The 72,089-nt window shown below is 36.4% G+C and overlaps 1 protein-coding gene across 5 annotated transcripts; it reads right to left on the reverse strand.

Annotated features, from left to right (window-relative positions):
* Window positions 1-5,070: 5,070 nt before the first annotated feature.
* On the reverse strand, window positions 5,071-40,977 carry LOC149789506 (electroneutral sodium bicarbonate exchanger 1-like). 5 transcript variants are annotated; one of them, XM_089971543.1, is made up of 21 exons: window positions 40,846-40,977; window positions 37,792-37,889; window positions 35,750-35,947; window positions 35,095-35,255; window positions 33,698-33,904; window positions 33,082-33,173; window positions 29,574-29,819; window positions 29,134-29,280; window positions 28,378-28,481; window positions 27,620-27,794; window positions 26,901-27,034; window positions 25,776-26,331; window positions 24,794-24,907; window positions 20,077-20,241; window positions 18,468-18,646; window positions 17,010-17,082; window positions 12,800-12,868; window positions 10,483-10,659; window positions 9,267-9,392; window positions 8,763-8,828; window positions 5,071-7,762 (listed from the first exon to the last, which is right to left on the reverse strand). In XM_089971543.1, exons 2-20 carry the CDS (start codon window positions 37,842-37,844, stop codon window positions 8,766-8,768), a joined length of 3,039 nt encoding a protein of 1,012 aa, XP_089827669.1. In that variant the 5' UTR covers window positions 37,845-37,889; window positions 40,846-40,977; the 3' UTR covers window positions 5,071-7,762; window positions 8,763-8,765. The 5 variants fall into 5 exon arrangements, with proteins under 5 accessions (XP_089827669.1, XP_089827668.1, XP_089827670.1 ...); XM_089971542.1 differs by lacking the exon at window positions 40,846-40,977 and adding an exon at window positions 38,955-39,164; XM_089971544.1 differs by lacking the exon at window positions 37,792-37,889 and having other exon boundaries at window positions 40,846-40,969.
* Between the last annotated feature and the right edge of the window lie 31,112 nt (window positions 40,978-72,089).

Consider the following 72,089-nt stretch of genomic DNA (forward strand, 5'->3'; position numbering starts at 1 on the left):
TTTGGTGTATGGGCAAGTTTAAACAATCAACTTTAACTGCCTTAAGCTTTGCCACGGCCAAGGCCTACTTCTGGACTGCGTAATGTTGATGATGATGATGATTTGGTTGAAATCACTAAGGGTGGTACGGTAGGCTTAGTCACAGGGTTGGAGTGTTTAGCTCGGGAAGGTCGTATTCTCTTCGGTCGTAATAAAGACGTCTGATACATTGGTTTCAGACTTCTTAACTCTGCTAAAATGTCTAACAGTACCGTGACCGTTTGACTTTCACACCCTTGTTTTTTTGCTGCTTCTTCTTGTTGTTGTTTTTTTCTTATCTCTTCTTGCTCTTGTTGTTGCTGTAGGAGAAAAGCTTGTTCCGCTTCCTTTTGCTGATGTATAAATTTCTCCAATTCTTCTTTTTGTCTCTGTCTAAAATTTTCCACGTGCGGTAATGAAGGAGAAGGTGGCGAAGGTTCCGGAACAAATTCTTGCGAGGTAAGAAAATCCACAAAATCCCAATTCACCTCTTCTGAAAGTAAGTCCGGGTTACCTTGGGTAGTCAACACGGCTGGTGCACCCCAATTTATCGTTTTCTGAGTTTCCGTCATGTTGAAAAACTGCCGCATGGATTGACTGCGCACAGGCGCTAGCGAATCTATATAGGGAATGTGACGTCACAGACTGCTCTCTTCGGATTGAACGTCGGCTGACTGAATTTTGTAACGAGTGTTTGGATTGGTTAACCAACTCAATCCGTTTCAATCCTTCCTCTCCCTATAAATAAGCGCAGTTCACTGCATTCCTTCACCTGTTCTCGGCACCCCAACATGTGGACCACAGTTGAATCGTCTACTTTAATCTCATCGATGATGTTCCGGACGGACATACCGATGTATGTCCGATCCAAGTGGACTATTGTCCATAGGACAGAAACAAGCCTATGGATACGAAGGATTTACGTGGAGAGGCAAGGATGCCTAAAGAGGGTGTTAGTGTATGGCCCTGAAGTCAGACGTAGTTTGAGGAAAAGAAGAAGACCAATGCGGTGCCCTCTATGTTAACAGTAGGGTATGTTAACATAAAACCAAAAGCCCTTTTCAGGGCCCCTTCATATGCCTCGAAAAGACCTTGACTTTCATTGCCTACCCCTTTTTTCAAAAATAAAATACAGACCCCTCCCTGTTTAAATTTCCCATGTTCAATTTCCATAGACCCATAAGGTCGGGACGTATTAAAATAGGGTCCCGACTCTGTTCCATTTCCCCTTGTCACTATAATGCCTATGATGTTTGTCCTGTTTGTCCAGTTATAGGGACAATGGGAAAAACTAATGTTCTTTTCCCATGTTAAATTCCCCTTGATAATGCCTATGCCTTATAGGAAAAAAGTTTCAGGGACTATGGAAAACTAATGTTATTTGCCTAATGTTAATTTACGTAGTCCCTATATTCAATATTCACTTTTTTCATAGTACTTGCCCTAGTCCCTAAACCACCCCTATTCACTTCTCACTTGTATCGGAAAAGGGAAAGATAGAATGGAGTAACGAATCATATGTATATTCGATAGTAATGTTAATTAAATCATAATAATGACTTAGATCAACTGTAATACATTTAAATGTTTGAAATAACTCGCGCTGAATCCTCATTTGGCTTACTTGCTATTTCCCACTCGTTTCAGCATGCAGCGCGTTCACTGGTCGAGTACTTATCTATATAGTGCTTGTAGTACTCTACGTTCTTCATTTAAACCATCTTTTACGTTTAAATCATAAGTATTGTACATTATGTAACCAATATAAATGAAAATATGAGTTGAGCAAATAAAAAAACAATTCATCTTTTGCAAAAGAGATTGCGATTACTCGACACAACGGAAACGGTTACGCAGAGGCAAAGTTCATTCATTCCATTGGTTCTGTCAATACACAATTGCTGGCACTCAATCTTAGCTTCGTTCGAAATGCAAGTATGTGTATTTGCATGTGGTATAAATAAAATATATGTTTTGTATGTACGCTTTATCTTAGTTATATCATTCGTTGTATAAAATTTTAATTAAAAGGAAACTCGGCAAAAATCGTTTCCTGTTAAGAGAAGCTTTACACATCTGGTGGTATAACAATGAAAGAATTATTTTGCTGGTCTGGTTTTCGAAACACTCGTTTGCAAAATTAAATTCAGGAAGACCTTGAGATACATGAGACGGCTCATATAAGTGTAACATATTGAATAATATAATTAAACAGGAATACGTACATAGGCAGCAATAGCGTAGAAAGCCTCGATTTGGCAAATGGCTTTATCTATCAAAACGATGATCATTTGGATAATAGCGAATGAGTATATGATCATACAAAAGACAAGAAACTAGTTACAATACATCCATGCTTAGGATGGCATATTTCATTTATTTGAACGAGTTATACAGGTATATTGATAACATTTTGCCTTAATTTCTTTTTGGTCACCTAATTGCATAATAAAGTCTTAAATCTGGAGGTTTACGTTTATACTTTAAATGAAACAACATTGTTTAAAAAAAATATCTGCATTAAATACATATTCCAGTTTCTTATATATTTTACTTTGATTTCATTATACATTGTCCAAAGACAAAAACCCAGTAGTAATTTCAGGGCCTGCCGTTTTCAGCGGAGGTAAAATCTCTTCCTGTCTAATGTGATTATTAATTAGATAGTTAAAGATATTTAACCTGACTACAGATGAATCCCACTGCTTTCATCAATTCACTTTATGTACAAACAATCATTGCCTTACGAACTGCAAAAACATCTCACCGTTCTATTACATATTAAAATTAGTAACAAACAGAGAACGCCATACCTTCCAGGTCAATGTTATTATGCCAAGTGAGGCTACTCATATTTAGGTAAATGATTGGGCCTCATAACAATTTTCAACCTTTAAAAGTATTCATTTGAAAGTAGTACCTGAAACTTTGGTAGCAAATTCTAGAAGCAAATGTGCAGATTAGTGAGGTGACCTTGTGTGTGATTGGCTGATATTGTCACCACTTAAGAAACAATGTCTGGTCAATTTTGGAAAAAAGTTGGTCAACGGACTTAAATCATTAAGACCCTGGATGGGCACAATTATGAGCATGATTTTTATCAGACTTTATATATATATATATATATATATATATATATATATATATATATATATATATATATATATATATATATATATATATATATATATATATATAATACTGTCATACAGGCTAGATAATTTTTAATTCGTACTCTTCAGAGATTCGAACCCTGGCCACCTTTTTCTTTAGGAATTTCATCATATATGGACAAATGTTTACAAAGCTAATACCATTAGTCCCATATTACCCATTCCTTCCATACAAGCCAACACTATTCAACAAAATTTTGGTCCCATCGCAGGAATCCAGAACATCATGGGGTCATTTTCGCATGTTCCCGGAAGCCTACATGCTACATACCAGATTTCTGGTGATCATGAACTATCTCGTGTGGATCCTCCGCATCTCTGAGAACAAAATTAAATCCCACTCAAGCACTCTGTTGCATATAAAATCCTGAATATTCGGGTCTCACTGTATGAATAATTTAGTGTGGATAATTTAACTGCCTGCAAGTTAACACGTGTTTCCACAAACTCGCTTATATTACAAAGATCAGAGGTCTCAATCTCAAACCACTGAGGGCCACATGAGGGCATTTTCAGTGGTCCAAGGGCCTCACCACCTTTGTTATCTGTGATAACACCTTGTGACGCCAATACATTTGTGGGCCACATGATACGGTTTGGCGGGCCGGTTGCAACCTCGGGCCGCGTGTTTGAGACCCCTGACATAGATGCTATAGTAGAGGAAAACTACCATACCTAATGTATTTCTTTGGGTTATCTCCCTTAAACCATGCTCGATATTTAAAGAAATGAACGCTCCCAAATCACTTATTTGCTTATGCATATAATGAGAATATATAGTATAAAATATTAGCATTTAGTTCTGATGCAAAGTTAATTACAAATGATGTAACATATTATTATTACAACGTATAAAAGATTGATATAGGTTGATATAGATTGTTTGTCACCTAACATAAATTATGTTTAATCTCATAGAAAGGACAAATATGAGTTAAATTGATCTAAATAATTTAAATTAGCCTTTTATTTCAGATGGGAATGTACAATGTTTCAACTGCAGGTTCGGGTCATGTAAAGTACGTATCAATTTGCTCTTCTTTGCAGATGTCTCTTTTGGTTCCATAATTTACAAGAAGCACATCCCTTTTAGTAACACACTATTTTACCTGTTTTAACTCCATTAGACTTGCTTTATCTGTTTTTTTCTAGGGCATTTTTCTGTATTTTATTCTTAAAACTTTCATCGAAAATCTAAACAAACTGCTTAAAAGCTTTCATGTACCATATTTAGTGACTGACGTGTTTGTTCACTATCCCAGGGATAAACTTTTCCCATTCGTGTTACATATAAGCTGGGATAGGTTGCCATGTGTGAAAGAACTGGAGGTAATGACATCCTCTGTCTGCGATCAGTGAAAAGGGTAGAAAGCTTACACTTTAGACTGGGTCATGTTCATATGTCCCTGGTGTGAAGTCCTGTGCATAATAAACAGATTGAAATTCCTTATTTTTGATGAAATCTCATTCTTTGCATGTACATTTGATCTGGATTTAAATCAGATCTCCACTGTTATTCATGAAGATCTGACAGCGACCGCTTAGGGGTCGTGGTCTGGTAACCTATGTTATTGCCATAATCACTAATATTTAAGCCAATCAGATGAATTCTTACATCTTCGCGTTTGGAGTCAGAGCAGTGTGGATGAATTTGTACTAAACCATTTAATTCACTGTCAGATTAATGAAAGATACATTTTCATGGGCTAATTCACAGGTCAACAGAACATGACCCAAAGCGGTCGTCGTCAGATCTTCACGTAGGACAGCGGCGATCTGATTTTATTCAGATTAAGTTCTTATATAATATGACATCATTTATCCCTTATCACCCAAGTGAAGTTCAATAAGTGCTGATATGAATAAAACACAAATAATATTTAAAACAATTAATTTTATTCAAACAAATATTTAGCTAATAAAGCACAATTATGACAACATCACCTATAACCGATCAATGACATTTCTAAATACAGATATAGGACATAGCTTTGTACGTCATAACATTGTGTTTGATTGTGTTTCTAATGACGGTAACACAGATTATTCACATGAGTAAATATGTATCTCTTGTGATGGAATGATTCAACCTGCCCGTCTAGTTCTGGAAGAGTTATCTTTCTCAAGTGTTGTGAAGTACATACTGCTGTCCTCGTCAAATTGTCAATTTAAGACTACTTCCTATGACTGTGAAAAGCATGCTGAAGTAGAATAGAAGGCATCTTTATGTCATGAAATATCAATGTTTACGGAAAAGCCATTGGCACCATGATACCACGTGTAAAAGGTTTAAAGTCATGTCAGCACGATTCTGATTATAGAGTACCGAGTAAACATTCTGTTTAAAAGTTAAAAGCCAAAAAAGACAAATCGGAAAAAACGTTATAAGGATAAATACTTTGAAAATTGCGTAATGATAAAGTTAAACTGTAGTGATGTTACGATTCTCTACAAATGTATCAAATAAAAGATGTTCGAACAACTAATGAATATTTGGGTCGCTTTTATGTGCTAACCATACAAGTTGAAAAAGTCAAATGAACTGATCAGACGGTGACACATTACAACTCTGGTAGTAGCAAAAGAAAAAAGCCATTTATACACCACCTTTAATACAATCTGATTTAAATGCTTAACACTGATTTAAAATTTACTAGCTAGCAACTATGGGTGGTCTTTGCACTGAATTCCTTTCTTCTTTTTGTAATTGTTTATTTTGTCAGGACTGCACCGGTATGATATTTTCTTAGGACAGCACAGATATGATATTTTCTTAGGATAGCACACGTGTGGTATTTTGTTACGACAGCACAGGTATGTTATTTTGCTACGCCAGTACAGGTAAGATACTTTGTTACGACAGCACATGTATGGTTAAACAAATAAAAGTTTGGACTTTCATTCTAAGTATCCATTTATTTCACCTTTGGGCACAAAATAAGTTTTGTCACAGGAAACAACTTAGGGTGAAATCACTCCCTTCATGTGGCATGAAGAACGAAATACACACGCACACACATACACACACAACAACCAAAACCAGTATTCAAATTAGAATGTGCATTTATCTTGATAAATATTAGTACAAGATATTTATTAATAATGATAGCAGTTACTCAGGAGTAAAGTCCTTCATTTGTTGCATTTTCAGAATTTGGTAATTCACGATACAACAATACTTATTCTTTGAAAATTGCATTGCATACACTTTATAAGTTTAAATTAGTTCAGGAGCTGAACTGAAAAATAAATGTATTAATATATTTTGTAACTGTAAAGTAACACACGTGCACATTAAAGAGTTCTTAATGATAAACAGTTTTGGATTTTGTAAACCAAACTTGAAACATACAAATGAAAGTACAGAGGAATAACAAACACTGAAATAGGTGTCGACAACTATTTTACAAAATGAATTCTCTCTGTCCCCCCCCCCAAATGTGGGATCCTGCTCAGATAGCGCATAAGGTATTTTATTGAATGAATACATGACATAATAAATTTTGAATTCTGCTTGTTGCCTTCACTAAAAAAGACTAAACAATCTATGATTTGCAGTACAGACCAAATGCTGTGGAAATTTCCTGTTTTCATTTTCGTTTTTCTACTATCTCTTCAGTAGTAATATATAATATTGTACATGGATGCTCGACTAATATTCTACGAACAAAGTTGATGTAAACTATTGAACCTTTGCGAGATTTGATAAACAAAATTATGAAGAGAATTTATCAGAACGTGTAAAAGCCTTTTAATCACACAAGAAAATGCATCTGTTGGTTTCAATTCATTTAAAACTCTAAGTGGAACGATGCGAATGTCATTCAGATGACAGGCGCATGATGCTTTGCTGTTGCTTTGTGACGTCATGTATTACTAATACTACTACTAATTACAAAACAAACGCATTCTGACAATAATTAAAGAAGTAAACATTTTCTAGTCTTCAAATATGTTCTTGTAGTTAAAATAGGTGAACTTTAAGAGCACTCTTGAATGAAGATGCAGTGTTCTTGTGTCTAAGATCTATGGGCAATTCGTTCCATGTAGCTGGGCCTAGATAAACAAAAGAACGTCGTTCGTATGTTATACACATACGTATTATTAGAGTATACATATCAAAGGTGCGTATGATAGATAATCAAAATATTGTAACGTGGTTTACAAGTCATTTCTACATTGGGAAGTGTACCTTCAGATTTCAGTAACATGAACAAAAATTAGTACAACATCTGCTATACATCTCTTGTTAATGGCCTTTCCCATAATTTAATTTTATTGCATATGTCTTTCAACATATTTATCTCATTCTGTTCGTTCTCTATATTAAATGTTGAGGGAACTGGCGCTGACATCTTTCTGTTAATTCTAGGATCCCTTGAAGTCTTTCCATGATGACAGATAAGCTTACTACCGTTTAATATGGCGTCCAATTCGTCCCGGCAGATGAATGGACAACTATATCGATGTCCGAGGGCTAGATTTCGTCTGACTGTATTGTGTTCCAAAGGTGCCAATATTAATGAAAGCGAAGTAGGTAGATGAATTCCCGTCCCACTGTCTCCATCACTCTTAGAAAAGAACAAAGTTTAACATTAAAATATTATGATTCTGTTTTTGTGTGGGGTACTATATTCTGCGGAAGCAATGCTTAAAAACAATATATAATGATTCTACTAATGTTCACACTTCATATTTTCCCAATGAAAGAAAGATGCCATGATCAATAAGCAAGAGTTTAGATTGTCCATACCTCACGTTTTTGTATTTTTATATCTGTCGACTTGGACAACCGTGATCATTTTTTCAGATACACGAATAAAACGAAATGCATATATCTTCTCAAGAGAAAATATTTCTTCCATATTTTAAAAGTAAATATCATTTTATATAAATTCTGAAAGTCTTGAATTTGTTTTGCGTGAATCACATTGTAATTGAAACGTGAAAACGTGGCAGAGAAATAAATAAATACGGGGCCATAGTTTCATATATATATATACATATATATATATATATATATATATATATATATATATATATATATATATATATATATATATATATATATATATATAAGCTAGCTGTGGAAAATCTTGCTATTAAAAACAATTATAAACTCCTTCTAAGGACCAGTGAAATTCTAGCAATCATTTAATTTAGGACTCCAATATAATGACTTTTAACATAAGAAAAGATGTTTAGGGACCCGCCAGTAGTTTGTTCTGTAACTAGTAATTATTCTTCTTAAATAAATAAATTCTATGTTTTATAATATACCTAATAATAGTTAGAGGGTCGTAATACATAAAGAGTTTTTATCAGAGAAGATTTGTCAGCTAAACAAAGGGACTGGAAAGTCTAAAGTTGAAATAAAAAACAAGAATATAAATGGAAATGCATAGGGTATCGCGAGACATGGCATCCAATGCTTCATTAGAAAGACAAGGAACAGGAAAAGAAACGGGTAACAGTAGATGAAAGCCAAGCATACAATTCATGTTATGAATGGGTCCCAGGGGACCTTAACAAAATAATTCATCTTCATTTGAGTTACAATTTTCGACCTACTGTTTAAAATTTATTGCATTCTGCCGGATACATCTCGCCACCAACTTCCAAATACAGCCGTGGAATCTAATTAAGACAAAAACAGGATAAGTCATTTGATTGGAGAAAAAATAATGGTAACTTTTATTTATCCACATTAAACTTTTATATGTATATAATGGCGCCCAATCTGATACAGCAATACATTTTACGTCAGATATCTAATCTATTTGACATCGCTTTATTGGAAGTGACTTGTTTATAAAAGGATGATTCTTTTCATGAAAACATGTAAAAGGCATCCATGTGTAGAAAATAGTATGCTTTTCAACAAATTATCTAAAATTACTCCTACTGTTAGCATCTAGTTACTAATATAAACAAACCAAAACTATTTATTCATACAGCATGACATTAAATACGGATATGTTTTTTTTTATATCAATAATTGTTTGGACATTATATCTAATGTATGTTTGTTTTTTAAATTGTCATAAATCTTGATCACAAAACATGATTTACTACCTTATCATTGTCCTTTTCTTTCTTTGAAGTTGTGCGGAAGGGCGGCAAAATTCCATCCAACCATTTTAGTTCTCTTTGCGTGAAGACCTTATCAAGAACTTTTCTTACGAATACTGTTGCCAAAACCTGTCAGAGGATGAACAAATAGAAATAATGACGGTAAAATCGGCTATAACAAAGGAATGTTCTGCAACATCAAAACAGCAAGTGAACGAACAATTAAATAAGCAGAAAACACCGACCTGGAATATTCGGGAATACAAACAATCTGTATAAAAAGGTATTAAATAAAGCTAAGTATTTTTTATGTGCATGAGGAAAATACATGTCACATATAATGATAATGCTCTCAGATATGTTGTTTTCATTATTGTGTCGCGTGGAGTTGTGTTTACCAATGAAATGCACTTATTTTAACAGAACGTTAAGGAATGCCAACAGTGGCGAAAAACAATGAATTGATGACCCATTATATGAAATATCTTCATCTTTTACTTGGAGATAAAAAACAGTACACCAGAGTGTGGTGGGAGAAAATATATTTGCAATTGCAGCAAGTAAATCATTTAAATGATTCTTGCTCCTCAGCCCCCACCCCCAAGCCCACTTAGTCTTGATGTTAGTTTAATTGCTGTGTTCAAGCAAAACCCTTGAGGACTCCAGACCAGCATCTCTATAGAGGTGGGGAGTCATTTCAATGAGCTCGTTATAGTGGCCTTAATTAATTGTGGGAGGGATTTAAGGGACAGAGGAAGGGAAAGGCAGATACCAGTGGGGTCGAAGTGTATAAGATGGGATAAATACAGCCATTCTGGTAGCCTGTTAGCGCCTAGGAAACATCTGCGTAAGTTCCACAATCATCATTGTGTCCACGAAAAACAAAATGTTACTAGGATGCAGTAAAAGGAAATTTAAATCTAGCAGTTTTATTCTTGCTGTAATCAATTCTATCATAATGGGAAAAAATCTTCGTTTTGTCTTAAGATTGGCGAATATGAGGCAGAATTAATGCTGCGATGAAGATAACTAGAATACTGACTATATTTTTGTAATATTTATTTACATTTACTTTATATTTATTTATTTATTTATTTATGTTTTTATTATTATTATTATTATTATCATTATTATTATTATTATCATTATTATTATTATTATTATCATTATTATTATCTTGTCAGATAGAAAAATAAATAGATAGATTGACGTAACTTACCAAAATTGGAAATGCTATGGATACGACCTTCACACTTTTCACTACCCAAAGGAAGACGATGCATACTACTTGGATTGCTGTGTAGAGGTGTACACGCCACAACGGAACGTGGCGAAGGTAGACGTGATCCGGTTGATATTTTAGTGGCATAAAGACCAGCAATATTCTTTGAATTAACTGCACATAAAAAGAAGTAGTGAGATCAGCACAGTGTACCTTTGTATTACACTCACTATTCTCTAGAATTAAAATATTAATTTCTGAACTTTCTAAATAAGAGTAACCATGGCTACACACGATCTTCATAACATTTTCCTTGCTTTCTTTGTCATATTAATATCATTAAGGTCATACGTGCGATGAATATGTGTCTGTGTGTTGGTGTGTTTGTGTGTTTATGTATGTGTGTGTAAGAGAGAGAGCGAGACAGAGAGATCAACGAGATGCCAACTTGGTTCAGCTAGATCCAAGACAGGCAGCAATCATTCTTGTTTTTGGTTATGACATTTAGCCCATGGCTTGTGAGATAATTGATTGGTTGAATTGAATTCGCCAGCGAGGGTGGCATGTGCCTATCAATTATCTCTTAACGGATATTCAAAATGACGGCGGCTGACTTAAAAACGGGTCGCCGTTTAGGTGAGAAACATGGTGGAGGAACATCTTCAAAATGCAAACTTTGTGCTTGTTGTGGAACATTTTGCGTAGACTAAAACCCATTTCTCCAGAAAAATCCAACTGAATCCTTGAAAATTAGTCTCATTGTCCAAAATTACCGATTAAGGTTTTTCCGATATCATGAAGTTTTAGTACAAGATGGCCAGCTCACAGTGTAAACCTGAACTGATGGAACTGTTTTTTTTTTTTCTAATCGTTTCATTACATATTTTCTTTTATGTTCTAGGTGTTGTCTAATGTTATAAAGCGCTCAGAGCTCCTAAAGATAAGGCGCTATAAAAAGTCCTCATTATTATTATTATTATTATTATTATTTCAAGTAGAAGGGATTTTAAGCACAATGTTTGCCGTTTCCTAAATTTCAAGTATGTTACAAGCCATCAGTCATCGCATATACTTCAAAACATTCAAAATACGATTTAGGTTATCGAGAAAAAATAGAGAGACAGACAGACAGACAGACACACAGACAGATGGAAGAGTAGTTGAAAATAAATCGCGCCCATCAATCGGATACAAAAATATTGTCTGCAAGCATATATTTCTGTTTAAACGTTGCTTTATTGATTTATGCTGGAGAAATACAAGCAGCAAATACGAAGCAGAACATGGATAAATAGTACATGAGGAGATCGGGTGTTACACTTAAAGGGAACGGGGGGGGGGGATACATAGTTTCAAAGATCTGCATGTTTTCTTCAAGAGTTATTTTCTATAAATTTTGACCCAAAATAGGGATCTGTTGTATTATTTTCTTAATTGTGCTTATATCATTTAGAAAGAACACGTGATCGGACTCCTGCCATTGACTATACATTATTTTCTTAAGTCGTTCCAATAATTGCTATTAATTGTTTCCTGTTTTCATCTCTTAATTTATCGACGATCATGCTGACCTTAGGTGTAGACTTATTGGTTTTAATTTCTTAAATTTCAACAGGATCAATGTCCACTTCATAACTTATGAACAGAAACACATAAACTATCTGCTATTGCAAATGCTTTCACTATAAGCTTTATGCAAGCGAATTCTTTGTTCTCGGGATACTTCGCTTCATTTTACCCGTCAGGGGCAGGCAATAGTTGCGTCAGCTTTTGTGAGGTATTTACTTTTCAAAGCAAATAGTTGTAAACGATACAATATACATTTATAAAAGAAAAGAATACATGTTTTGAGTATGAAAATTTAAAACAGAAACCTCGTATTTGGAGTTTTGGAATGGTAGCGTTTAGAGCGATTTACAAGAGCTTCCATAAAAGAGTGGGTCTCAGGTTGTTCTCGCTGTATATCTTACACGATTTTAAATATACAATAATACTTATTTATCCAATCCTCCAGAAGATTTTCCACAGAGGAAGTTGTCCAGCATCTGTCTTGAAGGATGTTTTTCTAAAGAAAACCACATATTTTTAAAGAAATATTTATGCAATGAGCAAGCGGAGCATTTATCTCTATTTTCAAAAAAGCCAGCTAAATCACGCCTAAACTGATAACATATATTCTACACCTTGGTATTACACATCCCTAAATATCATTCAGCTCAGTAATAATACATTTATGTACCTTGATATTACACATACCTGAGTACTGTTCAGTGCAGTAATGATACAAAACAGTGTACCTTGTTATGACACTTACCTGCATACCACCCAGAGCAGCAACACCCATGTAAAGGAAGACGCCATAAAGTACTGGCATTGGAATATACTGCAATGCATGAGAAATATGAATTAACATATATATTATGCAGTATACTTATCATTAGTAACTTGACTCCTATTGAAATTTGTGTTGAAGTCGGTATGTATTTGAAAGTGTTGCATTTTGACCGAATTCCCAGTTAAATTTGTGTCGAGCCTGGTGTATTTAAACCTTTTGCATTATCATTGTATTCCATACTTAGTGTGCTCAATATAGTAAATCTCTTCCGTGTGTGGGTGGGTGGGGTGGAATTTGGGATTGGAGCTGTGATTAGGTAGCGCCTCAGTCACTTTGAAAAGAAAACTATGACTGATATTTTAAGCTGAGTTGGAATATTCATCCACAAATAACCTCTATCAGTTTTCAAATTTAGCATATTATATTAGTACATCTAGTATAACGTAGAGATTTTAGCATATTTATGTATAAAAGCTGATCAAAAACCAAAAAACTAGAAGTAATTTGGTTTTCTTAAAAGATTAGATACAAATTTCCTTCCTCCCCACACTGACAGTTAACGGTAATTAACAGCTGAAATGAAAAATCTATGCAAGACAATCTTATTTGAACACGATAAATAAAGCCAATGCTTTTCAAGGTTCAATGACAACATGGTGTGTGAAGTAGGGTAATAAGTTGTGTTTAGTAGACAAATACATTATATGTCTAGAAAGGAAATGCATTTTGTGTCTGGAAATGAAATAAATTATGTGACTAGAAGGAAAATACATGCGTTCAGAAGGGCAATGCATTATTTGTCCATGATATGTATAGTGACACTGGACCGATTTGACCTAGTGTCAATTCTCGTAACTATAAGCAGCTTTCCAAGGTTAATAGTTGATATTTTGGGCAAAGGAGTGGGTGTTCAATTTTGAGTAAGATATAATGGAAACCATTTGTGATGTCAAATGAGGATATATTTTGCTGTTGGTTTAAGTGTCAAGGGAAGTGATACTAGTTACAGTGAAACCTGTTGACAGAGAACATATACCTGCATACCTTCATGGAGATGATTAGTCCATCATAAAGACCTTCATGGACATGATTAGTCCATCACAGAAACCTTGATGGACATGATTAGTCCATCATAGAGACCTTGATGGACATGATTAGTCCATCACATAAACCTTCATGGACATGATTAATCCATCATAGAGACCTTGATGGACATGATTAGACCATCATAGAGACCTTCATGGAAATGATTAGTCCATCATAGAGACCTTCATGGAAATGATTAGTCCATCATAGAGACCTTCATGGACATGATTTGTCCATCATGGAGACCTTCATGGACATGATTAGTCCATCACAGGGACCTTCGTGGACATGATTAGTCCATCATAGAGACCTTCATATAAATGATTAGACCATCATAGAGACCTTCATGGACATGAATAGTCCGTCATTGAAACCTTCATGGACATGATTAGTCCATCACAGAAACCTTCATGGACATGATAAGTCCATCATAGAAACCTTCATGGAAATGATTACTCCATCAGAGAGACCTTCATGGACATGATTAGTCCATCATAGAGACCTTCATGGACACGATTAGTCCATCGTAGAGACCTTGATGTACGCGATTAGTCCATCATAGAGACCTTGATGGACACGATTAGTCCATCATAAAGACCTTAATGGAAATGATTAGTCCATGATAGAGACCTTAATGGACATGAATACATCATAGAAACCTTCATGGACATGATAAGTCCATCACAGAAACCTTCATGGACATGATTAGTCCATCATAGAGACCTTGATGGACATGAGTGGTCCATCATAGAGACCTTCATGGACATGATTAGTCCATCATAGAGACCTTCATGGACATGTTAGTCCATCATAGAGGGTTAACAATGTAAAAATCAAACTTCGACATAATGGATAACAACAACAAAACCACCAAGACTATACGCCCTCAGAGATAAAAGGAACGACATAAATATATGTATTTAATATTGACCAGTACTCCTGAATCTAATAACGTCTTGTTCTCATTTAAAAACATTTCAATATCCAGGCATGACCGTGATGATTCCAATGTTCTCATGTTATCATGTTTCCACTATAATAAGTCATTCATCTCTTGACTACAATGGTTAAATTCATACTGCGTTCACTCAGGGTCATACAAATAATCAGGCCTTGTAGTGTCCCTTGCCTTAACCACCCTGTCCCCACTACCGTAACAAGGTATCTACATATCTATGAAGCTAATGTGGATATGTGAAAAGCTTGCCAGTAGCTTCTCGTGGGTCAGTGGTTCTTTCCGGGGTTTTCCCGGGTTCTTCCGCCACCATTAATACTGGCCGCCATGTATAGCCTATCGTGTGCTGAAAAATGGCGTTAAACCCTACAACAACAACAACATGGCTAAAATTTGTATAGGAGTGATGTTAGATATTAGGATTATTAGCAATAGACGTAAACATAGTTATTAGGGTCTGGGTTATGGTCATTGTTATTTCCTTATGTAAATACCTAGCCTACCTGGTGTATAACAAATTCTATAGTATTACTGTAGTAACAGATCTTTCTAGAAACGAAATTCTGTCCTATATCCCTGCTTTTCTTTTGCGTCTTACGTTTTTCTTTTATTGAATCTTGTTTACTGTGAAAAATGTATTCATTCGTGCTTAAGATTCTCAGAATCTGATTTGGGTAGAGTTGCTATTGGGTAGAGTTACCATTCCAATTAGTACTTAGTTGGGTAGAGTTACTGTTCCAATTTTTTTTGGTAGAGTTACTATTCCAATTATTTGGGCAGAGTTACTATTGGGTAGAGTTACCATTGGGTTATTTGGTAGAGTTACCATTGTGTAGAGTTACAATTCCAATTATTTGAGTAGAGTTACTATTGGGTATGGTTAATATTGGGTAGAGTTACTATTCCAATTATTTGGGTTGAGTTACTTTTCCAATTATTTGGTAGAGTTACTATTCCAATTATTTGGGTAGAGTTACTATTATAATTATTTGGGTAGAATCACTATTGGGTTGAATTACTATTGGGTAGAGTAACTATTGGGTATAGTTACTATGATAATTTTTTGGGTAGTGTTACTATTGGGTAGAGTTACTATTCCAATTATTTGGGTATGGTTACTATTCCAATTATTTGGGTAGAGTTACTATTATAATTATTTGGGTAGAGTTGCTATTCCAATTATTTGGGTAGAGTTACTATTCCAATTATTTGGGTAGAGTTACTATTATAATTATTTGGGTAGAGTTGCTATTCCAATTATTTGGGTATGGTTACTATTCCAATTATTTGGGTAGAGTTACAATTATAATTATTTGGGTAGAGTTACTATTCCAATTATTTGGGTAGAGTTACTATTCCAATTATTTGGGTAGAGTTACTCTTCCAATTATTTTGGTAGAGTTGCTATTGGGTACAGTCACTATTCAAATTATTTGGGTAGAGTTATTATTCCAATTATTTAGGTAGAGATACTGTTCCAATTATTTTTCACTGGAAATACAATGCACTCTTAAGAAAGATTCTTGGACAGAAACATTAGTTTGGAATTATATATCTTCGATTATATTATTTTGGTTCATCAAAATACAGTTGTGACATCATCAAGTCACGCGTCATTACAGGCGCATAAACCTCTTCTGCGCTGGATCTAATTTCGATTAGCACTCAAATTTAATTAGAAATGTATTTATTAAGAATGGTGAAAGAACTTACGGACTATTTTGGGATTTAATTTGCATTACTTTAAGTTCTTTTCAAATTTTCCATTCATATTATAGGGAAATAAGTTATTTGTTGATTTTCAGAAAACTTGTTGGTTTTAGCTCCTTTCTATTTCTTAGTTCAAGACCATACAGTCGTTATATATATATATATATATATATATATATATATATATATATATATATATATATATATATATATATATATATATATATATATATATATATATAAGGACACTTTTCTTTTGCGTATTTTAAGTATCTTCCTTCCACAAAATCTTCCGCAAGAAAGCAAATATAAAGTCAATATATCTCTTTCCCTTTGTGTGTGTGTGTGTGTGTGTGTGTGTGTCTGTGTGTGTCTGTGTTGTTACGATGGTCGAGGGACACACAATTTCATAAAACGTTTGCTAGTGTTCAACCTCACCTTTAGTATAGACGTAATTAAAACCGCCAGGCCACTGAATATTCCTACCATCAGAGCAGTAATTCTTTGTTCTCTGGAAATAAAAATGTATTTTCGAATGTAACATTTACTTTCTGGGTAGACACGATTATTTTACTTGCTTTAGGAAAACAAATACTTGTGATGGCTTTTGGTTTTCTGTGTATCTTTTCTGTGTCTGTTTTCCTTTACAGTGATTGCCTAGATGTGGCAGAGCATATTAAAGCTTTAGGATTATCTCTGCCTTAGCGCATTGTCGTTATGAATCCGGTAAATGGAATTCGCAAGGATCATACTAAGTCTTTCTTCAGATCAGTGTATATCCATCAAATACCATAACAAAAGGAGTTATACAAACCAAACATAAAATTGTCTTCGTAGCTTGGAAAATATAAGATAATGCGGGCTGTTGTGAAATCTGCATTATTTGTTGATTGTTTGAACCTGTCTATTGCTTGGCGGAGAAGAGCACCCGGACTACCGTAAAGCAATTATCAAACGTTCCAGAAAGGAACCCTTCCAAATCACCTTTTAGAGATTATTTTGATTGGACCCTTATTCAGGTATATTAATAGTGACCATCTTGAAATTCGAAATAATGGGACACAACCGTGAAAACATAATATTGATTCTTAAATAATCGGACACAACCGACAAAAACACATATAGCATTGATTCTTATATAATCGGACAAAACCGTGGAAACATATCGCATTGATTCTTAAATAATCGGACACAACACAAATAGCATTGATTCATAAATAATCGGACAAAACCGACAAAAAGACATATATCATTGATTCTTAAATAATCGGATAAAACCGTGAAAGCATATAGCATTGATTCTTAAATAATCGGACAAAACCGACAAAAAGACATACAGCACTGGTTCTTAAATAAACGGACAAAACCGACAAGAAGACATATAGAATTGATTAAACTACTTTGGAGATACTAGTATTTTTCAGAACGTCATCTTTCCTATAATGCAATGTCTCGATGAACTAGGAAAAGGAATACAAGATACTTGAATACTCATAACACTCCCGAGAAGGAGAACAAAAACATATAAGAATGTTGTGTATCGCCTAGAAATATAGTCTTTTTATATTCCCTTAATAATTTTGTTGCAGAATAAAATGCTAAAGAACTGCCATCTAGGTGACTTTAGTATTCTGGAGACGCAAGTGCCTAAAGTTAATTGACATTCAGTATTACAACGACTAGAAGCAAAGTAGCCATCAAACTGCATTTAATATAATTGCAGCAATTAAAAACAGTGTAAAAAAACGTTCGGGTCTTTGTCTGTTGCCCACATTGAAATATGTTTCTTCCGATAAAGAGGATGGTGCCTAAATAAATTTGTTTTCACATGACATTTTCCAAAACGATGAGCTCTAAGTGTTGTATTGCTTGTTTGTTTGTAATTCTACTAGTTACCTAACTCCCAGGAAAACCGGTTTCTCGCCAGGTGCAGTGGATTCAGATTCCTTTTTTAAACTCATCACGTGAGCAAGAGCGGTAACTGTTGCTGCAACATACCAAGGAAGTCCAAGCAGTGATGTTACGGCCACCAGAATTGCGATAATCAGCATATCTAGGTGATAGCCAGCTCCTTTCTGGAAATAGAAAGAAACAAAAAATGTTAGAATAGAATATCACCAGGAAGTGTGTTCTGGGAATATTAAAACATTTAAAGACACATACAGGCATGGTTTCAGGTCAAAATCATTCATTTGGGAAATTTTCTCACCCTAACAAAGTTCAATTACTGAACTGTTTCCGAGTTCTTTTCTCTGTAAAGGGGAACACTTACATTAAATATCTTTGCTAGCGATTAAAGTAATTCCGGTTTGTGTGCAAAAATGAATACAAGGATTAAATCTATTTTATATTGATTTTCAACTTCAAGCTACCGACTTCAAGTTGATATTGCTGCTTCTTTAGGTAAAAGGATTACAAACAAACAATGCATGTACCAAGTTTAGTTGAACTCAGTGGACGAGAACTTTAGTGTTGGTTCACAATTAAATGTAACTGCCAAAGAAAACAGAAACATTTACCTGGAAAGCACACCTACAGCGGTCTTTATTGGCAGAAGAGAATACCTTTTCGAACGAAATTAGTATGTGGTGCGTTTTTTACTGTCCAAAAATAAAATGAAACGGATACATCTATTTTTCTCAACAATGATATTGACTTTCGATTTACTGTCCTTGCATATGTTGGATTCTCCCGGGACAAGTAGAGCAAATATGAACCATTGCTTTGAAACCTGCTGATAATAACTCACGTTTTCATCGGAAATAAATTGCAATGGCAAACTCCATTTTTAGTAACAGTGACATTGACCTTGGAGCTATTGACCTGAAAATCAAAATCAATAGGGGTTTCTCCTGGAGCAAGAGAAACACGTGGAACGATATACTTTGGAAAACATTGAAGAAACTTAAATTATCGCACATAACAAATAAATTGAATGCCCTCTTGCCAGGCCGGACGGACGGTAGTAACTTATAATACCATGCAATATACTTTGACGTGTTATATGAAAGGAAGTCACACTTGCGCAATAAAGAAGCAATACATTTTTATTTATTCATTTGTTTTCAGATCAATATTAAGGACTTTTCAATTTTCAAACAAATCTGGTAATTGCTTTGCCTTTTTTCCGATCCAGAATTTATTTGTAAAATAATGCATACATTGTTAGAATAACGTTATTAAGAAGACTCGACCACTCAGATATGAACAGTACTAGACCTGGTTCCATAAAAGGTACTACAATAATAAATATTTGGCATTTCCTGATAAACTTTTTTATAGCTGAACCTCTGTCTGATGCAATATTAATGTTTCCACGATTAATAAAATTGTTTCTTTTGTGAGTCTTATGCGTGATGAGCTTTATTCTATTTTTAAACAGATGTTTATATTCTTTTTATCATTAAAGTTTATCGTTTGCACTGTTCTATTATATTTTATTTTACAAAAATACGTGCATTTAAGTGTGGGGAGGGGCAAAAACATTCATGTTAGAATAACCAGCCTTGAATTTATTCTCCTTCCTGTTGACGATGACAGCGGTGATCTGTTGGTCCATAAATATGAGAATCGTAGCTAGCAGAGCTGGAAGGGCGCTTAATAGGTACAGCCACCACGGATTCTTGTCACTAATAGGATTAATGAACCATCCCCTGCCTGGCCTGGTGGGCTGAAATTAGTAAAAATAATAGAATTGTAGCTCGGAGAACTGGAAGCCCGATGAATTGGATCTCTCATTAGGCATACATCTCACCAACAGGGTTATTTGAGCCAGTTCTGTTATGCCCCGTGGGTTGAAAACAGTAAGAAAAATGTTTAGCTAGTGTTCCTTAAAATGTTGTGTTTTTCATATAGCAGGAACAAGTCCGTCTTTAGAACATTGTCGCAAATCCTAAATCGTACCGTACCGACATATTTTCTTACGGTATCTCGATATATTCCTTCAAAAAGGACACTCCGTGGTCACTACCATGCTACACCTTGACACATGTACGCCACACTATTTTCTATAAATGTTTACTATTAACTGGAACGAAACGAGTACCCAGTGCAATGTTTGACAACTTATATGGAACTCATTTGTCTGCAACCCGTGAATGAATTATCACAAACAAAACAAACAATAATAACATGTCAATTTTACGCTCAGCAGAAATACATAAAAAAATAGCTGAACAAATAATTCATACTGAAATAACATTACTAATTTAAAACAAATTGCGATCCAAATATTATTTGTGATAAATGATCCTAAATTGGTTAGGGAAAGAACTTATGGAGCTCTATTTAGAGAGTACTTAAACTGAATTCGTAACCTATGAACTTCACGATACAATTTGGCAGATTTTGATGTGGAGCGGGGTATATAAAACTGACTTGAACTGAGTGCAGTAATCTATCGTTACCAATATGCTACTGTAATATAAAGATATAAAAAATCCCAATCTCTACCCCCTCACCAAAAAAATAAACAAACAAAGCATATCTGTTTATGGTCCAAAAGTCTACTGGTCCAAAAGTCTTAAGTCGACCTTCCGGACCTGTTTGCACATTTCTTCCGTGACGAAGTACAAACCATTAGAGACAAACTTGACAACACAATTTAAATTGACTCGTCGTCACCATACAGTTGGGATACAGAATTTCAGCTGCAACCATAAGCGGCATTTGAACATGTCGCTATGGAATCAGTACGTACAATCGTGATGAAGAGTGCACCAAAGTCATGCGAACTTGATTAAATTCCAACATCACTGCTGCTTGAGTGATTAGATCTAGTATTGCCTTCACTAACTGATGTTGTTAATACCTCTCTCTCATCCGGGGAATTCCCGTCAGTTTTCAAAACTGCCAATGAAAAGCCGCTGCTGAAGAAACCAACACTAGACCATAACGATTTAAAGAACTGCCGCCCAGTTTGTAATCTCCCATTCGTATAACAAATCTTAGAAAAGGTTTTTCTATCCCAGCTTGTATCTCATCTGAATTCCACATTCTATTTAGCAATGTACAATCTGCATATCGTCCTTGCCACAGTAATGAAACTACTCCTCTAAAAGTAGTTGATGACATTCCCTCTGCTTTGGATTGCGGAAAGATTATAGTCCTTACCCTCTTTGATTTGTCTGCATCATTTGACACAGCAGACCAAGATATATTACTTCACCGTCTCCAGCATGTATTTGGCATTCATGGATCAGCCTTACTGTGGTTCGGGTCCTACTTGGTCAACAGGACACAAATTGTATCTGCAAATGGAATACAATCCAGCCAAGTTAGTCTATATTATGGTGTCCCGCAGGGGTCTGTTCTTGGACCTGTTCTCTTCATTATATACACTCAGCCGCTCTCAAGTTCATAGATCATCATCCAGTGTCTCACCAATTGTAAGCTGACGACACCCAGATATACAGATCTAGGTACCCAACTGAAATTGATGCTACCATCCAAGGTGTAGAGAGGTGCATTTCGGATGTGAAGTCATGGATAACATGTAACAAGCTACAGATAAATGATGATAAAACTGAGGCCATTCGGATCACATCACAAAGGCTTTCTCATTCATATCCTTTACGACAAACAATAAATATCAGCGACACCAACATTAAATTCACACAGTCAGTACGAAACCTAGGTGTTACTCTGGACAGTACTATCACAATGCACCAACATGTCATGAACATATGCAAGGCTGCATATCATGAGCTGAGACGCATCAGCTCCATTCGCAAATATCTTTCAGTTGATGCCACTAAAACACTTGTGTGTTCATTAGTACTTTCCAGATTGGACTATTGTAACTCAGTTCTCTCTGGTTCATCTCAATATCTACTCCACAAACTTCAAAAAGTTCAAAACAAAGCTGCTCGGATCATACTTAGAGTACCACAATCAGAGCACACCTCGCCACTGCTCTGTACCCTACTCTGGCTATCCATTCGATCCAGAATCAAACACAAAATTTGTTCTCTGTGCTACTTTTCACTGACGGACTCCAGTCCAACATACCTATCCGACCTCACCCATGTGTACACACCAGCAAGATATTTACGCTCCTCTTCTGACAATCGTGTACTCATTGCTCCCACTATGAAATCGAAGTCATATGGACAACGTTCTTTTGCATACCAGGGTCCTACAAAGTGGAATGAATTGCCTCTGAACTTAGACACAAAGACACAGTGATTTTCATTCAAGAATACTCTTAAAACTTACTTATATCGACTGCAAGAACAATCTAGTAATGTTTCCTATTCGTATGTCACTTGTTTAGTTTCGAATAAATAGTAACACAAAAAAGAGTGAAAACAACAAGCTTTTAAAAAATAATAACTTATTTCACTGGAAAAATTCTGCAAAAACAAAACAAAAAAAATAAACTTACGGTTTTATAGAAACATATCCAAAAGTAATCCAAAAAATAATCCGACAATAAAATTTTAGTGTTCCTAATAACAACACGTTCCAGTGATTTCACGTTCGAATCCCGACGAAGAATCCAAGATAGAAGACGATGACGTATGCTGCTATCTGTAGTGTTGAAGTCTACAGTTCCTTGTAGAAACAAGAATTATCACTCCGGTTTCTGATAACTGAACAAATTTTTATAAAAAAAAACTGTCCGTGTCCCACAATATTACATGAGCACACATATTTTCCAGGAAAATAACAGAATTAATCCTTTTGAATCCAAGTAATTTGAAATAACTCCAAGCTAATTAACTTGAGATAACTCCTAAAAGCAAAACAAATAACTATGATGTAAACAGTCCAGCTTCTACTGAGATTAATTCTCCAAAACATGGTTATACGGGCTTTCTAAAACGTAAACAAAGGTCAGTATTCATCTTCTGGAAGATTAAAGAAGCATGTACATGTTACAGATCACGTTTACACAGTGTGACCCTGACGAAATCCACTCATTTTTACTCTAAGAAATAAAAATAAATCTTTATATCTTAAGACAAAGTCCCATCATGACCTTGGAAAGAATCAATAATTTTAAAATAAAATAGAACTTGTCTACGAAGGTTGCTACAAATTCTGAAACTATTTCAGGATTTAGATCAACATCTGGTGTTTATAAACTACCAGTGAAGGTCAAACTATTTTCTAAAAAACTTCATCTCTGGTATATAAATTTACATTACAATATCATGTAATGAAAAATATTTATTTTTTAAACTGAGAAACAATTAAATTGAAATAAATATATATTAATTCACTTATAGTTAAATCAAATACACATATCGCTACCTTAAATATTTTCAGCATGCTTTTATGTTTTCTAATTTCATGGTGTTTGTTTTTTGTAATCGTATCATTATATATGTTTTTTATGTCATAGGTGTTGTCTAATGTTGTAAAGTGCTTAGAGCTTCTAAAGATTAGGCGCTATAAAAACTCCTCATTATTATTATTATTATTATTATTATTTATGAGATATATAAGTAAATCTATTGAATTTTCTCTTCATCGTAGTGACTTATTTTCCCTCAGCTTTGAAAATACAGCCGGTACAAGAAGCAAATTATTTGTTGTAGGTTTCTTAATGCACTACTCTAGTATTTTAGCGGACTTGAATCTGTTTTTCAAAGTTTACAAATTCAAGACGATCATAGCGACTAGCTATTGGATATAATAATAATAATAATAAGAATAAGAAAACAAAGAAAAGATGATTACAATGACGATAATAGTAATCATGAATGAAAATAAATTGCAAATATGATTAATTCATGTATGCATCAGTTTTTAAGACGTTTTATGTTGAAATCTACGTTACACTCGGCTATAACGAGATCTTTCACTTCACTACGAGAACAATTTTTATTTCCACCAACGTTCAGAATAGATATTACAGGTATTATAGAATATAAAATGCGGTGAAACTTGTCTATAAAGAACATTCCTGGTAGCATGAACTTGTATCCGTCATGGACATATGTCCATTATACAGAGGTCAACAATATCATAAACACAGGAGACGTAATCGATATCTGTTTACTAATATGAACAGGCATCTTTTATACGAAGACCAAATTGATTATAAACAAAAGATAAGGAATCGAGAATTACTGTTCTTTATATACAGTTTTTCATTATACAGATGTCAAAATGACCATAGCATAGAACTGAAGCATTACGATGTATCTTTGTAAACAAGTGTCCTTTATATTTAGATGTATGATATGGCAGGTGTCACTGTAACTTTAAACTACCTTGAATTCTGTTGGCACACTCAGTTTGGGCGTATGTATCCCAGTTGCAGCATCTAAACAGACCATGACGACAATTGCGATGAGAACTGCAAAATCACTAACAGTTTGGCGAATCTGAAAAGTGCGACATATAGTTTTATGAATGATAAAAATTGTGGTTTTAGTAGGGTCGATTACACTTCATATTTTCCTAAGATGAGTGTCAGACTCAATGTTATACAATGAAATTTATAGCGTACCAATCAATGTAGTGTGTACCTAGAGCATCGTGTCAATGTCATTTCTTTCCCACGCTTTATGTTTCTCATATTAATTCTGCGCAGTTTATCGTAAGTATTCAACATTAGGTAATGTGCTTTGACATATCAAGGTACACAGGCGTTGTTTCATTTTACATTAGGCCTATCAAACCCCTGTTTTGAGAATATAGCCAGAGCTCATCTAACACACTGGGTATGCTAATTTCAACATGTATAATCTTTGTGTAGATATAGTCTAGGGTCTTTTCCTTTTAAGAAAATGAATGGCATTTAGTGCGGATTTAGTGCGGATAGCGATATTAACATGCAAAGGGCAGTAACAATTATCCCTCTACCAAGAAGCACTTGCTCTGAAATCGCAGGAATGTCAGCACAATAACTGATAAGACTTAAGTGGTCAAATCTGGGAACTATACTTATATGTGGAATTAATCAGGTATCTAAAGGAAACACCAAGAAAGTTTATTCTGAAAATTTAGTAATTTTACTTCACTATGTACGAGGATACACCAATGAATAAGTTTCAAATATGTAGGTTTTAAACCTTTTTGACCAGACGCTTTCTTGACTGCAGCGTATGGCGATAACAGATCTAAACATTGAAACATTTATCTAATATGTCATCATGAAAAGTATAAGGCTCTCCAAATTAATGCAGCTGGATACATATTGTTTCTTTATTGTATTAACGTTTCCAAAATAGGCTTAACTAAAAGACTTACAAATGTCGGAAAGAATAGGCTACTCCTGAACTTCTCTAGGGCCATGGCCAGCACAAATGTCCCAAGGAAAAGAAGCCATGAAAAGAAGAAAACATCAGGAACATAATGTTCAGTTGCACACGCATCTCCCATGGACGTTCCACCAAGTGCTTTACAGGATTCCACTCCTATGTTTGATAACAGCGCGCTCGCAGTTAAATTACTGGAGATTTCACTATCAATAGTGTCATTATTGTCAAGGATTATCTTAAATACGGCTGCGGTATGATTAAAGTTCCAGTTTGATGTGTTTCTTAAGAAGGATAAGACGCATGTACACTGTGATACATTTTGGGGTGGAAAAAAGTGCACGGGCGCAAAGTGCTGTATATCGGCGACCTTGGCGAAAGCTTCGTAGATGAAAATGATTGCAATAAGAGAGGCGAAACATTCTTCTGTAAATCTAGTGATGAACTTGACCAGGGCGCTAAGGTCAAAAGCAACCACTAGCATGAGAAATAATGTTGTCCAAAGACCTATCAACAACCGAAATGGCATGAAGTCCCATTCGTTGTCCCTGGAAAGAAAATTTCATTATGATTACATAACCAATTACATAATCTTTACTGTCGAATATGAAAACATGTTGTGGTTTCCTTCTCTTCTACTAGCAAGCAAATGTGATAAAAAGGGGTTGACCCAGAATTTGCTTCTAAAGGAAGTTAGTGCGTGAAAAGTAGTTCATTGTTCATACAACGATTAAATTTATGATGTTTTGTTAAAGAATCAAACATGTATGTTCTATGTTGCATTTTCCTCTCCTATTTCTATACTTTCTTACTTCTTGTCTCAAAATGTCTATGGAAACAAATGGCAAATTTCATTGAAGAATATCAGTTTCGAACATAGCGTTTTATTGGAATCATTCTCTAGTGACATTGCAGTGTGTTTTCTTTCATAGTTTAAAAAACTTTATATGTCCTCTACATTACATAGTACAATATAACTCCTTTCCCTCTGTAAAATGTACGGGAGTAATAGCAATCATGCCCTGAGGAAGTTGGAAACAATTAAAAATTATGTTTGAAGCGTCAAATGTTCTTGGTTCTATTTCTAGAAAGATCATTGGTCAATGATTGAACGCACTTGCAGAATCTGTACAGTATTCCTTCCAGGACAAGCATTGGACCAGTACTGCCTATGATATTAAGCGGCTGGCCGGAAAAGAGGGCATAAATCACTCCAGTAATTGAAGCCGCCATAATACATTCCATGGTGCCCTGAAAGTACATAGTTTGCTTTGTTTTCAGCATTTGTTGTTGCGTTTGTCAACGAAAGGGCCATTATAGGATAGATTTTGTTTTACTAACAACAAGCAAACATTCCATTTGCAAACAAAGATTTTACTTAATAAGAAATTTGGGTTATTAAACTTGGAATCCTTGAAAATTAATTTAATACTGCTAATATTACAAACCATCAATGTCCAATTATAAAATAGAAATTATGAAAATAGTCAAAATGGACACAGTAAATCAACCAACTAAACAGAAGTTAAAATTCGGCCAAAATAATTAAGCTATCAAATTTGGCCGAAGGTATTTAGGGTCAACCCTATTGCCACTGAGAAGAAAAGTAGGACTAAAACAACTTAATAAAAGGCGAATGACCAAATTATGTGTATATCCACAGAGATTATAGTCTCAGAGAGAGAGAGAGAGAGAGAGAGAGAGAGAGAGAGAGATTAGAGTCCTCGTGAAAACAATACGATAAATACTCTAAATATGCTATGATTCAATTTTAGGGTTTACGTAAGTCGCCAAGTACATACTAATATTATTATTGTGTAGTTCTAGTGAACATACCATATATTTGTCAGTGGCATCAGCAAGAAGGCCACCAAAGGTCACGTTTGGGGTCAAGGTTACCAGAAAGAGATATACGAAGGATGCCAGGCACTGTATGTGAAAGGCATCTGTGATATCGGATTTGTACCAGGGAAGTTTTCTTTTGACGTCATCTACTAAGCCACCAAACAAACTGAAATAAGGATAACAGTTTAATTTGCATTGAATTGCTACGTTTTACTTGCAAGGATGTAGCACAAAGACATAACATTTTGGAAAACGGTTTTTACATTGTAAAAAAATACTCAGACAAAAGATGTATCAGATATAATATTCTTAAATAGGTCCAATCAGCAAAACTACAGAAGAAAAATGAATGGGCGCACGTGTGTTACTCAAATAAATTCTACATGCCTGTCATATATATATATATATATATATATATATATATATATATATATATATATATATATATATATATATATATATATATATATATATATATATATATATATAATGTCTATCATTAGTACAAACTCTCTGCCTGACATTCTGAACTAACATGTCAATTCTACAAATAAATTGTATTTATCCTAGTTTCAATTGATGTCTGATAAAATAAGTTTGCATAAGTGTAAATCGCTGTTGTCTCGATGTCAGCAGCCAGTACGTTACTTATACTGCTATTACTACTATGACGGAAAAATTATCCACACATATACACCATTCAATGCCAGCTCCACAGAAGCTGTAAGACAAAAATGATCAATAATTACCGGCCTGTTCTCTGTAACGTTGCATCTTCGTGGGCGACATTCATGTCAACCTTCTTTGCCAAAACCCCGTTATCGGGAACAGATGTCGAGGTTTTCCGATGTTCCTGTTTTGAAATGCAAACCATATGATATTCTGCATGAGTGATAATAATTTCTATTTATTTAACTTCTTTTCTATATTTTCTTTTGATTTTAAATTGATATCTGAAAAATAATGTATATGGTCTGGTAGTGGACAGGTTCTACCTCGCTGTAATACATTAAGATAAAGAGTAAAAAAAATGAATTTGGCAAGTTTTATTTAATTGTCAGGTCAAAATATTTCTGATTCCTAATGGTACCAAGTTTACCGATTGGAAATGGAAATGCAAAATAGTTACCTTTTGTATCGTTGCCAGCTAACTTGTCAGCACGACTTTTATGGACAGTCTGGGCACGTACATTTCGTTTTCATTTATCATTATTTAGTATGCTTCATCTCATAGTAATTACAAATATGTGCCACTAATATCAAATTAAAGCCATCTTATTCAGTATCACAATTGTCAGTCTTATTGTATATTTTACTCCAGGAAAATGGATGCTTCACTCTCAATATGTATACGAGTTGTCTATGTTATTACTTTCACCAATAGGACGATTTAAGCAAAGCACGTAGTTTAATCAAAGTCTTCAAATGATTAAGCGTCTCTTACCAATGACAGGACATTTTGATCACTTGATACATAGGATTATGCAATTGAATTATTAGTTTACCTGTGGTGGCATCTGATCGGGTGGTTCTATACGTGTATGTGGATCCCATGATCCAGGTGGAAGGACTGTCATGTGGTTCGAAAACTCTTCCATACCGGCCAAGATATCTCGTCGACAATTGGCTTTGTAGACCAATGAGCTGAATACCTGCAGCAGAAGATGACCTATATATGATATTACTTGTTGCTTCATTTTATAGGCAAAATATAGCCTATGCGGATTGTTCCCTATGTCGTGATTGCTTTTGTTGACAAACTATGGTAAAGACCCATCCCTTTTTATAAATTCTAAATTGTTTTTAAACCTTGTCATTTAAAATTATTATCTATGTTGTGGTTCTAGTCGTATTTGTCATCATCGTCATCATGAGCATCATCATCATCATTAGTCAGTTCTTACACGCGAATGATAAAGAGTTCTAGAAAAAAGACAGAACTTACCTCATCCGTGAAGAGAACTCCCATACATCGCGCTGCAGCCGCGCAGCTTGCTAGTTGATTCTTTGGTCCCAAAAGAATAAAGAGAAACCGAGTGCACAAGTCAACCTCAGTAATATTTCCCACGTTACGGGCTTCCTTCAACCTTACGAATACTCCGATTCGCTTTGAGAGTTCTTCCACCTCTCCAACCATTAGGTTGGCCACTTCCGTTCCACGTGGAATCTTCCGCATGAAACGGATATTTGCCTATAGGTAATGAAAACAAAAAGTTACCAAATGTAGCAATTTAAAAAAAAAAAAACAACAACACTCTAGCATAAACTAGTACGTTGTATGTTCCCTAAATGGTAACATTTCCCGCTTATCGGATTTCCTCATTCATGTTTCGATTACTTTTGTTATGATAAAACTTTTCCGGCGTTTTGAAAGCATACCTTCTTTCCACCGCCTGAATAAGGCTGACACGGAAGTTTCATTGCTGTTGTGATTAGGAGAGGACGTGTGATGGTAGAACGGAGGAGTTTACGGTAATAATTGTCATTTAGGTCCAAACTGCGATTTCTGGTCAACGGAAATCAAATGTTTAGGATATATCTCACCCAGCCTGTAGCAAGTGCTATTGTTTCTTTTACAAGTTCAATAATTTCTGAGTTCTATGGCAAGTCTTATATTTATGTCATGGCCATGAAAGAAAAGCAGGATTTATTTCACCAAATTATCAAATGCTATGTGATAGATAATGGTGTGTGCATTTGTCGAGGTAAGTAAAACACTCATCTATTAGACCTTTATTTAAGTTTTGATAACGTTAGCTAGTTGTTGTTATTTCAACAGATTGCTAGTCACTGAAGAGATGGCCAGGCAGGAAAGTACACATTTATTAATCGTACAATAATTCTCTAAGTCCTTAAAAACCAGAGACAAAATTATTATCATATTTCCCGCATCCAATCCTGCCTGGACATGATTTATCAAGGGAGACAAAATGAAAAGAAAAGAAAAAAGAAACGAATAATTTACACACTGTTAGAGTGGACGGTTAAAATTATTTCAGTCACATTATTCGCAACAGCTTGCTTCTAATCTAAGTCAACGAACAATTCTCAAAATTTTACATTTTTAAAAAGATGCATGCAAAGACAACGAAATTAATTTCTTTTGAGAGTACAAGAAGCACTTCAATAAAACCAATCATACAAAAAACAATGTTATTTTAAAGACAACAGAGCATTTCAGAATGCCACAAATATACTGCACAGGTGGATACTTATGTCAATCACCTGTTGGAAAGATCTCATTGTGATGATAAAATCCATTTTTGCACGTACAAATGTTGCTTTCATTTATATATTTATTGCATATAAATGTCAGACATTCGCTATACAGCAGACTTCACAAAAAATGTATGTGTACGTATTTTGAAATCAAAATCGTGGGCGAATAGCGGGCAGCAAGTGCATCAGGAAGCATTATCGTGTTCTCTCTGAGTATTATCAAAATATTAAAATAAACTAGAGACAAACAGCCATACATATAATTATATTGTTATAAAGGATATACAATATATCAATTTAAATTATACAATTTTATATAGTGCATTAGCATTAAGTCCATTAGGATACAGAGTATCTAACTTATGAATCCAATAAGTTTATTTTATGAGTCTATTCATGTCACCATGCACAATATCTATTGGCATGAAAGAAAAATCAAGTAGAGAGTGATTATTGGTGTTAAAGTGTGCTGAAACATTAGAGGAAAACTGAGGATCTCTATAATTTTTTATATGAAAGCGATGATTATTCATTCTCTTAGAAACTTGTTGTAGTGTTTGTCCAACATATTGCATGCTACATTTTTTACAGGTTATTAAATAAATCACATCAGTTGATATGCAGTTAGTGTTATCGCGTAGAGAAAATACCTCTTTTTTATTAGCACTACTGAAAGAAGTACTTTCTATTATGTTTGCACATTGAGAACACCGGTGTCTGTTACATTTAGATGACGAAAAGTGTATTTTGTATTTTCTGTCTGTTTAGTTCTGATTAAAAAATCTTGCAAATTCTTGGGTCTTCTATAAGCGAGAACCGGTTTAATTTTGAAAAGTGATATGAAGCTAGTTTTATTAGATAAATTTAGGAGACTATAATATTTATTAATTATACGACCTATATTAGGCAATGAAGGATTATATTGTATTGTGAAAGGAATTACATCTCTATTTTACATTCTGCTGTGTTTAAAGCCTCATGTTGAGTAAGATTAAAGGCTTTGTTCAGTGCAGAATCAATTATGTATGTAGGATAATTTCTATTTTGGAAACAAGTTCGTAATTTATTCAAAGAATTTTGTAATTGACAATCATCTTAAATAATGCGTCGGTATCTTTTGGCCTGGCTATATGGTATACCGTTTTTTCATGACATGGGATGACATGAAGAATATTCTACATATTGGTGGATATTAGTTTCTTTGATATGAATATTTGTAGAGATAGTATTATCAATATTTTTTTAATTACATTTACATCTAAAAATGAAACATGCGTACTTGATGCAGTATAAGCAAATTTAATTGTCGGATGAAAATGATTCAGGCGATCAATACATTTTTTCAGTTCTTCATTTGATTGGTTCCAGATCATAAATATGTCATCTAAAAATCTAAACCAAACAGATGATTAAACTTTTCGTTTTGAAGAAAATCTTTATCTAATTTACCCATGAAAAGGGAAGCGTATGAAGGAGCCATGGGACTACCCATTGCTGTACCCATTACTTGTATGTAATTCATATTATTGAATTGAAAATAATTGTTTTCCAATTAAATGAAAATAAAAGACGTCATCCGTTACTTTCAAAACATTTCGTGCCTGAAGAAGCATACATTAAATTTCTCAAGTTGTGTTACGTACTATAGATATAATGTGAAAAATGCATATTTGTATTTTTCAAAACATTTTTCAAAGATTATATTAATTTTATTTATCTTGAGGTGTCCACTTGGTCATTTTATCAAATAAACATTTATGTTTGATAATTATTCATATAATACGTTTTAGATTATTTTAAATGATTTTCGTATTTTCCTTTTGCACAGGTGCTGAGAAGTCCTTTATTATTGTCTTTCTTCTTTTCATTTAATCATTTTTATCCTTTCTTGTCAAAGGGAGTGTATATCAAGCATTGTACATTTTTTTAATCAGATTATCTGGAAGTCGTGTACCGTTACCAGGACTGACTTAATATAACGTATCTATTTGCTCACTTGTTTCTGCAGTAACACATCCTGCCTGAAATTCGTGCTATTGATGACGAGGAGGAAAATGTCAAGGGCATATAAGTAAATTCCGTTAAAGTGTAAGAATGTATTCTGCAACGGCCATCATCAACACGAGTGCTGATAAAGACGTTGTCTAAGAGAATAGACGACATAATTTAAACTGAGAAACGTATTACGCTGAATAAAGACACTCAGATCGATAAATATGTTCATGCATACACACCTTAGATCCGAGTGACAAAGACTGTGTAGAAGCGCTCGAGTTCAGTTGGGAAGGTACCTCCTGTTGGTTAGACTCACTCTGTTCAAAGCCCTCTAGAAAATGTGTAATAATAAGGTCAGTGATAAACTAATGCCTATTGCAAAGAAACCCATAAGGGAAATCTAGTGGGTATGTTTATTTATTCATTCGTTTTACCTGCATTATTACATAAATACGTGCTTCTTGTATTATACACTCTATGGAACTCGTTCTGGTACCATGATTAGCAATGTCTTATCATTTATCATCCCTTATTTATTTTTAGTGGAATCTGCGGTGCGTAAATTAACTGCAATTCAATGTAACATCTTCTACTATCCCACGTCTCCAGCAATAAATATACATAAGTTACTTTTTCACCACTACTTTGTCTCCATTCCTTTGAATCTTTACCGCCTTAAGTATTATGAACTAGATTACCTGTTTTATCATCATACTTCGGCAAGGAAAACCAGGAAAACATGGACGAAAAATTGGAACGTCATATAAACTATTCATTAATTAGAAATATTTAGAAGAAAACATATTTGTTCCCCAAAAACTAATTAATAATTGGCTATTTAAAACGCGGATTTACCATTGTAAATTCCGTTTGCTGTGAATGAGTTATTTTTTATTATCCCTGTGCTGCTTGCGATGCCGTTCGTTTTCATGCGGGAATCCTTGTAACCTGGATTGGAACGCGCATGGGGATGTTTATGATGTTTCAGTAGCACGGCACGGATGTGGTTCCGAATGAGGCCAATAACATCTCCCTCTCGTATCCAAGATTCCAAAGCACGATCTTGATTGGTAAAATAAATGGAACTGTATATTCCAACAGAAATAATAATAAAAAAGATAAAACGCGCAAGAACAAAAAAGATATAAGCAAACAAACAAAAAGAAAGAAACAAAAAAAAACCACAGCAAATTATGAATGTACAGTGTACCTACACTAGTTTAGATGTCTTCAATAACCAGCCTTCTTTTGGAAACAGAGTCTAGTTATTTAAGAGTTTACATGTCCGTTCATTTCCATTTTTAATTGAGTCTCCATAAAACTATGGATTAGTGACGTCTTCCTTGTGATTCGAATGGATAAAAAGCTACAAAAGTATCGATTTTAGACACCTTCAGCAATATTCCTTGATAAACGAAATCATGTCAATATCACATAGATTCCTGAAAATAATAGAACCAAATCAAGAAAAACAAGAATGAGATCAATTAAGCAGATTTGTGTTATATGGATTACTTAGAATCATGCAGATGCATCCAATTCTTTCAGCTCTGTTATGGTCTAAAACTGATATATAGTCATAGAAAATCCCCAAACCAAAACTACTTATTCCTACATATTCCTTGGATCGCACTTGTTTGGAAACGTATTTTGAATCTAAAATTTCCACTGCTTATTAAATAAGATAAACCATGCATTTTGGGTAAACAAATCATAAAGAGGAATAACTATCAAAATGATAGCTTCTCATTAGTCCTGGATCCGAAAATAGGAATCTAGGAATTTTCTTATCGATTTCTATTCCTCTTTATGATCTACCTACTTTTAATCACGACGTAAACAATTGTCCGTGCCTTTACGAATAAACCTTAAAAATAACTATCTATAAATAATTGTTTGTAAGTTATCCACCTCTGGCAAACATGTAACATAGTTAAGACTTGTGTTAATGACGCGTAATTAATCGTTGTTAGTAAGAGTCATGTTAATGAGGACCCGACCTTATAGTTAGCTTTTATCATGTTCTCACACCTTTGGTACGTGATCAGTAGTGTACTCATAAGTACCCAGCAAATATTAGAAAGAAAAAACAGCTTTTGAAGGAAAATGCATATTTATATTTCATTACACGTTTGCATAAAATCGTATTATCTTTTCTTCTTTCATTACTGTTTGCTTTAAGTTTTTACAAAAGTGATAAAGATGGCATGTTTGGTAGGTCTTTACACGAAATAGTCCTATAGCGTACCAACCTGCCACGTCAGCCATGCTGCTACACTCGACATCCAGCAATACAGGGCATGTTGAGAGAAGCTGTTTCAGTTCCATGAAGGCTGCCATAGACAGAGATGGCACGTGTGGTTTGGACCATCTCTTTCCACCCTCGTCCAGTACCTCTTCAAACTTCACCCATCTAGATAAATCAGATCATCATTTTTAGGTCCATTTCTTTTATTATGTTGTATAACTTTAGTTTTGTGTTTGTTCTTTTTTCATTCAAATGTTTATTTTCAATTTCCCTAGAATTGTTTCCTATACTGGTCGAATTCGTCCAACTGTTTCAAATTCTTCTGAAGGACGTTTCAGGTGGGAAACAAACCTGTTCTATTCGAATGAGACCTGACTATCGTCAAACAAGAATTAAAGCATTAGGTTTCCTTAAAAAGGATTGTACTCTGGATCAAAAAATGTGTAAAGAACATTTTCATACATTATATATTTTATTTTTTGTCATAGAAATCTAATAAAATTGGAGAGACAATGCAAAAGTATCTTAAGATATGATTTCGGTTGACAACAAGAGTTAGTACAAGGAAATTATACAATTTACAAAGATACCAATAAGAAGGATACATCAACCTTTGCATTGTAGTAAGCTCAAAAATGTGTCCATGTTCTTTGCCATACCTAGCCATCTCTTTCCAAACAAGATCTTCCCTATATGTCCGCAAAACGTCCATCTGACAGAACAAGAGTTTTACCGCCTCATCTTTCTCGTCTGTGATGCTGCAAACAGCATGTACTGAGATGTTGTCTGTACTGGAGACGGATGAGGAGGAAACTTGGAGACTCTGGACCCTTTCGTCGGGCACATATAAATCCATTCTGTAAAAGAAGTGTTAATAATATTTGTGGATTTGTTTTGTGAAAACAGTTTAAAATGTAATCACGCTCGCTTTAAAGGTAGGGACTTTGTGCATCTGAATAACATGCCGCGTCATGACGTACAAATATGTTTGATGATTTGTGTGTTTTATGGAACTAAGTATATGAATGATTTGTCATTTTCACCGACCACATTGTCTTATATCAGTTATTGATTTAATCAATAAATATATCGATGGACGAACCCATTAATGTTATTATAGTGTTCGCAGCTAGAGATTGTGTATAGTGTTGATTTTGTTTTAATCGGAGGTCACATCATCTATGATTTATTATGTAAGAAATATATTTTGATCTTAGGTTTAAAAAACCACAGTAAATATTGGTATGCACACACGCAAACACACACACACACAAACACACGTATATGTAAAGTAAATAGAATTTTGCAGAGCTAATGTCGTTTACTAGAAACTCGCATTTCCACTCATACCTCAGATATGTGTGTGTGTGTGTGTATGTCTTCTCTAATTACATGGTGAAAAAAATAGTACTGGTCTAACCTAAAGGTGTATTAAGGATTTGAACAACGACATGAAGCAGCATTCACATGCAGATTTGGGCATTATTTTGCACTCAGACTTAATGATACCTTGCCTTGGAGTTATTCAACATACGGGCAGTACTTTGCACTCAAATGTAGTAGTGACTGGTCTTGCAACCTCAGTGACTAAAATTTCAATCTGATTTAAAAGTGACATATCAAGCTTCGATTTCATCAAAATAAAAGCAGAAAGTTAACTTACATGTATGACAAATGTTTGTTGAATATTACGCCAGTGTCAGTTTTGTTGGTAAAATGCTGGGAAAACTGTCATAAGGTGAAACTGAGGTCAAGTTTGACACAAGAGGTCTTTACGACTATAAGTAGCAAAAGCAGGTACACGAGATTCCAGTGCTTTGTAAAATTTATCGTAAAATGTGTATATTTGTAACACATGAAACAGAAGGAATAAGATGTTTGATTGCAAGATTGAGTTAATCGCACAAGTTTATGTTAAGAATCAATGGTCTTAAACTATGTAACATAAAGAAATAGTTGAATTAAAGGAATTAATGGAACAATTTATTTCACTACCATGCAAAGTGAAACTGCATTAAACACTATCATTATTGTAAAGTAAATTAAAAATAATCATAAATATTCTGTATAAAGTCCAAATGTATAAAATCTTCCGAATGAATTTCAATCGTCTTGATTATTTTGAGGTACCGCAATGATATAATCCATGAAATCTTGGAACGAGTCCTCAATAATCCCAAAGTAGTTGTTTTGCCTAAAACGTCGATGAGCACTTTGTTATTTACATTAATGTAACTTCCATGAACAAATTAAATAAATACATTCTTCTAGAATCATACCTGAACACAACAGCAAACTCTGATCATAGATTTCCAAAGATTAATGTCAAACAGATATAAAGACTTCGTTTATAGAATCTTGTAGACCCCAGCATTGACCTTAGACGCAATAGGATTTCCTAGGGTAAACCAAAAAAAAAAAAAAGGTTTCGATCTCAAATTTTAGTAAACGTCCCAAACAAATGACCAAAATCAGGCAAGCCAATTTCTAGCATCAATTACTGACAACAATGAAGCTCACGATATAAATTAAATATACATAAGTCTTTTTGATACCGTTAGATTTTATGAGACATTAATCTCATTGTTGGATTTTTCGGTAGAACACGTCTTGCTCACATATGATGCCATTATTGTAATATTTTCCAAAGAAACAATCCTTATATAATAAAAGCAATGTATTGCAGTTTAAACAGCCTTACCTCAAATTGCTTGAAACAGTTCTTTTTATCAAAGACTGATCGCTAAAATTCATAGCAATTTGAAATGTTTGAATATGGTGGAACCATCCCAGAGGAATCTGAAAATTCAAATTTTATAAATATAATACATCTATAGAACCATAATAGAAACAGTGGGTAATTTTAGCCTCAATATATGTTTAAATAAGTCATATTTACCTTACAACAAACATTACCGAAGCACTAATTGATTGAACCGCTAATGTGGAATGTAGCAATCCGGGGGTCAAAAACCTTTCATAAGTGTTCTAATAAGTAATTAGGCGTTCAACCTGGAAAACAGCCTATGATATAAATTCTTACATCATAATATTGTGACTGTCTTAAATCCTTTACCTGCACAAAAAGAACTGTCAAACCTGTAAACAAATGACAACACCAGAAGTCACAAACGGCCTGCGCGAAACCAGCTGGATCTGCTATCTCCAATGAAGAACAGATGTTGCTCAGCGAAGAGTGACTGTGTAGAGACAAAATGCGCATAACATGTCCATACTGACAAAATAATATTAAACAAGGTCTATTAAAGAATAGCGTACACTGTTATATTACATTAAATTCACGGCTGTTTCAAAATTAGAAAAAAAGAAATCTGCACAAGAAAGTCAGCAAAACGAAATTTTCAAATTTCGAAAAGCATGTCCGAACTGGCAAGCATTGATGTCTGTCGATTATAGATATCACATGAAATGGAACGAAACTGAGGTCAGCAGGCTAATTAATTGCATAAGTGTGTCTGCGTGTGCGAAAGTAACATGCGTTCTTGGTAATGTTATTCATATCTACATTGTGTGCATAATTTTAGTCTCTAATTTAGTGTTGTGGAATTATATATATATATATATATATATATATATATATATATATATATATATATATATATATATATATATATATATACACATATATATAGAGAGAGAGAGAGAGAGAGAGAGAGAGACATACAAACCGAAAGACAGACAGACAGTGACCGAAACAAAAGGTAGGTAATCACATTTTTCATTCTTGTTTCGTATAAGGCTATTTTGGGACTCTATCTGGACTTGTATCTACTTACGTTAAGCATACGTCCACAATAGTTTCTTTTTTTAAAAAAATGTTTTTGTAACATTACGATTACATACCTTTAAAATGTTTGTTAAGCCATGGCAGTCAAACGTTGCGTGTGATACAGATTAGCAACTGATGTAAGTTCGATCATAAAACGTTAAGATAATGCAATCTTTCTACAGCGTCTCATGCACGTCTTCATCCATTAATAGCAAAAGAAGTACAATAACTAAGTTGCAAAATGTTAACAAAACTTCGATGGTTATAACTTGATGAGAAGTCAGTAGAACGAAAGTTTGTCCCAGTGACGTTATGAAGTAATGCACATCGAAACAGTTGCTGACTATATATATCTTAGACAAGGTAAACTTTGGTTAACCCTCGTAATGATTTATTTCATATATAAGATAAGGGAAAACGCGCGTCAGTTTCGATAGAATGCGCATAAAATAATGACTAACAGTGTGCTCTCATTCATACACTTGACCTACGTGTGGTTCAAAGCCGTTAATCCAGCGTAAGACGAAAGATTAACAATGCTGTGTCATTTATGCCCTTAACAGGGAGCTGACAAGTGGTAAAGAGATGCTGAGCTGTGTCCGTTCCAGACAGCATATATTAAGACGTGGATATGTGTATGTAGACAAATCCTGACATATAAAATGTTCATAAATATACGATTATAATAAGTTGAGCAGTTTACAGTTGTACATTATAATTAGTTACAAAAGCTACGTGCTAAATCCAATGTATGCTACCGAATCACACTACAAACTTGGTATGAGAAATAAATCATTTTGGGATGAAACAATAAGCAACTAAAATAAACAAAATTCTTATAGTTAAGTCTAAATTCATTAAGGAATGTCAGAACGTTATCAGAACGTTACCGTTCTGCATTTACGCCAGCCCAACCAAGTGACGATTCCTTTATTAATAAATATGTCAACGAAAAGTTCATAGGAGAAAAGTACTTAATTTTTAATTTTTTTTATAAAAAAAGACAATTTAAGGCAATATTTGTGGGAGATAAACTTTCGAAAAGCCGCTCTTATAAATTGTTGCAAAAGTTCAGAATTTGTATCGATGGATTAGCACAAAAGAGAGAAAAAAACATGCAAGTCGAAATCTTCTGCAGTGAAATGTTTTTGAATAAACAAATATTATACAGTTTTCGAATAAATGTAATGATGTTATGTCACTTGTGAAATTGAAACATTTCTTATTAGTGCATGACGCGTAGTATTTTCTTACATCTGCGATCGAAACGTACATATCATCTCTTTATTATATAATTCATAATGAAATGGTGAAATGCATCAGTGTTAGAAAAATCAATATCGCCACATCGGGCATAATACAATATCGCCTTTAAGGCGATTTCACCTTTGAATCTGCTTTTTCCCTGCTTATAGAACATATACACCCTTACTTGTATTATTTTTCAATTTTTAAGTCTAATTCATCTTTTTTCTTCTCTCTTTCTCTCCATCTTGATGAACATATCTTGGAATACATTTATTTAAGCAACGAGGATGTGCCATGACAAAATGCCTAAAACAGATTGAAAATAACAACGAGGATGTGCCATGACATAATGCCTAAAACAGACTGAAAATAATCTCAACTGGGTTACATGTATCATCTTTCGTGTTACGATATGATACATGTATTGTGAACATTGAAACTGATTACACTTACATGAACTATTTCTATTAGATATTCAATGTTATCCACTGTTACACTCTACAACATACTTTGAAATAATAAAAGTGTTCAAGCAGCGATTTTGTCTCTCATCACGAGAGACTGACTCTATCGTTTGATCAGTACTATCAGTTGAGAAAGGAGTACAAAGTTATGCCATCTGAAGAATTTTGTTTCAGCGATATTTTCCGTTATCCGACATGGATTCTATTTCTTGATCTCTGACTCTAATTCATGTGAAAGTAAAAATCCACTCACCGTCAATTCAAGTCTAATATTCCTCCACAAAAATCCTTCGATCACACCTGTATCAAACCTTTTGTAGTGGCTATGTAAATGAATATACTGTGCGACTTATATTATGCAATTTCCCAGGTGTGTTTGAATGGCTCCGGGCTAAGAATGTTCCATCTATTTGCATTACTTTTTTCTGCAAATGCAGTGCACAGCCATTGGTTGTAGCGACAAGTCGATCCAAGCGGTGCATGTGGCGATTACGTCATAACGTGATGACAATGATTTACATGAAACTCAACTCAAAGAATTTACTGTGGATTTGTAACTCTTCGAAAAAGTATGTCATTCGAGTATCAACTTTCCCTGTTTTCAATCATTCCACACTACCACGGTATATTCATCAGAAACAATATTCAAATATTGCATGCAAAAATAATTAAGTATTGTGTATTAAGTATTGAGTATTTTTTATGTATTGTGTATTATTTATGTATTAAATATTGAGTATTTATTATGTAGGTATTGAGTATTATTTTTGTATGTATTGATAATTATGCGCTATTGCTATATAACCCTGTGCAACACAGATATTAGGTTGAACATGATCCGTGTAACCGCTCGCGGGTACTTCTAGTAATAAGTATCGACCAGTTGAGACATTGAGTACGTATTCATATTATCTCTCTCTCTCTCTCTCTCTCTCTCTCTCACACACACACACACACACACACACACTTTTCGCTGCATGTCCCATAATGTTACGTTTATCGCTGTTTGGTGATGGGTCTGATACAGTGCAAACAATATGTCATCTACTTTATAGAGCAGGAGATGCTAAAATGTAAGATGATAATACATGTTCTCATTTCAGATAAAAACGGAAAAACAGTGTAAATACAATTTTAATGTAAGAGCTGCCTTCAAGGATTACACCGAAAGAGTGTCTAACTAATGATATGACTCAAAGGTAATTTAGATGATTTATTGCTTGAAATTATGCGTCTTGTTGGGATAAGGCTAGACTATTTTGAAGGGAGCTAGCGCGATTGAGAGAAAAAAATATGTTTTAGACAAATAAAAAATATATTGATTTGCAAACGTTCCACATAAATTTTTGCGGTAAAGGAATATGATGCACATTAAATAGAAGTTAAACTATATAATCTACAGTGACAATACTGATAGCTACGTTGATATTACTAAAATATACACCGATATTTCTGATATCTAATCTGATAGTAGTGATATCTATACAGACATTACTGATATTTACACTGGTATTACTGATATATAATCTGATAGTAGTGATATCTATACAGACATTACTGATATTTACACGCATATTACTGATATATAATCTCATAGTAGTGATATCTATACAGGCATTACTGATATTTACACTGATATTACTGATATATAATCTGATAGTAGTGATATCTATACAGGTATTACTGATATTTACACTGATATTACTGATATATAATCTCATAGTAGTGATATCTATACAGGCATTACTCATATTTACACTGATATTACTGATATTTAATTTGATAGAACTAAGATCTACACTGATGTTATATACACACACACACACACACACACACACACACACACACACACACACATATATATATATATATATCCATTACTGATATCTACACTGATATAACTGATACACTGGACAACAAATTTTTACAAAAGTCATGTTACTGAAATAAAATTAGTCAATTCTTATCAATTTTTATGTGCTGAACACGAATATGACAGTCAAATTGCAAAATTGGCTCTAGTTATTTTGTAATCTGCAAGAAATTAATGTTTACATAACGAAATGCATTCCAATAGTAAAAGGTCAACTGTAATAGCCTACCTATAAAAAATCAAGTCATTGACTACATCTTAGATTTCTTCGCCTGTCTCTTGTACAGCTGTTCGGGAGCATCTCTGAGGAGTGTCCAGCAGTAGTCAGCCAGCATTGTAGTGGACCATTTTCCCTGGTATCTTTTTTCCATTGTTGCGATATCTTGATGAAAACGTTCGCCGTGTTCATCACTAACAATACCACAGTTGCTAGGAAAGAAATCCAAATGGGAATGAAGGAAGTGAATCTTTAGAGACATATTGCAGCCAAGTTTCTTATACTTCATCAACATGTCTTCTACTAGTTCCTTATAGTTTTCTGCACTAACATTTCCGAGGAAGTTTGTAGAAACTAGGCGAAAAGCATTCCATGCTTGTTTCGCGTCACCTTCCAGCAAGTTGTTGAACCGGTCATCTTTGAAAAGCTCTCGAATCTGAGGACCCACAAAAACTCCCTCTTTAATCTTTGCTTCGCTGAGTCGAGGGAATTTTTCATGCAGGTATCGGAATGCTGGCAAAGTCCGGTCAATGGCTTTCACGAAGTTCTTCATCAAACCTAGTTTGATGTGAAGGGGTGGTAGCAAGATTTTCTGAGCCTCAACCAGAGCTGGGTGTTGGATATTCTTCTCTCCAATGGCTACATTCTGCCTGTGAGTCCATTCCTTCCTCATGTAGTGCATTTCCCTTGCTCGGCTATCCCACTCGCATAAGAAACACATGTATTTTGTATATCCTTGCTGCAGTCCCATTAAAAGGGCAACTACCTTCAAATCACCACAGAGGTGCCAGCTGTACTTGTTATACTCAATGGAATTCAGTAGCTGCCTTAAGTTATCGTATGTCTCTTTCATGTGGACAGCATACGCTACTGGAATAGATGGAAGAATGTTTCCATTGTGCAAAAGCACAGCCTTGAGACTCAGTTTCGAAGAGTCCACAAATAGTCTCCATTCTTGTGGGTCATGAGTGATTTTTAAAGCATTCATGAGGCCCTCAATATCGGAACAGAATATCAGATTACTTTCCTTTCTGAAGAAAGGCTCCAATTGCTGGTGGCGCTTTCGATATGCAGTAATTGTGACATCTTCTTCTAGAAGATTCCATTGTTGGAGTCTTGATCTTAGCAATTCTGCCTTGTTCTTTGATAAGTACAAATCACGAATCAGGTCATTTAGTTCTTCCTGTGTTATTCTGTGTGGGGTTGATGATGCACCACAGTGAAAATCTGGATCACTGCATGCTGATGGACCAGGAGAAGAACAGGTCGACTCACCTTTGTCTTCGTCAGATGAATCAAGAGAATATTCTGCTGGAGGTTCTGGAATAGGAAGTCCCTCACCATGTGGAACTGGTCTCAATGCAGACGGAATGTTTGGGTAGACTATTCTCGACTTCTTTCGCTTCATTATTCCGCCGGAAAGAGGAGGAACCAAGCAGAAGTAACAGTCATTTAGGTGGTTGCTTGGCTCTCTCCACACCATTGGGACTGCAAACGGCATTGATGACCTTTTGCAATTCAACCACTGTGAAAGCTGTGTTGTACATGTAGCACAGCATATATGCGGAGCCCAAGGCTTGTCTTGGTCACCAACCTTGCATCCGAAGTAAAGATGATATGCCTTCTTCACTTGAGAATTGATACTTTTCTTCTGGTTGGCAAATGTCACTTCCCCACAAATATAGCAAAAATTGTCCGCGGTATTAACACACTTTCGAGGCATTACTGTTCTTTATTGTACGTAAATGGATAAAATAATAAGTTTTATGTAACAGTAGCTTGAACTGTCTCGCACAATGTCTAAAATATTTTAAATGCTGAACCTATCTGATTGGGCTTTATATAGTACACTGCTTACGTCAGCTTCAGCAGCCGCCTGGCATTAGTATAATAGGCCTACACATGTATAGTACACTGCTGACGTCAACTTACTTCAGCAGCCGCATGGCATTAGTATTGCATTGCATCAGAAAATGATGCAATCAACTGTGGATGATGTGAGCATGATGGTATTATGCAATGTTACATCATTATTCCGGATGTTGCTGCAGTCCTACTGGAGAAATTTACACAGTGAAACATAGAAAATGAGGTATATGAATATCTTCAAAACGAGAGCCAATACAAATTTTTCACGGTTATATTCGTGTTCGGCACACCAAAATACTACAGATTAGGGCCTTTTCAAGTCAGTAATGATTTCACTGTTGACCAGTGATATCTGCACAAACAGTAATGATATTACTGACATATACACAAACATGAATAATATCTACACTGATATTACTGACATCCAGCAGGTATGGTCTTTAGCAGAAAGTAGTTCGATATATACAGATTTGAAACGTGTTATGAATATTTAATTTGCATTTTTCGTTGCTTTACTATTGGTCATATATCATGTATTTCTCTACTTTGTAATTAACCTTTGTCCAAAATCAAGTTGATGTTCTACCTAACTGGTAATATTTCTTTATAACCAACATGACAAATAGCTAATATTTCTTAAATATTCAAGTCATTATTATAGAGAGTAAACATGTTTATTTGAATCTGAGTGTAGGATATTATTTTTTCCGTTGGAAATTCCTGATCTTGTTGACAACTTAGAATATATAAAAACGGAAACTGACATACTTCCTGGCTTTATTATTGTCTTAGCATTTTATATGAATGATTTATACATCAAAATTACTCATTTCGATCTTAACATTTAAAGTGGAATATATTTACTGATGTACTCAGTTTTTAATTTGAATGTATATTTTTTAAAAACTTATTCACTGGAATTACAAAGTGATCATTATTACTTTTTGGACTAAATCATTAATTTATAATTATTGTGAATTCATTCACGGACCTTTTGGATTATATTATTTTGTTACATCAAGATTTTTAACACATCACCACATTCAACCCATTAGTATATTAGCACATTCGAGGCAAAAGGCACATCAGCAGATTGAATACTGGAATTACTTTGTAACACCACAAGGATTCAACTGGAACCCTATACATTTAGATCTGCGATTTAATACACAATACAGTAAGAAAAAAATACATTTTCAAGTTGTATTCTGTTGAGAAAAATATTTATTGAATTTTATCAATGTTGTTGGTTTTTGCTTTTTTTTGTTACTGAGTTTAAGACGTCAGAGTCGTAATAAAATGATCACAGGAAAAGCTATAAAAAAATAACAACAAATAAACAATCAATAACAAAATTCAGAATATAAAATGTTGCTATCCAGGAAGTCGCGTAAGGTGGTAGCAAAGATAGGTGCGAAATACAAGAGGTGAATTGCAGTAAGGAATTTCTGGGTGATTTACTCCTGTTAGACATAATGTTACGGTATTATTAGTATAGGGGGACGATATACGGACATTGGTAATTAGCATTACAAGACCCCTTGGGACGATATACGGACCAGATTTATACGGACAATAGGAATTAGCATTACAAGACCCCCTGGGATGATATACGGACAAGGAATATATTGACAAAAGGTTAGGACTGCATACGGACAAGGGACAGTGGGGTTGTATAGGGACCATAGGAATGGAACAGGTGAGGTGACGTCACGGTACTGAAGATTGGTAACAATGTAGCAAGGGGATGATCCCAGTCGGACCTAACAGCGGGAAAAATACCTACAAAGCTTGGCGGGAACGGGCCTGGCTGGGCATAGACATATATAACACATACAACATACATACATAGATGAATGAAAATTAATCTATCACACAAACAACTATACAACCGAGTAAAAAAAATTATTTTAGGCAAGAAAGCAAATCTTTTCGAGGCATATGAGTGGCCCTGAAAAGGGCGTTTGGTTTTATGTTGACATCAATCGTTAACACATAGCTCTTCTTCTCTTCTTCAAAGTTCTTCTGATTTCTGGACCGTAAATGAGGACTCTCTTTAAACAGTCTTGTCTCTCCACATATATTCTTCTTTCGAATAATTGTTCTTGGTGATTTGAAATACATGGGTAAGTCTGTACCGAAAAGCATCGAAGATACGAGAGTTGATGATTCAACATTAGTCCACATCTTGTGACGAGAAGAGATGAAGGGAATGAAATGAACCGCTGTAGTTTATAGTGGCAGACCGGATCGAAAAGGATTGAGTTTTTTCACCAAACCAAACACGAGTTATAAAATTTAGTTTCGGAGTCTGTCTTCCAATCTGAATAGACCTGGCTGTGACGTTACAATCTCTATATAGATGTGTTAGCGTCTGTGCGCAGTGAATCCATGTGATAGAGTTTTCAAACATGAAAGAAACTAAGAAGACGATGAATTGGGTGCACCGGCCGTGGAGACGAGAAGCGATGGTATAACAGCGGCTACCAAAGTCAACACAGTCTTACTTCCAGAACAGACTGATTTAAATTGGGATTTAGTCGATTGTCTTTCTTCTTCGCAAGAAATTGTTCCGGTACCAGTACCTTCACCACCTTCTCCTTCTTTACCACAGATTTTAAACAGAGACATAAAGAAGAATTGGAGACATTTTTACAAACAGCAGAAAGAAGCAGAACAAGCTCTTCTCCTTCAACAGCAACAGCGAGAAGAAGAAGAGGCAAGAATGAAACGACAAGAAGAAGCAGCATAGAAGAAACAAGGTGTAAGAGAGAAGGACGACAACAGTGAAAGTCAAACGGTAACGGTACAGTTTGATATATTGGCAGACCCAAGGAGTCTGAAACAAATGTATCAAACTTCTTTACTACAATCCTAAAGAAAAAGACATTCCCGACCAAAACAGCCCAACCCTGTTGCTACACCTGAGATACCACCTTAGTGATTTCTACCAATCATTGACAGGAGCAAGTCCAGAAGAAGGCCTTGGTCGTGGCAAAGGCTTAAGGCAGTTAAAGCGGAGTACTTCCAGTTCCTGATTGTTTTATATATAAAAAAAAACAATCACAGAACGGTCCTTTTTCAGGGCCACACACTTGTCTCGAAAAGAGATACCATTCATTTTGCCTAAGTCATTTAAAACTGGAAACCTTTTTTTTTGCTCCATGATGTACTTGTGTGAATGCGTGAATGTAGGTCCATGTTCTAAAAAATCAAAACCAAAAGACACTTACGTTTTCTATCAGGTCTATTCTGGTACAAATTTTACAATCCAATTCAAAACACAACTTTTTAATAAGTTCATTGACTTCTATGCCTTTGTTTACTGTCATTGTTTTTGAATTTCTTCACTTTCACAGGTGTTTCATTTTCTTCTACCTCAATTTCTCCTCGTCTTCTTTTCGTCCTCTTTTTTACATATCTGGATTCTTCCTTTAAGGAGAATAACTCATCTTCCTGTTCTGATCTCAGATATGCCTCTGACTCCTGTTGTTTTTATTAGCATTATCAAGACCAATGTCCTTTCTCTTCACAATGACAACCGGTATCTTGACTTTTGCCTCTTATGGTACCTGTCTTGCTTTTTGGACGGTCTGGACACTCTGTAGCCCAATGCCCTTTCTTCTTACAGATATAGCGTGTTTCTTCTCAAAGGGACCGGACAAGGCACAAAAGTGTTATTAGTGGACGACTTATTCAAGCGTAGCCTCGTTCAAATTAACAAACCTCTAGACCAGATTATTTTAGCCAAGGCCATCGTGGTGGCACGAACGTATGCCGACAAGAACGACACGGTAGAATGGAAAAGAGCTTGGCAATCTATTCAAAAATCGAACAGAGCCAAACAACGAAGAGAAGCAGAACTCCTATTACAGCAAATGGGGTTTTCCAAAGATACACCCTGTGGCATTCCTGAAATTCACAAATTGCAAAACGTCTTGGTTCCACGCTACGCCTTGAATGTGAACCTTCAAGAAGTGCTCGGACCTCTATTGTTTCGAGGCAAAGATTTCACAGTCGGAAAATACATTCACGTCTATAATCAAGACGAACATTTCGATGCCATCATCAGTATCATTGAAGACCTGGGATATGGTTATTACTGTGAGAAATTTGACTATTGCTATAACATTAGAGAACAACATAAGCATTGTGGATCGAAATGCTCAGTATATTTTTCCTCTCTACCCTGTATGGACATAGGACAAGAACAGGTGCATTGCCCTGCTTGTCACTGCACTTTTGTCAGCCGTGCGTATTACCAACAACTTCTGAAGACGCGAGTTAACAACAGGAAAGTGCTTGTCTACTGCTGAGTTTGTGCCCTACTTGTGGACAAGGCATACGTACCAATAGTGCCAAGTTACAGGTATGTCGAGGAAAGAAACGCTGTCATATTTGTCACGAAATAGTGGACTTGAAACACGAATGCTACATTCAAAAATACCAACCACAACAAGAGGAAGATGGCCAGAAGACAGGCAAGTTTATCTTATTCAATTTTGAATGCATGAAGAGACTGGCATTCACATTATTAATTTCCGCGTGGCTCATCGAGCGTGCGAGAAGTGCATCCAATAGCCTATCTTTAGTCATTGCATTAACTGAATCAAGATTCATGGAGGACCGAACACACTAGCCGATTTTGCCCAATGAATCTTAGACCCTATCAACGAGACGTGGAGCCAAGAGGACATCGAAAGTTATGGAGATTGTCATCACCATGCCACGGTAATGGCTCACAATTTATCGGGATACGATGGACAGTTTCTTTTGAGATAGTATACGGAGCAATGTACCGAACATCCTAAAGTGACTTTTGAACGGAGCCAAAATCATTTCCATTCAAGTTGGACAAGAACAGTTTAAAGATTCGATGAGCTACTTGGCCATGCCTTTGAGTCGAATGACTAAAACGTTTGAAATGACAGAAATGAAGAAGGCTAATTCCTGCACTTTTTCAGTACCGAAGCCAATCAACATGCCATTCTACCCCATTTGCCTGAGGCTCACGACTACGACCCTGACAACATGCGTACCGCACAATAAGCTTTCTACGCTTGGTACCAGACTCACGCCTCAGACCCCTTCGACTCTCAAGAAGAAATGTTAAAGTATTGTCGTTCCGATGTGGACATTTTAAGGCGTTGCTGTAGGAAATTTCGAGAACTGTTCATGGAACATGGAGAGGTCGATTCTTTGAAAGAAACATGCACCATTGCCAAAGCATGTTCTTTAGAGTACCTCCAACGGTTCATGCCCGAAAACACGCTGGCTGTCATCAGCCCTCAAATGACTAACTTTTGGCAATCGTCAAAACTTTGTCAAATCCCTACGCTGGCTACATTACTTGTGCGACAAGGAAAACAAATATATACAATATCCCCGCAATGGTGGAGGCGAAAAGACCATCAGAACGTATTCGGTGGATGGTTTGGACTTAGAAAACCCCAATATCGTGTACGAGTTTAAGGGTCGCTGATTTCACCGATGTCCCATCTGCTACCCTAAATGTGACACTAAAAATCAACTTTTACAATGGACCATGGAAGACTTGTATCAGGGCACTTGTCAGCGGCGAATGAAGTTAGAACAGCAATGATACCAAGTGGTGGAAGTGTAGGAATACGAGTACGATAACCGTTTGAAAACAGATCCCGAGTTTAACCGTATCGTGGAAAGCTACAACTTGGTGGACCCACTGGACAGTTTGTACGGAGGACGAACGAATGCCAAATGTACCAAACCCACGAGGACAAAGGAGAAGAAATCAAATATTTGAACGTGTGTTCGCTGTGTACTTAAGTGATGCTGTGCGTTTCAAACCTGACGGATGCGATTGCAATGCCACTCGTTATCGTGGACTCTTTACTGGTTTTCATGGTGGATGTCATACTCCACGTGGCACCATGCAGCTACCACCCTATGGATGTCGTCCAAAAATGAGCAAACCCTTGCGGATTTCACGGTACCTTCATCGAAATGAATCTGTGAAAGACGAATATTCGTTCCTTGTGCGTGTGCCTGAATACTGCATCATTGAAAGTCGATTCCAAACGTTTCAAGGAAGATGGCCTAAATAACTGAAGTCTTTTACTTGGGCGAAGAGGATAATGTCAAGTGATTCATTTGAGATGTGTCACTTCAAGAGAGGGAGCAGAAAGATTCGGCTTACCTGGAACATGCTCGATAGTCTCCAGATTGTCACTACCTACCTTTAGTGGGACCTAGTCATTGACGTGGCATACAATGTCGTTTAAGATACCAGCTTGGCTAGGAGTCAAACGTTGGACAAAACCAAGACAGGTATTTAAACTCCATTTAATAAATAATATTCAACGATTTCCAAATGAACTACAAGGATTTAGGCAGAGACTTGCCAGAGCAAAATCACAATTGGTGACTGTAGAACTTTTGTGTTGAGAAATTCACAAGAGGAAAGTGACAAATGTCGATAAACTCGTCAGATTTCTCTGGATCAAGTCTGCTTTCATCCGATTAGTCCGCTTTAGACCGTTTAGATTAGAAGATTTTATTGAGAGTCTTCACATTTACCCTGAATGGCAGTGGTCAGAAATTAATATCTCCATTACTTTCGCTCTAGGAGAAGATTTTAAATAAAATAGGGTCAATTAAAAGTGAAGTACGATCATCTATATGCAGAAAGTACACTTATTGCCTCCGACATTAAAGAAGTATAAAACGGGCTATCATGCACGACATTTATCAGTGGTGATACAACAGATTCCGTGGAAGGAAACCGACGAGAGTATTCAAAAGTGGAGGATTACCAACCTTTATTACATGAACTGTGTCCATTGAACAGATGTACGTGACTGGAAAAGTTGGGGATTTGAGGTTTGTACCAAAGAAGTGGCCAATTATGCCCATTAGTTGTGATTCTCAATTCAAACGTCCAGCGAAAAAATTAACTTTTTAACCTGTGTTAGTGATAGTGCGAAAAGAAGAACTAGTCACCGAAGACAACCACTCCCTTCAGGACAGGACTGTCATAGAAATTCCCGAACGACCATTCCGGGAAGACACCTGTGTGCCTGTACAAAATGTAGAGACTTTAAGAACATTACACACTGTCCCTATGACACCTTTGTTACCAAATTCATGTTGTACAGTCACATGTTTATATTCCACTTTGATCATTGCAATGTGTATGTTATCGCTGTACTTAACGATTTCGCTTTTATGTATTTGTGTCTTTCGTGTTGTTCCATTTTAAAAACTAAATAAACGTGTCCTGAAAAAAAGTAGAAATCCTCTTGTCTTGTCTGTCTTCGTGTCAAAAGTGACATACATTGCACTATGGCTACCTCTGCTGTCTCTGCTCCTTCTTCTTCAACTTTCAAGGTCATCGACGAACACTTAGATTGTGCTAGATGGGAGGCCTTGTATCTTAGACGTCCCTTTAACATGTTAATTGCCGGTCCCAACGGTTCAAGCAAAACCGAATTTCTCAAACGTTTGATCGAACATAAACATCATTTGATCGATTGTTCACCTCAGTGGATTGCATGGTGTTACAAAGAGTTGCAATCGGCGAGAAAGTCAATGCAATTGGATTGTGTATGTGGAAGACATTCCTGGCGAAGACCCCAGTCAAACCAATTCGGTCATTTTCGACGGCATGTTATGAGAAGAAGACGAAGAAGAAATTAAACTGTGGTTTACGCGCAAAGGGCATCATCGTAAAGCCAGTGTCACTGACATAACTCAAAATTTGTTTCAACAAAGTAATGACCATCGCACCATGAGTCTCAATGCTCATTACGTGGTCTTGTTTAAAAGCCCTGGAGATAAATCGCAAGTGCAAATCTTAGCCAAACAGTTAGGAACGTCTTGGCTGACTCATGCGTACGACGATGCCACTCAAACCCCACACGCCTATTTACTCGTGGATTTAAAACCCACATCCCCGAATATTTGCGATTTCGTATCCATCTGTTTCACCACTGGGGCCAAAACGGAGGGCCTGTCGTGTACAAGTCCCTGTCGTAGACCTCACAAAAATATATCAAAACCTCGGACACTTTGAGTCTGTTTCACACAACGTCAACATGACGTCCCTTCAGTCTCATCTTTCCGTCGAATTGATTCGTGCCTTGTACGACATCAGTTGCGAAACAAATCCTCAGATACGTGCCCCTGTCTTAGAAGCCAGCCTCAAAGAAGTCTTACGATGGTTGACGATGACAGCACGTCAATTACTGCAAGGCATTATTCACAATCTTCATGAAATGAAACGCTTTTTTGAGAAAAACAAGGTAGCCTTGATGCAACTGGCCGATCGCCGCATCGACACTCAAACCAAAGAGCAAATCATTTTGAACCCTGGAGGTAGTGGTTTTCTATGAGGTGTCATCTTTTTCTCCCTCTTACAAGAGGATCCTAATGCCCCCAAAGTTCTCGCCAAGAACAAAACCACTCCCAAAAAATAAAACAAACCCAAAAGAAGAAAAACAGCAGCAGTATCAAGACTAGGTTACAGCCCCAGAAAAAGAAAAGAAAAGTCCCCCAAAGAAGAAACGCTTCCAGAAAACAACTTCTACCGCAAGGGAGACATTTCGGCCAGGACACAACCTTACATTCGTAAACTACGACCGGCAGCGACGGTGACCACGTCTCCAGTAGCCTCAGGTTCTTCCTCTTTTCCGTTGCTGGTGATGCCAGCCAGACCCAATTTGACACCCGTTCTTCCTCATTTGATGACACAATGGAAACTCGCACCTCCAAAAACAATAAGTCTTTCAAACACGGTCAGCAGCTCCAATTCCTAGTAAGTTTGCTTAGTCCAAGTTGATCCGTTCCCCAACTCTCAAACGAGAATAACCTAAAACTTGGGTTAAAAAGATGATGTCCACTCTTCCTAAGCTTGGGTTAAGAAGATAACGTCCACTCCTCCTTCGACAGAAGTCAAAAAGAAAGAAAGGAAACCAGAAGTGAAAAATGAAAAGAAGACTAAAGCCATCCCATTACTACCTCCACCACCGCCACTACCCTTGACTTAAACTCCCGTGGCATATAGGACACGTAAAGACGTTTCCAAACCTCCATCTCGCTCCAGGCAAAGTAGCATCAGCGAAGAGTGTGTTACGTATTGAAAAATGGAGAAGGTGTTAGCCAGCATTTACTACGATCCATTCCATTCTGCAGATTACGGAGGAGTTCAGAAATTGTATCGTGCTGCCAAAACTCGTCTGACAAGTTTCCGTTTACCTCAAGTGCAACTATGGTTACAAGAAGAAGCCACGTACACTTTACACAAACCCATTCGACGTAAATTTTCCACAAGTCGCACCCAATTGGAGGGCATCGATCTTCAATGTCAAGTTGATTTCGCTGATGTCTCTCATTTGGTCACCTTCAATCGTGGATACAAATATTTGTTAAGTGTCATTGATGTCTTTTCTAAATTTGTATCGGTCGTGCTATTGACTTCCAAATCAAGCAGTGAATTAGTGCGAGCCCTCAAACTGTTGCCGTAAAAAAGCGGTCGTCACCATTTTCGATGCAACCGACAAAGGCACCAAATTTCTGAACAAGCTTTCCAAAAATAATTAAAGAAACATAACATTAATTTTCTCACCGCCGAGAACCCCGAAACCAAAGCCAGCATCATGGAATGTTTTCAACGCACTTTGAAAGAATGCATGTGGAAATATTTATCGCATCAACACACTCTCAAATACATTGACATCTTACCGTACTTGGTTCAAGCGTACAACCAATATTACCATCGAAGCATCGGAAGTGCGCCCCCCCCCCCCCCCCCGAAGTGACTCCTGATAACGAGGTGACCATTTTTGATCGCCTGTTGTGTTGGCAGCGGAAGAGTGGGTGCGCATTGGCAAAACCAAATGCACTTTCGACAAAGGTTACTTACCCAACTGGACCACCGAATTGTTTTGTGTCACTTGACGAGTGCCGTCATCCTTCTGTTTATAAAGTGGAAGATATGGACGGGGAAGTGTTAAAAGGAACGTTTTGTCTTAGTTACAACGCGTAACCAAAAAAAAGAAAGACGAAGAACCCGTAAAGTGTCAAAGAAGTCAAAGTGCGTTGGAAAGGATATCTTCGCAATTTTCATTCTTGGCAAGTCATCGACTATAAAAAGAAGTGATCATCATTCCCTTCCACACAGCCTCAGCTGCAACTACCAACGTGACCGTTCCTTCACCGAGTTCTTCCATGCAAGATCTACAAAAGCAACCTTTGTGTGTGTGGTGTGGAGAACGTGTGCCTAAAACACAAATCATCTTTTTCTGCCAAATCTTTTTGGTCTATTATATCATCTAAGCAGCCATTGCCAATTTGCAACAAGGAGCAAATTATTGTGGACCTTCCTCCCAATCTTTCCCTGAAATACTCTTTGAACGGGAACAATAGGAGGCTTGTGTCCAACGTCAGTCACCACTCCAATAACAACAAAAATCACCAAAATAATCCTCTTTTAGACACTCCTCTGACTTCAAGTCACCCATGGACAGCATCTGAACTCTGGAATTATGAACAATAATAACTAAGTTTTCTTGACGTTACTTAGTGACAGTTCCATGGAGGTGTTTCCCAACAATTACCTCAGGCCATCCAATTAGATCAGGAAGCTCTTTGGGAAGTGGCCTTGATGGAAATGATTCACCATACACAAGTCCTAAATGTCCTTGAAATTAAAAGCACATTTGAGGTCCAAGTTCTGGACGAAACAATGCAACAAGCCATAATTACCACTAAACAACATCAAAACTGCAAATCGAGCAGTAGCCGGCAGTAATTCTACATTGTACGTCTATGAGTTTAAAATTAACCCAGACTATTATTTTAGCGGTCAACGTCTGGTGGACACGATTACTGACATATTCAATGCAGCATCTGACAAAGTCCTGCCCAAAGAGAAAACGTCTGTCACAATCGAGTACCATAAAGTGGCCCGTCGCCAACTGATGAAATTTGAAAGTGAGGGAAAGTGATAGACATTAGATTTTGCCCTGAGTTGTATAACATTTTGGGTGGAGAACTCAGTATGGTCACCGATAAGATTACCAAAAAGATCATCATACCAACAACCTCGATTTTGCAAAATGTGTTCGTTTCCCGGTAGAACTGAACCAAGGACTGAATTTGGTTTTTGTGTACTCCGATGTGGTGGAGTACAACGTTATTGGACACACCTACGTACCGTTACTGCGTTTCATTCCTTTCAAAGTAGATTCTACCACAAACGCTGACGCTAAAGGTGGAAACACCTATCACGTTGACTGCGAATTGGTAAATCCTCATTATTTGTCAGTCAGTAAGTCGTATTTTGACACCGTCAACATTGCTATAAAAGGAGATCTGGGACAAAATATTTCATTCACCAAAGGGAAAGTCACGATGAAACTCCATTTTTGAAAAAGATTCTCTAACGACTGGTATGTCATGTATCCAGTGTACAGAAACGTCGCTTGACAGCGAAGATATGGTTTATGAGATATGTTAAAAATCGGCCTTTCTTTTGGTGGCCCTGGTGTTGAAACCGATGCACGGTAAAGAATTTCTCCAAAATGTCATCATCAACAAACAAACCCCATCTTGAGAGCAGGCAAAAATGTCTTGCTGCAAACGGGCAAAGACATTTTGGGCCGACGAGAAACTCCTACAAATGCCCTGGAAACTGCCGAGTCAGGCATTCTTGCTTCCTTTACACCACAAAAAGGACAAGGCAGAAAGAGACGACGAAAACATTTAAACTTAAGAAGCCTCTTGACACATAACGTTAGAAAGACCTAGAAAGGAAGAACCGTCCGAGACAAAGGTTTTTAATTATTAAATTACAGAGACAAAAAAATGATGCACCGAGAGTCATGCGCCTGTTCGAAGTCGGAACTGGATCTGTTTGCCATGCCACCCACCATGATGACGATGATGCAAGAATACCAATGGGTCGAATTTCATCACCTTTCCTCTTTGACGGATTCGGTTCCCGTCGAGTTTGAAATCAAAGGACAGCCCGATTATTAGATCTGAATATCAGTTACTTGTATTTGAAAGTCAGAGTGATTGAAAAGGAAGACACCAGTAATCCAGAGGACACCGATAAAGTAGCCCACGTCAGCAATTTCATGCGTTCCTTGTGCAGTGAAGTGGATTTGTACTTGAATAACACACTGGTCAGCAGCATGGATACTTACCCTTACTGAGCGTACCTGGAAATTCTCTTGATGTACGGAATAGAAGCCAAGAACACCCATCTGGATCCCTGCGTGCTATGGAAACCTGACACGAAGAATTTAGACGATATAATTGATGCAAAAAAGGGATTCCTCGACCGTCGAAGCAAACGCACACCAGAGAACACCAAATTAGAAATGATGGATCGTTTGCATTTGGACATGTGGTTGCAAGAGACATATTTGATGTACTGTGTAGATGTCTGTCTGAGACCGAATCGAATTGAAAACTAATGATGCTACCAAATACAAAACCATCATCGAAGAAGTCCTACTCTACATAGGACGCGTGGAAGTGTTACCTAAATTGGGAAACGACATGAGTCACACTTTGAGCAGAACGACCGCCATGTATCCAATATGACTCGTGAATCATCTGTTCCAAGGACAGTTAACCAAACGTTTAATTCTTCGCATCGTTAGAATGAAGCCTTCAACGGAACCTCCAATAAAAATCCTTTCAACTTCAAGCACTTCAACATGTCTAAGTTCGAAGTCAGTCGCGATGGCAAGACCTTGTGTATCATACTCTTTTAACCTAAGTTTAAAGAGCAGAATTACTTGAGATCATACTTGTCCCTGTACGAAACCACTGGATAGTTAGGATCTAACTGACTGGTGCATGGTATTACGTACGACGATTATGCAAGCGGTTATGCTTTGTGGGGTTTTGATTTCACTCCGGACCAAGGCTGCGACGAGGGACATTTCCACCCTATAAAATTCAGGGAGATTCGTGTGGAACTTCAGTTTGCAGAAGAGATGAAAACGATAGTGAATATCATCCTGTATGATGAATTCGATAATACCATATAAATCAACAGTTTGAGAGAAGTCATTCTAGACTATTAGAAGCTATTGAAGACTAATCCCTCTTGGAATATTGGAGATTCTTTGGAAAAGGAATGTGAAGATACAATGGAAGTAGGACCCCAAGACAAAGACAAAAAGGACATAGTGATGGAATCCAGGTGGCCAGAAGAAGAACAACATTTAGTGTCCTGTTTTGCCAAACACCAGGCAGAAAAAATTGCGGAATTGATAAGAAAGATTGCTATGGATGTCAAAACGATCGTCCCAGTCAAATTCAACACGACACATATCTGATGCTAAGTCAAGAAGAAACATTAGACGAGTATCTGGACGAAGCGTGGAGTCTCATCTCTGAATAAGCCGTGTTGCATCAGTGCTATAAAGATTTGCGTGATAATCCTCTCCTCCACTGATTGCTCTAGAGATCCATCACATCGAAGCTCTCTTGGCTCAGAGTGCGGAGACGAAACGAAGAAACGGTTACTTGTCGGACATTTTCAAACAAAACGTTCGGATTGAACTTATCTTTAACTGTGAATAAAAACCCAAAATAAACAACCAAACATAACAAAATTGGATATCTGGGAACTGTACTACCTGTTGGAACACAGTTCGTACACTGCTTCTTGGAATTTTGTTGTGTGTCAAAACGATGAACTTCATCATCGCAAACCTCAAGACGATCAAACTTATGTCATCAATACTGATGACATTCATATCCCAGGAACCCACTGGGATGCTGTCTACTTTACCCGTGATCGTTGTTGGAGTATTTTGATTCCTATGGATTGCCGCCTTTGAAAGACGTCATCATTGACTTTATGAGAAGAAATGCCCAGACGACACGATTCAATAATGCGAAACTGCAAGGCACATATTCCATGGTGTGTGGAAACTATTGTGTGTATTTTCTTCATCAAATGCCGTCATGGATATTCTTTAGAACATTTAGTGAGTTATTTTGATCGTCACTCTTCTAGAAATGATGACAAAGTAGATCGATGGTTTTGTGACCATTATGACTATATTTTGTCTTTAGCTAGGAAACGTAGTGTACATCAATGGCCCAATGACATTCATTAGTGGAAGTCTAGCTTCACTTTACAACGTTGTCAGCCTTGTCAAAAATAGCTTGTTATTTGAAAACATTGTTAGTTTGTTTCTTTGTTAGAAACATTATGAATTGTTGTTTGAATAAAAGAATTGTTGCTCTGAAAAAATTGTTTGTTTCTTGTTTTCAATTGTATGATACATGCTCTTTGACTTCTCTCTATCCCTCACCCTCAAATCAACAATCCTAGTGTTCCGACTCTAAACATTGTAGGGATGTATTCTATCGCGTCCACGCTTGAACATTATAAAGCGAGGAAGTCTCCAGTCTGACCATCCATTGCTGATTCAAGATTAGCTAAGCTTTGCGAAGCTTGCGTGAATTTACATCGTGTCAGGCAAAGTCTGATACCAAAGCCTCAAGAGATAGATAATGTCAGAATAATAAAAGTGACCGAAGACCTGATAGTTGAGCTCTTCAGAGAGGAAATCAAGAAAGAGAAAGAAAATGGACGGAGAAGTAGACTTGAATAGGAGAGCAGAGAGCAGAGAGAGAGAGAGAGAGAGAGAGAGAGAGAGAGAGCAGCAGCAGCAGCAGCAACAGCAGGACATACAGAGGTTTTGTCGACTGTCATGTAGACACGAAAGAATTCTCCCTCTCTTTCCGAAGAAACAGGCTCTATCCTCTGCGAAAGCCTGCCGCTTGACGGGGACGCAATCTCAGACTATAAAAGATTGCCGTAACTCCCCGTCCACAAAAAACAGCACTTTTCAGGGCTACCTCAACACTCTAGAAAACAGATGATTCAATTGCCGATTGTATGTTAGTAAGTTAAAAAATAGAAGTGTGCCTATAAGCACTTAGTTTGACTTTGTTAGAAGTGTGCATATAAGCACTTCGTTTCCGCAGCATGTCAAATATAGTGTGTATTTGTTTGTGTTTGTAGTTATCGTTTGTAAGTAAAAAGTGAGTGAGATTTTCTTTCAGGTCCGCGCGTTCCATGTTTGTTTTGGGTGATGATATGGGTCTCTTACGTTTTGTTGATTCGTGAGCTAAGAAATATAAGCAGCAGACTAACCAAGCTTCTGGAACTTCAGATGCATCTAGAGTACGCCCTGCTCTTGCTGGATGAACTGGCCATGGAGGCTATTGCAAAGGAAGCTAAGATTGAAGAAGAAGAGAAAGAAAAAAGGAAAAGAACGACACTGCCTTATCTCATACTTAGATCTCTGTGTGAGGTCAAGACTGAGGTGAGAACATTTCCACAGGCAGCACTAGCGCCACTGCCACGTCAAATACAGCCATAACGTCTGCCACTAGTACAAAGAGCTGTCATTAAACAGACGGAAAACTGGGAGGAGGAGCTGGAGGGACTGCGGGGGGGGGGGGGGCACGAAAAGGACAGCATCCCCATTTGTGGCATAGAAGAAGAAGACAGAGGGAACAAATCTTCAGAATCCCAGAAACCGAAGATTGGTGTTCTGAAGCCACTCAAGAAACATTTGCGCTCCCAACCACAATCGTAAATTGGGAAAACGATTGGAGCCGGCATTGTGTCCCTGGTGCCCGGCCTGGGAGGTGTTATCACTGACAAGTGCATCTGAAGTTAAAAAAGAGCCTTTTACAGAGCTAAGCAAATCTCTAGAAAAGAGACTATTCAAATTGCTATTTGCGCGAGTGTGGAGTAGTGTGATTATAAACACTCGCTCCTTTACTGATGTGATTGTGTGTGTGTGTGTGTGTGTGTGTGTTTGTATGAGCTAGCGTACGTTTGTGTGGATAGTAAAGTGTCTGTGTGGATAGTTGATTTTGGGGTTTGTAAGCGTTTGCGTAAGTTTGTGTGGATAGTAAATATTGTAGTTTTTTCATTTCCTCTGTGTGGATAGTAGATATTGGGGATACAGGGTACCTGATACCCAGCTGATTGGCACCTTTTCGGAAAAATAAAAGTCCACCATGTACACAAAATTCCAATCTTTTGTTAAAAATAATAAAGAAAATTATGCAACTAACAAAATTTGGAAAATTGCATAGGTGGCTCACACATTATTGGGAAAGTAAGTGTCCAATAGTAAAACTGGACGAAAATTTGATCGTATGAGTCTCAGGGTTCCAGGGCGTACCGGTATTCAATGGCTCACCCCAAATCAATCACCCCCCCCCCCGAAAAAGTTGAAATGACGTCCCTGATAGGGGTTGGTAATTGTATTGAAACTGTTTGTGCCGCCGTGAGAGTTCCGAATAAGCAAGTATTCGTGAATTCAGTCGTGCCGAGATTATTTTTCTGTCACTACCTGCGGCAGCGGTTGCTAACGATATGCCTCCAACCTGAAATCTGATTTGTCTACATATCACGATATCCGTGATTAGATTTCCAGCTACAACAAAACCATCAGTGGCCGTGGCACTGATTTTGCAAATCGCATATACAACAACACAACATGAGTTTCTACTTTTGTGAGTTGCGCGGTTGTCTTTTTATTTCATCTTGTTGCTTCTAGAGTTCATTACAGTTCTTCTACTAATATTGTCGTCGTGCTGGCATAGCCCAGCTGCTACAAGTACACGCACTACGAATGAAGAACTTTTCTGCAATGGTACAACTAGCATGTAATCATAGAAAATACCTTCCTGGGGAATATTTATGCCTTCCGGTGATTTGGCACCACGTTGAATTAGAAACACACCAATTGCGTCTTTTCACCTCGCGATTAATGATGCTGAAACTGAAATGTAAAAAGGTATGCACCGAAGCCAATTCTAGCTTTGTTGATACGTGATATATAGGCTAGCAAATCAAGATGCCCCTGATCATTTTATTAGCATAGTATTTTGACTCTAATCGCCATTATATACGGTTATGATAAATAAGTATAATCCTGACTCACGCACCTTTAGCATGTCACGTTTAGGTCTACAAAAACTTTTTTCAAGTAAACCGTAAACAACATCGACAATTTGCTAAGTTTAATTCGTCAGTTTCTTTCCTCTGCTTCTTTGTTTAATATTTCCATAATTGCGTTCATGAAGTCACTTGGCGTGGTTTTGATGGCACATTTGCAATTCTTGTATCCACTTATTTTTCATTTCTGTATTAGAAGCGTCGACGTAATCTTTGATTATAACAAGAGACACACAAGCGTCTCTGATCCGGCCAGATTATTTCAGCAGCGAATCGCAGCTTCAGAATAACATCTTTTATGTCCATGTAAGAAGTATTAAAATTACCAGTTTGAATTTGGAAAATCATAATCACGCCTTAGAGTACGTCTATATCAAGCTGGCTGCTAAACCCAGTCAAATCTACATCAGCTCCGCATCGGATTGGTAATAGACATTTTGGATATTACGAAGGGTACTTCTAAGTGATAAGGTAACATCAGTAAGCGTGCTTCCTGTTTGGTGATTACACGCAGTGCTTCAACATCAGAATGCTCACATATTGGCCACTCCAACCTAGTTTGCAACGGCAGAGTTGTGTTAAATAGCGGTGCAAGCCTCTTATGAGTTAAAGTATAATAGATGTCGAAGTGTCATTGTGTATGCAACTCAGTCAGTTCTAGGTCCTGTTGATTAATCCAGATTAGCAATCCATGACCCCGCTTGTGGAGGATCATTGCCTGAGTGCTTTTGTCTCCGAGTTCATTCCACATACATGCAACTGCTTGCTTGACTTTACCATTGTGAGTAACTAAAATGGTATCCTTAACTTCGTGATAGGACATTAATATCTGAAATTATAACAGGTGCATTTACTAAGTTAAGAACTTTCTATAAGCTGATCAATATTCCTCATTCGAGCACGTGTGTCCTCCAACAACAAATATCAGCTATATCAGTAACACGTGCATGAAACTACAAGCCGACCACTGACCTCTCAAACAATTATGTGTGTTCCAAAGAAAAGGAACGAATCGGGTACAACGTGGGGAAATTCGTATATGGAAATCTGAAGATCAGTGTCAATGTTTTGATTCCGGTACATTTACGACCATAGGTTGAGATATATATGGGCGACTTGATTGTGTGTAAAGGTAAACAGAATTTCTTCGGTTCGTTCCTGTTAATCATTTAACCATACAAATGTTCAGACACTAATATTTTTGTCAAATATCATTGTACTACGGATTTGGTAAGCAACTTGAGCTTCATCTTAAACGCCATGATCACGTGTTGTAGTGCGCTAATGCCATGTTGGTTACTTATTTGCCATGCCACTATCCCTGAAGAGTACGGCCTGGCTTCGAGTCCGTGGTAACGGCGAGAAATGACATCGCCGAGTGCATAAACGGGTACAAACGCTCGTCTGTGGTCAGTGAAGGGATTAGCGCAGGCATCCACAATTTAACGTTGACAACACAGCCTGACCAACAATTGCAACGTTGGTTATACATGATGGATTAACATGAATGTGTGTTTAGCTCCACAAAAAAAAACACCAACAAAACTTGCGAATATCTCCACAAAACTGAGGGGAATTGCCCACGAAAACAAGAATTGAACTCCATGAAGTTTATATAGATGCTGTGCAAGGTTAAGGTTTAGTTTTCGGGTTTGTACTTTTTATAGCAGCACTAGGTCTCTCAAACAAATAAGAGGGTTGCAAGTTTGTGTACATTGATGGTGAATATGCGGCATCTGAACTGCATATCCGTTTGTGTCCTCACAAAATATTATCGACTGGTCAGTTGATCTCCCTTAATCGTTGCTGTATTTTCCGTGTTCAAAAATCGGCGTGGCAGCGTCAACATTGTCGAGAATTAATTTAATTTCCTTTCTATCGATGGTATAACGTTTGTATCTAACAAGGCCGTGATGCATTGCTAACAAACGGAAAAGGCGGAATTGGAGCTATTGTCGGTATGCATCAGTTATTCCTCGATTTTCAAGAAGAACAGCTCTTGAAATTCTTTTTTTCATGGCACGAGGTCCCTAGCAGGATGCTGAACATCGTTGGAGCTGCGATCTACCATGCCGCATCGGGTACATCTTTGAATTGGGAAATCGTTTATAATTGGACATTATTGATTTCGTTTAATAGATTTGGTGAGACAACTGCAGTCTGCTTCCCATATCCAAATATGTAATCGTTCGATCAGCTGCACGTTGTTGATCGTCTTCATTGAGGATTTTACAAAACTGAGCTAGCATTGCTGCTGTCGATGAAAGTGTAATTTCGTGTACTGGTACTAAAGTCACTAACCGTCGCATTCAATCCCGAGTCGATTGAACCACTTGAAATCCTATATTTTTCAACCTATCCGCGGCATGATTTGTGATCCTATCAACGAATTGAATTGCAAATTGTTTAGCAATTTGTGCAGCGCGTGAGGACAGAGCTGCAAGCACTTTTGCTGCACTAGTAAACAATCACTTGACATCATCAACAGGACCATTTCCATAATATGTCAAGTAAATATGTGTTTCTGTGTTGACACCACGCACTGGTATCACACGTCCACAAACGACCACCATTGTACTTAAATATCAGGTTGCTCCATATTGAAAAGGTTTCCACGCGGAGATCCACTGTATGCCTGGTACACAAGTGAAAAACCAATATATGTTAACCGGCCATTGTGTCATGGAAAATACATGGGCACTTCGGAAATAATCGACAGCAAATTAACCAATTCCACGTTTGGGGAAGCCCAAGCAATATATAACCCTGAGAACGTACGCTTACAGAAGCTCCGCTTTCGAAATTTACACTGATCGCGTAAAATATTAACTAGATATAAATTTGTTGAGGAGACCATGTTGCAAAGTCATATTTGGAAGTCCTTTAGACTTTCTGATGGTCTTACAGCTCTGTGGACCGACGACACTTAAGTACTTTTGTGGGCGCAGTCACACGTATTCATCGATGGGCCTACTTGATGTTACTAAACAGGAGATGATATTTCAGATACTCCCTGGTGTCAAATTGCTTCACATCAACGCTTCACAAACATGTCAGCGTACACGTCATCGTTTGTGATGTGCATCAAGATGGAGTCTGTATCCGTGTACACCATCTTGATGTTCTCACCGTACCACGGCTTGATCGTATCATTATAAAACTAGTACATGAGCAGTTTATGTAAGTTTAACATAGACGTGTCAACATAAATAGGTGTCATTAGTTTCAATTGTGATTGTTTACCGTGTACGGCAATGAGTCCGCCATCGAATATCTTCCAGGAACTGAATGCATGGCCAGTAATAGGCCTGCGAAGTTTATCTTTTTTTGCTCTCCTAAATCAAAATCAATGCAGGTACGTTAGAGGAGGCTTTCGATTGTGTCTCAAACACATCCTTGTTCACGATATTAAAGAAACCCTTGTGAAAATTCATTTATGTTGCCAGCGTACAGATTTGTATTCATTTGTGTGTAGGGCGCCATCTTTATGAAGCTGGCCCACTATGTGGACTTTGCATATAGGCATACCCCTCCGCAGATGCAGATGAAGATTACACACATGAACTACGTGTTTGGGCTTGAGAGGCAGGTTTCCTGCAGTTTGGTATATTCCGTACACTCACGGCCAGCATCATTTGTAATCTCGATTTATACGGTGACAACCAGACAGCAATTCCTGGGCCAGCGGATAATGCATGACGGTTTATTCGAGGCCTTTCCATTCACTAGTGGGTTATTAGTGCAAGCGTAACGATGAATCGCCATGGAAATACTGCTTCGCATTCCACAGTCGAGAAACAGATGCTAATGTTTGCTTGTCAGCATCTCCAATACGAGTTTAGTTAGAGAGATCAGCTCAAGGAATAAGAAAAAGTGCGCCGGATCGAGACTGGACACATCCATGTCGTATCTCGCAAAATCTCAAAGACATCCACGAGCTAAAGCTCACGTGTTTTCAAATACAGATCGTGATAGTCACTTATGTTGTTGGATTCGAATGCGGATCAGCCTTTGTTTGCGTATTCACAATGTGGCAGTGATCGCGTAGTTTTTGCTTGTGGAGCTAACAACCATTGCAGATGTAGCGTTCAGTTGCTACGGAACACTCACCAATGTTATCGCGGTTCATCATCATGAGCGCTGGCGAGGAGAGCTGTTATCAGATAAATTTCGTGACCTCTAATGAGTTAAGAACACCTCTACTGTGTTCTTGTCGCGGTAACATTGGTTTTCTAGTATGCCAGTAGCATCTAACAATAGTATAACAAAACTCACACTGGATTTGATCGGCATCTTGGATTGAGTTTTGCTACAATGTTATCAGCGTCCATTTATTGTTCCGAAATTCTAAGTCTACGTAGATTGAATATGGGGCTTTCATTTTTCGTTGTTGCGGAATTAAATATTTAAGAAATATTTTTTCCACGCTCTGGCATACTAGTGTGCTGCGGTTTTTCACACCATTCCCCTGCGGTAAAGTCATGGCTTTCGAGCAGACGTTGGTTCCTATATGAAATGTCCTACCCTTGTACTAATGTACCGGTATACCATGCGTGAAAATCTGTCATCCACATATAATTGTACCGCGAAACAGGAACATGTAAATCAATATTTTACCGCGCGCTTCTCAACGTGGATATCTAATTGTTTGCAGGCCTTTATTCCAAAGAAACACATTTACGATGACGTCCTTGTTGAGTCGCATACGTTTACTGATCTAAGTAACTTGCACAGAAAATTCGATGTTACCGGACATAAGTTCGACAGAATGTTGCGTTTTCTAGGTAGGTCTTTATTCTCGTTCGAGAGTGCAGCGCGAATAAGAGCGCCCATTCAAGACAAGATTTTCACCATTTGTCACATTGTTTACATGCTGAAGTTTTAATATATAGTTGAACTTCCACGCATCAGTCCACAGTCGATACGGACCCTGCGTTGGTGTATATTTCCAACGTGTCTAGATTATTTGCAAAGGTTGTGCCTATTTCCTCATTAGTGGTTTCTGTGTCTTTGTGACAAACTAGAAGGATTGGAGGTTGTTTCAAGCCAAATTACGTCTCGAAGAATTAATTTCCTGTAAATATAATTGACAGCAACGTACATCGTCAAGTTAACTTTCATTTTCATATGCAACCAACATAGGTCCTGCGTTTCCTCAGTTATTAAAGATAAATAGTGAGAACGATTCAAGCCTACATTATATCAATTAGGACTAGGACAGAGTAACTGATTAGTTCGCAAAAAAAATCCAAGCAAGTAAGTGAAAATAACTCATGGTTTAAATTAACAGTGTTGGTGAAAAACATGCCTGTGCATCCCAACTATATTAAGCCAATATGAAAATTAAGGCATTTGAATCAAACATTGTATGACTTAATATATATATTACAGATCCATAGATGGCCCCGTATAATGGATACCATACCTAGTCCCGAATTAATAAGTCTAGGTCTCAAATATTGATTAGCAGTTGCACGTACAACATTTTGAGTAGTGATGATTATTAACTTGACAGTCTCTTGTAAAATGAGTTGAAATGATAAATTCTGCTAACAATAATTGGCACGTCAGAATAGTCCATTTCTTGGTAAAGTCAAAGTTTTGCTATTTCTTCCTTGAAAGTTTAAAAGACAGGGAGAAGTTGGCTACTTTCTTCATGTAATACTTCTTTATACAGAAGCCGGTACTGTTCACTGACAAATAACTCAGGGTTGTACTAGTTTGTAGCTATATCAATCGGCTTGCAGTCTGCTAATGTCTAAGAACGTTTATACTGAGGGCATAAGTTGTGTGTGCAGTAGAATTCCAGTAACAGCGTTTGGTTTATTCAGCATACCAGCGTTGGTGCAAATCGTGACCATGATCATGGGCGTAGACAGTTGAGTGTGGACATGGATACACTTTATAATGTAATAGTGCATGTACTTGTAGCCTTACTCGAGTCTTTCCTTGTAAATGAATTTCTAACGTCTACGGAATGTATGTCACAATGTGTAAGTGGCAAAATTATTAGCGCCTTTGCTTGGGGTACAGCCCCCACATGACGTTGTCCTCACATCACACGCAAGTTCACGCTAGACCTAAGATGCCTACACGAGAAGAAAGGAGCAAAATCGCTCCATACACATGTGAAGAAAAAATCCTTAATGGGGGAAAACAATCAAAGGGGTGTAGAATATTTTCATCTTAGATGTGTAGAATTATATAGTTGTCTTCTAAAATGAGGATATTTGCCTCCTTGAGAAAGTGATCTCTCCGTATACCTGTCTTATTTTTAATTTTTTTCTCTTATTCGTTTTTTTCAAAAGTTGGATTGATATCAGAAACGCCTGAAACAAGAGGTTCGTTGGTACAATGACCAAAGCGTGTAGACTATTGGGGTGTAAAGACGAAAGATCAAGAACGTACAAACAGTAAGCGTTTGTTGCAAAATAGTCTGATCTGAGTGCTTAAGATGTAACCTACAACCGGTAATGTATACTTGTCCGTTTGCTGTTAAACGTGTACTATATTGGAAATAGTATCACTCACGCAACTATAACATTAGACTTATATTAGTGTGAGGTATTCTATCATTGTCAAGACAATAGTACGTAAAATTTACCTTTAATTCTGTACAATACTTCAAATAAGATATTTTCTAGCATACCACAGTGTTTGTCGAAGTCTGCGTTTCACAACGCCATTCACAAATGTATTTCGGAAACTTTTTAAGAAGTTCAGATCAAAAATGTACTTTGAAGCCAAGAATGTATCATGTGTACCACGGAGTCTACAATAGTTTTCATTAAGGGCCTAGGTCATCAAAGCTCCGGTTTGGAGCATGCAGCATGAACAATACTGACAGATTGGCACCTAAGCCTTCAAAATTTGTTGAGTCAGCAAATTCAATTTAAGCTTTTTATAAGAGCTTCTTTAATTTTCGGCCTAAGTCTACTTACGTGTAAGCATTCATATTTCTATATCGGAGTTTTATGTGGCTGTGTCCTTTAGGGACGTTCGTTTCACAGTTTACTCTTTAAATAATTATATAATTTTCAACCATAGTTGAATGACAATTGACATTTACAGCTATATATTTCTAAAAAGACCCTTTATTTACAGTTTTGATGAATATTGTCACGAATTATTTACTTTACAAATTTCGTTTAATATTACGTGAATTATATAGATTTGAGATTTAATATTTTTTTTTATTGTACGGGAATTATCAAATGTGTCCCTGGCGTTATGATATACCTGTAAAGCAGCCATATGTACACGTTTAAATTATCAGACTCATTACCAACTACATCACACTTTTTGTGGAAAACGTCATTACCATTTTTGTCGAATAAGTTATGAACTCATGTTCATCAAACGCTCTTCTTCTGCATCTTGCTATATACACTGGCACAGCTTCAATTGCTGTGACAAATGTATCAAAAAGAAGAAGTTAACCGTGAAGATCAGCTTTAAAGGAGTTCAAGAATGGAAATAAAATATGTGTTTGCACATTTAATAACGTTTGCTCTATATATTATCACTATGTACAGTTTATAATGAAATTATAGTTTACCTCCTTGTGGTAAGGTTATACCCGTAAACGGGAACAATCTGTAAAAGTTTCTTCTTATAACTAAAGATGCATTGTGCCAATATTTTGCCGACATTTGGTTTAACAATATATCACAAGGGTACAGGATGTTTATAAAAGCGTCGAAGACCCTGAGCTTGCTGAGCTAAACAAAAGATAGGCGCACACTGTGTATACATTATTTTATGACTATTCTTTCTACTGACACTAAAATAAGGTATTATTGACGTCGACTGCAGCCCATAAAGAAAAGAAGCAAACTCCTTAGCTCAAAGATTTTTTCTTCAAAATTGTCGAAATTGAGCAGCATGTTTGGAATATTTATAAATATCAGGGCAGAGATATCCTAAGGAGAAATTTTCTTCATTTATCAGGACTTTGCGAAATCAATTCTGGTCTAATGTTAGAAATACTATATATCTTGCAAAATCAGTTTTCATTAAATTTGCGAGTTGCAGTTCCATCCAGAAATATCTGTCGAAAACCATATCCGCTGTTTAAATTAGGAATTCTTAAGAAGTCAACGACAGCTGGTCAATATCTAGCGTCACTCAAAGCCCAAAGAAAAATGATGATTGATATAGAGGTTTTCTTGGCAGAGTTAATTATCAGTTTAACAATGGAGTGTATTCGGTGTAGCAATAGATTGCTACTCACATCTTATCATTTATATTTTCCACAGAATCTGGATCTACGGATTTAATTCCTAGCCTTAGGTGAGGGAGGTGGACTTTTATTTGAGTCTGCATAAGAACACCAGCTGATAAAAGTCACTCATATTAAGTTTATTCTAACACTGGCTGACAACAGACACTCACAATGATTGATAAAAGACATATTAATTATATTCTAACACGGATTGATAAAAGACGCTCATATTAACTTTATTATAAGTTAAATTTCATAATCTATCTCTGCTTAAAGGTCCAATGTGTTTGTTCCATCGAGTTTCCTTAATAAACAGGTTTCACTGTTAACAGGGCCTTTTGAAATTGGCAATGAGCTTTGAAGTATATAAAATGAGTTCTTATGAATTTCAGATACATATAAGTTGTGGTCAGTATCGTTTGTGAAGCAGATTACTTATGCGTGGTTTGTTTACCCATGAAAACGTGTTATTCACAATCGTTTGTAGCTTTCTTCATAGCCGTCTTCAATACCTTCATATATTTATCATCCATCGACACTCCGACTAATCGGGACCACCGTACCAACTAATTACAACCTACTTAGTTTGATCTGAAAAGCACCGGAAAGCGTGTGTTTGTTCCATGTCAATTCCCTGTACGTTGATTAATATTTTTTCATTACTTTATCGTGATCAGGACCTCATAAATAAGGACAAAATTCTTCATTACGCTGATCATCAAACGACTTCAGAAAAAAATAAAAGATCATTTTGGCAGATGCTAATAAAGTATATTCTGTGTGATGATATATACATACTTTTGTGATACTAGTCTTCGTCACTTGCTGACAGTGTTTTACCCGTAAATGGGACAATTTAAGATATATTCGCCTTGGATTTTAAACATTGCTTCACTTTGATGTTAGCAGGCAAACAAGAAGGCAAATGTTATGTGGTACGGAGATCAAATGTGCATGTTGTCGGGTTGTTTGAGAAGTTATTATGAGCGGTTACTCCAATACATTATCACGATGCAAATAATAGAACCTGGGAAGGAATAGATGTATTGAAATAAATTTTGATATTGTCATTATACAAACAGTGCAAGATGACTGGCTTATCAGTCTGAAATATTGCTGACTTAAACTTGTGCTTTATCATGAAGAATGTAGTTTCCATTCGATAGCTTTGATGAGCGATAGCAAATTCTATTATATTAAGAAAAGCAGGGTCAAATTCGATGTTCAACATTGAACGTGTAAACTTGATGGAAAATCCGATTTCTCTTTGACAAAGGCTTTTCCTCTTGCATCTTAGATGTATGTTTTAAATAATCCAAATGCATTTTAAACGCAAAATTGACGGTTACATAAATTAATCTTTACTCAACTGTAGTATAATCAATATACAAAGTTGATTGTTACTTGTTTACATAATGAAGGATTTGCTGCGTTGTGCAAAATTCAACTGTTAAATGATCAGAGTTAACAAGAACGTGTTCTGCTTTACTTCATATGATCTAAAGTAAGAAAACTGCATAATGTCCGATAATTATTTAAATGATAATAAAGTTGCTATGCAAAATATTTATAGTAGTAATTATGTTTATTATTTCACGTAAATGTTATTTCACCGAGAGAATATAAAAGAAAATATTGAATTAGTGTTAAAAAGGAAACTATACATGGACAGTTCAGAACATTATCGTGCTTTCCGAAAGCATTACCGACGATACTCATTTCTCACCTCGGTCATATTCCTTAATCCGGAAACTACTCGATTAACAAACTTTGCCTATAACGAGACATATGGTACACTACGTCACAAAATATATTTGATGAATTTCGATGTATTCTGTTGAGTTCTTAAATGTTAAAGTACAAAAATGCATTGCATATTATTATGATAACTATCATGCTAGTGATCTGTTGTATGTATTTAAAACATTTACCTCTTGTAAACGGCATATAAAGCTTGTTTAAAAGACTATTTACGTGCGTTTCTTTCCAAGAATAACATGAGTTATCTTCTTTAGTTCAACGATCTCTTCTGATGTTAACAAAATATGAGATTGGAATTAATACAATTTTGCTGTGTACGCGATCACGCTAACGCAGTCGGAGAAGAGTAAACAAACCGCTGGTGTATCCTCGAAAACAACGGTATCAGCGTTTATTTCTAAAAAGAATTTCAGAATATCATCTTTGATTATCTCGAAAAGAGTGATGTTGACGGCAAATGGAACACAAGTTCGTTACGCTAAACTTGTAGTAAACATAGATCATGCGGAGTGTACATACATTTATTTAAGCGATGTGTTTGCTCTCAAGGTTACACGAGCTTC

Source organism: Sinohyriopsis cumingii, chromosome 10, assembly GCF_028554795.1.
Source record: "Sinohyriopsis cumingii isolate HCF-2022 chromosome 10, ASM2855479v2, whole genome shotgun sequence".
In the NCBI taxonomy this organism is placed as follows: Eukaryota; Metazoa; Mollusca; class Bivalvia; order Unionida; family Unionidae; genus Sinohyriopsis; species Sinohyriopsis cumingii.

Excerpts from the sequence above, each read along its gene's own strand:
- LOC149789506 (XM_089971543.1), bottom strand. The coding sequence starts at position 37,844 with ATGAATTTTAGCGATCAGTCTTTGATAAAAAGAACTGTTTCAAGCAAT. Across the intron at positions 27,795-28,377 it reads ACGTTACAGAGAACAGGCCG|TTTGTTTGGTGGCTTAGTAG; the intron begins GTAATTATTGAT and ends TCCTTATTTCAG. Across the intron at positions 17,083-18,467 it reads CCGGTTTTCCTGGGAGTTAG|AGAACAAAGAATTACTGCTC; the intron begins GTAACTAGTAGA and ends TTTTATTTCCAG.